Source organism: Daphnia pulicaria, chromosome 1, assembly GCF_021234035.1.
Source record: "Daphnia pulicaria isolate SC F1-1A chromosome 1, SC_F0-13Bv2, whole genome shotgun sequence".
Lineage (NCBI taxonomy): Eukaryota > Metazoa > Arthropoda > Branchiopoda > Diplostraca > Daphniidae > Daphnia > Daphnia pulicaria.
In genome coordinates, this window is record NC_060913.1 from 35,380,450 (window position 1) to 35,452,284 (window position 71,835).

The 71,835-nt window shown below is 39.9% G+C and overlaps 5 protein-coding genes and 1 long non-coding RNA gene across 6 annotated transcripts; 3 read left to right on the forward strand and 3 right to left on the reverse strand.

Annotated features, from left to right (window-relative positions):
* Positions 1-19,577: 19,577 nt before the first annotated feature.
* LOC124323028 (speckle-type POZ protein-like) lies at positions 19,578-20,384 on the reverse strand. Its single transcript, XM_046784311.1, has one exon. The coding sequence runs from the start codon at positions 20,382-20,384 to the stop codon at positions 19,578-19,580; it is 807 nt and encodes a 268-aa protein (XP_046640267.1).
* A 6,331-nt stretch (positions 20,385-26,715) lies between these two features.
* Positions 26,716-28,358, forward strand: LOC124311662 (speckle-type POZ protein-like). The gene is made up of 2 exons (XM_046776098.1): positions 26,716-26,993; positions 27,066-28,358. Exon 2 carries the CDS (start codon positions 27,136-27,138, stop codon positions 28,192-28,194), a length of 1,059 nt encoding a protein of 352 aa, XP_046632054.1. The 5' UTR covers positions 26,716-26,993; positions 27,066-27,135; the 3' UTR covers positions 28,195-28,358.
* Positions 28,359-29,163: 805 nt separating this feature from the next.
* LOC124311795 (speckle-type POZ protein B-like) lies at positions 29,164-30,503 on the reverse strand. Its single transcript, XM_046776143.1, has 2 exons — positions 29,867-30,503; positions 29,164-29,827 (listed from the first exon to the last, which is right to left on the reverse strand). Exons 1-2 carry the CDS (start codon positions 30,384-30,386, stop codon positions 29,358-29,360), a joined length of 990 nt encoding a protein of 329 aa, XP_046632099.1. The 5' UTR covers positions 30,387-30,503; the 3' UTR covers positions 29,164-29,357.
* A 6,263-nt stretch (positions 30,504-36,766) lies between these two features.
* On the forward strand, positions 36,767-44,363 carry LOC124323044. The gene is made up of 6 exons (XM_046784312.1): positions 36,767-37,306; positions 37,368-38,740; positions 38,827-39,796; positions 39,856-42,427; positions 42,496-43,538; positions 43,609-44,363. Exons 1-6 carry the CDS (start codon positions 36,835-36,837, stop codon positions 44,361-44,363), a joined length of 7,185 nt encoding a protein of 2,394 aa, XP_046640268.1. The 5' UTR covers positions 36,767-36,834.
* Positions 44,364-44,387: 24 nt separating this feature from the next.
* On the forward strand, positions 44,388-50,859 carry LOC124323060. The gene is made up of 6 exons (XM_046784313.1): positions 44,388-45,891; positions 45,959-46,395; positions 46,468-46,827; positions 46,917-49,967; positions 50,038-50,130; positions 50,220-50,859. Exons 1-6 carry the CDS (start codon positions 44,388-44,390, stop codon positions 50,694-50,696), a joined length of 5,922 nt encoding a protein of 1,973 aa, XP_046640269.1. The 3' UTR covers positions 50,697-50,859.
* Positions 50,860-70,908: 20,049 nt separating this feature from the next.
* LOC124312296 lies at positions 70,909-71,223 on the reverse strand. The gene is made up of 3 exons (XR_006910464.1): positions 71,140-71,223; positions 70,982-71,065; positions 70,909-70,921 (listed from the first exon to the last, which is right to left on the reverse strand). It is a non-coding gene; the product is annotated as an uncharacterized LOC124312296 (long non-coding RNA).
* Positions 71,224-71,835: the final 612 nt, after the last annotated feature.

Genomic DNA, 71,835 nt, shown 5'->3' on the forward strand with positions numbered 1-71,835 from the left:
TTGTGAAATTTCTTTCCATTTTGTGCTACCTTAAGTAAATGACCATAATATTAATACAATATTGTACGTAATCTACATAATAAATATTTGACAACTTTGTATAAAAAAAGTATTTTCTGACATATTTGGAAATCCCTTATTGTGAACTATACAACTAAAACTCAAGGATTTGTTGTGTTTCTGTGCCAGTTTGTGATGAAGGTTAAAATCTGTAGCTATATGAAAGACTGGCAGATACTGGCGTCGCGGAAAAAAATAGATTATTCTGATTTTTTAACAGCACGTTTCCTGTACAACGAATATGTACTTTTTGAATTTTTAGACTTTTAAAGCCAACAGTAGGCTGGATAATCAAAATTGAAGTTTCTGGTTTTCCATAAAACAATTTTCCGGAAGTTACGGTTTTTCACGTTTTTTAATCCGTTTTTTCTAACGGAATAAAAACAAATTACAGGAAAAAATCGTAAATAATTCAGGCTTTCTGATTCTTTTTTCAGGTATTAAATTATGTTTTAATAAATTACCTTAATGATAATTTAAAGTTTTCAACTTCAAATTGATTTAATGAAATCTCTTTTGCAGTAGAGATTTGGAATTTTTATAGCATGTAGATAACAACAACGTAAATCTCTATAAAAATTTTCATTTTGGGCCAGATTGTTGTTAATTAGTTATGATTTATTTAAATTTGGAAGTTAGCCCTATCCTATAACATGGGACAAAAGTTCTAGAAGGGGAAGAGGCCCCAAAGGATATGCGTCATGGGAGTTGCCAAAGAGGAGATCCTGTCTTAAGAGATAGGGCTAACTTCTAAATTTAAATCCATCATCATCGATACATTGCAGTGATATCGTGTAATGTACATGGAAATGCAACACGGGTAATACATAAAAACAAATTCGTTTTCTCTTTCTTCGGAAAAAAATACAATTTTTCAACTAACAACTGAAATCCAATTAGTTGATGACGTTCCAGCCTCTGGTTTTAAAGAAAAGTTTGCGTCTTGACCGTCAAATATCGCGTAAAACAAAATGCCGTTGACTGTCTTTTAAATAATGTGCTCCCAACTATGCCCGATTACTACAAACTAAATATTTATAAAATTTGTAAAACGCTACTTAAAACAAGCAAAAAAACACCACTTTAAGAAGTTGAACCTACCAGCATTACCATTTTGGGCTCACCCGTCGTATTAAGTATATGCTTGATAGGTAGGCCTACGGAGGCCATTAGGCAGCAATCTTGGATGGATTTTTAAAAATTCTTATGAAAACCGATGGCCTTCTACTTGCTAAAGCATCTGGATGCTAAAATTGGCCAATTCAATGTTGGTTCTTTAACTCCTTGATGGAGAAATGGCCCCCATTCCTGCTAGGGGTTATCAAGGCAACTCAAAACCTGTAAACGCCATTGACTACATGGAGGATTCTGTTAATGAAGCCCTTTAACTTCAACGTGACGAATTTTTATAGCGTGGCAAAGTGTTAAAAATAGTCATTTTTGGATTTGGTTGTGACGCGCCAATGCGCTATTGAACTCAATCAAAATTCACAATGGATGTGGGATTCATGTGCAAGTGGGTGGGCCACGTAGTTCTCTTGGAAACATGTTCTCCACTTCTAAGTGACAAACATTTTAGAAATAAAACTCACGAATGTCATCACACAGGCACGTCAATTTGGATCAATTGGACATCCACATGATAAGTTTATTCGCAATTGATTATATGCCATTCGTGTGCCTTGGGGTAATGCGTAAACTCTTGTGGTTTTTGATCAGTTCCACCTTACTACAAGAATTGGTCGTCAAAATATTGACCTAATATCTGATGCGTTGATGAATATCAACGATTTCATTTCGTGTAATTTTTCGAGAAACTTTGTTCTTTAGCTGAGCTTGCCCGATGGAAGGCAACAGAATTGCGCCAATTTCTTTTCTACATAGGTTCAGCAATATTTAAAAAAAAAACATTTTCAAAGGAACAAAACAACTAGAAGATTTCTACAATTACTTTATGTTATTGCACACAGCAATCAAAATTTTGTCTTCGCATGTCAAGAAGAGGAATATAACAAATACTCCAAATATTTGTTGATTCTATTTGTGGAACAATGCAAATCTTTTTTTGGGCATTGGTTCATTTCATACAACGTTCATTGCTTCATTCACTTGGCAGACGATGTAATTTGATTGGCAGCACTGGACTGCTACAGTTCATTTACTTTCGAAAACAACATGAAGACAATGAAGGCAATGGTTCGAAACACGAATGCGTTCTAGCTCAAATTGTTAGGCGTATGTATGAGCAAGAAACTAATTTGATTCATATTCTGACCAGATGGTAACTGGAAAAAACTCTATTGAAAATTAAACATGGTAGTGGGCCTATTTTAAGTACATAGCCAGAAAACAGTACAAAGAATCCATTTTAAATCAATGGTTTTGATATTTGATGACGCCAACAGCTGCGTGATTTTCGAATATGAATCCGTAGTTAAAATCTCAAAAATTAATCGAGCACACTAACGCAGTCGTCATCGTTGGAGAACAATGGAACTTGCAAAAAACTGACTTACTTCCTAAGCCACTTCAATCTTCAAGACTTTATATTTATTAAGTGGAAACTTCTAGAATGTAGAAAGTGTAGTGTCAGAAAGCCAATTTCAGCAATTAAATGCAAAGCATTGTGCAGTCCTTATCCATCGAAAAAAAGATTTTGCAATTTTCCTTCTAATGCATAACGGAAAATTAAATGTCGAAAATCTAGCAACGCGCAACGTACGTGACGGAAGAGACCATGGTTTTCCTCATTGACAAAAGTGACGAACAGAGTGTTAACAATTTTTATCTAGCCACGTTGAACTAAGTGTCGAAAAGTGTGGGTCAAATTTTCCAAAATACGGCCATTTTGAAATAATTTATCGTGTATCTCCTGTCTACGAGTGACTTTGGTATATTCAACAAAAACAAGGAAAATTTTACAAGAAAGTGTTCTGCTGCTCTTAATCCAGCATAGCTCAAGACAGGGTTACACCACAAACAGCTCAAACTCCAGTTTATTTAAGTTGGATGTTTGCCTTCTTATAGGCGGCCTTCGTCTTCTTCTCCTTCGTCTTCTGTTTCTTCCTCGTCTGTCCTACGTTCTGGTCATCCAGTAGGGTTTCTTGTTCTTCTTTTCCTCGTTGGCTTTTTGTTTTCTGCTCCTGCTTCCTCGGTTTTTTTCTCGTCTTCTGCTTCTCTTTCGGTGTTCTGCTACTTCTTCTTTGCCTTCTTCCTCGTCTTCTCTCTGGTCCTCGACCTTTTCGCGTCCTATTCTTTCCTCCACTGTACCTGTTTTCAGCAGGCGTTCTTCGTTTTCTTTCCCCCCTTTTTCGAAAAAAAAAAAAAAACTGTACAGCAATTGAATTACCCCCGTTAAAGTATCTTGGATTAGGAACTGGCATTTTTGGGAGTTCCCCACAAGCATAGAAATTTAGATTTTTAAACAAAGACATTTTGTTAGTGAGTACCTATGTATGGTGTGTAATTATTTAATCAGTTTATTTATTTGTAAACAATAAACGATAACATTGCAAACGATAAAATATTATTGTGTTTTTTTATCGTATAATGGATGTTTTTTGTGAAATGGAATACTATATTTGCTTGACGACCAACACCACGTACGTTTACATCAGTGGATGGTTGTTTTGAAGCTAATTTCTAGTTGATTGGTACTATGTTAACCAGAGAAACAAATTCATACAGTGGCAGTATCGAAAGTTAGTCGCCTCGGAAACCGCGTAGTGCAAATGTTGTGGAACAGTTCCCACTTTATTTTAGTAACCCATATTTCAGCTGTTGAGATTACATTTTCCTCTTTCTGTTCTTCATAGACCTCTTTTGTCAAGAAAATGGGTTCTATTCCATTGTTATCGTTGATTTCTTCTGTTTCAGGTAGTTTTGTTGATTATATGGAACCAGTAATAAGCTTGCTCGACAACTCATTCTCACTTGCCCAAGGGGGAGTTTATTTAATGAGGTGAATGATGAGTGGTGAACCACGGTCTAACAGGAGAGGTAGACCAACGCGCTATCCCTGGCATCAGCTGGAATAGCTCAATGGGGTGGGATGGTTTCATGGCATTCCGCTAGGAACGCCACGCGCAAAAAGGGCTAATGCGAAAAGACAAAAAAAAAATATATCGTGCACCTCAGCAGTCAGCAAGCTTGGCTGCTTGGTCGCTCAAGTTATCAACCGTTCTGTCAGGCTTCTTGCCTTTATTATTAATAATTATTCTGTCAGCATCTGGTTTATTTTTAAATGGTGTCAACGTGCTTTGTCGTGGGTTGTTCTACAGGATATAAGTAGTATCATCAGATAGAAGATTCTTCTTCCTAATCTGATATAGACCTTTTTCACAATGCGGAAAGTTGGGATTTTCCAATCTGGCCACGCCGTAATCGGCCATTTTAGATTTCATTAATTTTTACCTGTGTAAATTTCCATAAGGAATCGGGGTACCTTTAGTTTAAATTTATTTTTTAAATATTGGTGTCTTACAGCCAATTTATTTTTCATCGATCGTATTCCCCGATTAATGGGTAACATTTTGATATGTGGTAAATGTTACTTGTAGTTTAAATTAATAATGTAATTTTAACTTTATTAGGATGTTTTGATTGTGGAATGACAAAAGTGGTGACATGTTGTGTTGTTGGCTGCGGAAAGAGATACAATGTTCGTGTAAAGGATATAAGTTTCTTTCACTACCCAAAAGTGAAGGTTAGTGGACATCCCGAACATGTTGTTTCAAAAAGTAGGAGACTAGAATGGCTGAAAAGAACAGAAAAAGAAGTATGCAGTGAACATTTCGTTTCTGGTAACACAGTGGTTTTAAAAATTAATTATTATGTGTCAGTAGCGGAATTCTGCCGCCGGGAACTTGAAATATGCCAAAAGTGTCCTGTTTTCTTTTGTAATTGCCATTGATGACCTTCTTCTTCTTCTTCTTTTTGCCAGGTTTCACCGCCTCTTCCAGCTGGAGACCCTGGTAGACGAGCCAAATGCGGAAAAAGTCGTACTCTGGCGTGAACTGGTCGTAGACGGTGTCGAGTAATTCGTTTTCCTCCTGCGAATTCAAATAGGGCGACCAAGCATCACCGACGTCCACGCACTCGGACTGGCGCTTGACAACGTCGTATCCCAGCACCTTGTTAGTGGGGGCGTAGCCGTAACTCGAACAAGGATTAGCCGATCCTAATTCGTAACAATCACCGTTTTCGGTCGGCAGCATTGGCCTCTGCTTCTCGGGTAGATAATTGTCCAGTCTGTAATAGGTGGACGTCGGTGTAGTCGAGCACTGAGATGCCATGCAACTCAAATCACCCAACGAGTTTATAAACAACACTTGGCCGTAGGGGCAGGGTCGTTCCTGTAACAAAAAACCCCCAAAAGTTGTTAAGGAGGCGTTAATGATCAGCGATTTTCTTTAATACCTTGTGTAAAAAGTCGGACGCAATCGTCCTGAGGGTACGGGATAGTGACCGATCGGACAATCGCAGACCGGTTTTCCGTATTGGGAATAGTAAAGACGACGGCCTCCCTGGAACTCTGATGTGTCGTAGATGTCGTGAGAAATAAGTCCCGTTCGTTCAACAAAGACCCTGTCTCTTCCGCAAAGGCGCGGAGTGCACCGCCCTTAATCAAAATTGAATCGTTTTTTTTTAATTTTCCGCAATTTTTTGGTTGACACACCTTTCAATTTGCATATACCTTGTTCGTGGATGAGTCAACCGTGACCCAATGTCTGGGGTCCTTGCAGGGTTGTCTCCCCAGCAGAAGATAGCATTGTCCGTCGTCGAACCGCACTGAATTGGAGTCGCATTCGTCGTCCGGAATCGATCCGTTGGCCGAAAACTGTTGATCGAAGGCGGGAGTGGCTGCGTCCAGTACTATGACCATGTTGTAGGGATCGAAGGCTTCTTGTTCCGATTTCTTATTCTTCTCTCTCTTCTTCAACCATTTGGACATTTTCTTTTTCAATTGCGCCAATCGATTGTGTCCGTCGCCTCCGCTTTGATACGATTCCCCGTCCCTTTCGTCGTTCGACGTCAGGGAATTTGGTGGCCATGATCTCCTGTGGCCCGCGTATGGGACTGACGATTGACGAATTAATCCTGCGCGGGGCAAACCATTCTTATGCTGGGCAATGGATCCTACTTGAACAGCCATCACTAACAAGAGGAAAACAATCACGCCATCCATCCCTTGTCCAGTTTCACACCGATGGATAGAGAGAAAAAGTGTCGTCACACGGATCACTAGAAAGTTGAAGCGGACGATGTTGTGACGACGAGGTTCAATAGAAAACTGAACTATTCTTTTCCTAGCTTTCACCTTTTTATACATCCGACTTCGTATAAATATCTGTGCCACCTCTTACGGCGTGTACATGCCGCTTCTAGTACTCATAGTTTCTATTTGCTGATTACGATGACGACCAGTTCCCATATGCCCGAAGGACGTTTAGGCATTTTTATCTAGAGGCAATTATTCGTGTCATCGGCACACTTTAGTAAAAGTGTTTTCATAACGTTGGTTTCAATTTGCTCTTTTACAGGAACATTAGACAAGGCTAATAAGGTGTGGTACAGGAAGGACCAAGAAATTCCCCGTATAGGACAAATCTGATGAGAAAAAGCTCAAAGGTGTGAGATGATATCATTAGTTCATTACTAACATTTAGAATTTAATTTTAATACTTTCTAAAATTGTAGGAGAAAGAAATAATGGGAAACCAGATTTTCGAAAAGCTTTCCTTTTATACCTGTCCAAATGTGGAGGAATGGTCTCATTCTTATTTTTCTAAAACTAAAACAGACTGGCCGTTGTCGCACTTTGTTTTAATGTGCGGAATAGCGTATTTACTTCAAGGTTACTGCGGTTAGTAGTATTGCAGTGATATCCTTCGAGACTCCAATGCAGAACGTGCCAATGTGCTGGAAGGAAAATCAAAACCCGTTTGAAGTACTTCACCATCGACCGGTTGCATCTTCGCAATCCGCAGTGTATTGATTTGCAAACTAGTCGTGGCTCGTGTTATCGTCAAGTCCATCCACGCTCCAACGAAAATCGAATTCCTGATTCCACTTGATTCAAGGTAAGCGGCGTATTAATTTACCACTTAACATACAATCCACTCATCCGGAATAGTGACGGAATTAACTTAATCGTCATCTTGTAAATATTTCCTATTTGTCGAATCAATCCGCACAATGTAAGTAGCCATGATTATTGTAATTTAATTCCAATCGGGATTGGTAGCTTAGATAGTAGCTTAGATTCCTATCGGAAACCGGAAACCAAAATCGTAAACTTTTGTCAAACTCAAACAATATCACGACTTTATACTCCTTCTCCTTCATCAGGCCTCGAAAAAAGTGTTGCAATTCATCGCCGCCACGACGCGCAAGAAGGCGAATTTGGAGACAGTCAAAGACAAATTGCTGCAATCCAACCCGGTCCTGGAGGCCTTCGGTAACGCCAAAACCAATCACAACGATAACTCGTCACGATTCGGCAAGTATATGGATATCGAGTTCGATTTCACCATAGGTTGGAAAAAAAACGAGTTTTTAATCAAAAGAGAAAGCTCAGGAGTTTTGATTCCGTGCCCAGGGCGACCCTACCGGTGGGCACATTATCAACTATCTGCTGGAGAAATCACGCGTAGTGTTCCAGGCTAAAGGCGAGCGCAACTTCCACATCTTCTATCAACTTCTAGCCGGAGCCGATGATGTCCTTTTGGAGAAACTGTCTATGTAAAAAAATGTATTGTCCCTCCCCGTCTGCCTTGCAGTATCTACCACAGGGAAGTCCATTCCACCACTCTTTGTCTTTCCACGGTAATATTTTTTCAACTCAAATATGGTATTTTGCTAAGAAATTTGTCTGTTTCTTTTAGAGCTCATTTTAAGGAATATTTCCTCAATGGTGCCCCTCTCGGTTCTGCTGGATCCGCCAACAAGTCTGGCTGGATGTCAGACCAAGATTTCGTTTTGTTCATGAAACACTTCATACAGCACGTTCGGCTTTCAAAAGAGAACGAAGTTATTTTATTACTCGATAACCAGTGCAGTGTCTGTGTGTGAAATGTTGATTATGGCTCATGCAAATTTTTTAACTTAGATTAGGCGGTTTTATGCGTTGATTATTCAAAGCATGTCTTGATTGATGGCCATTTTTTTTTGTCATTTGTACATTCGTCATGTATCATCAATATTTCTAAGAAGAATATATACATTTGAATCGTAACGTTCTGTATTCTTTTATAGTTTAACTGATGTACCTTCCCTTGAACTGTTAGTCAATAAGAATAACATGGGCTTTCATGCCCCCATACATGGAGCGAAATGCCCCTTCAACGGGGCATCTCGTCTTTTAATTTTTATGTTTTCACATTTACTTTTCGGCCTAATAAAGGGGAGTTTCTGTAAATTAAAAGTACGAGGCAGATAGCTAATTGTCCCCTCTTTTTTTAAGATAATCGGGAGTTTCGAAAGTTTATTTTTAAAAGGATGGTGGCCAAAAAACAAAAAATCACGTCAACTAGTACAACTCTTCCCTAATTGTTAATTAATTTATCATTTTCTCCAAAAAATTGCTTATCCACATCTTTGGAAGAAGTTAATGCCCTAATGGCCATGCACATCAACTGGAAACTATGAAGAATGCAATTTGACTCTTCCCTAGCAAGACAGGTTTTCTAATATCGAATAAAGATTAATACAGGGTTGTAGATCTCGTTACGTTGATAATTTTTAACATACATTAGGGTGTGCAAACGAGCGGAAGTGCCCGTAAAACGCGTTCAAAGTTTTGAGTTTTACGGAGCTGACGCGCTGCCCAAGCCGGCCTAAAGGGGGGTCGAGCGGAGGGGACTGCGCGCACGCTTGGGAGAGGGGTGAGTGAAAGGGGGGTTTACCTGGGCCATACTTTACGGGCCCATGTTCCTCCTTTTCTTCTCAATCTTCAAATGAAGTTAGCCAGATCAGGCCAAGAATCGAATCTTCTGAGAACGGTAAGTACGAGTACAGAAAGCAGTGGTAAATGTTGAGTATAACATTTCTCTTTTCTATCCATTTGGAAAGATCAAATTTCTTTTATGACAGGAATGGTGTTTCGGATTAGGTTATGTCCTCTCCTGTTATACCACGGCAGCAGCTAGCCGTAGCTAGGAAATCAACTCCATCACCATCATCAGCTCCCCTAACTACAAAATCAACTCCATCAGCTCCCACCAGCCCGGATGTGGATGCAAGTAAGTTTGTCATGTAGTGTTGCTTCCAGAGAATCTATTTTTTATATGCATTTTCTTTATCTCAGAAAAAATAGGTGTTATCTTGCAACGGGTGGAGTCGTTAGCTAGAGGCATTGAAGTTGTGAAGGCTAATCAGCGGGAGGTGCTAGACCTACTGACGTTGCTGTTGAAAAACAGTGCTCCACCCCAACCGGATTTACCTTCCATTACGGAATTGTTTCAGCTGCCTATGAAGACTCTAAACGATGCGAAGAACTTGACAAAGCTACTCCGAGTTCAAAATAATGCATCAAAAATGGTACATTCCAAACATTCTTCTAATAAATAATGATCTAATTTTTATATTTATCTTGGTTATTGTAGAAGACGTTCGTCATTGGGATAGAAGGGACTACTAATTCCATGGTTGAAGGGTCATGACAATCATGACCTACCAGTATGGCAGTTATTTCTGTTATCTAGGCCTAAATGAAGATAAAGGGGCTTTCAAGTCAACCACTATTTGTGAGATTATAATTGGAGATTATAATAAGAAGTTAGAATACATTTTTCTTCTATCATTTATTCCGTCAATTTTTAAACGTTTTTTATACTTTTACCATTTCAGATGGAGTTCGTGAAGCACACAACTCTTTGACAAGAGATGCAGTTGAATCAAAAATAAAGAATTGGTTGCGTCACTGCCCGAGATACGCCATGAAGAAAAATGGTGGAAGCCGAACTGGAGAAGACAAGAAAATTCCGACTAAACTACAGACTAATTAATCATTGTCTCTGTGAAGTGCAATTTTTAATGCTTTGAGTTATATAATGTACAGCTGAGAAAATTTAACTATTATGAGTTTCATACTGTACCTGTGAAATTTAACTATTGTGAGTCTCACATTGTAAGTGAGTAATTTGACTATTTTATTTTTCATATTGTAACTGAAGAATTAAAATAAATTTGAGTTTTTTCTAAAAAATTACAGTCTCTTTATTTTGTAACAAATAGTGCGTGTTTCATTAATATTCAATTATTCATCCATGTACGCATCAGCGGTGAAATTAAAAAAGAACGAGGATATTATTCGTATATAAGACGTTTATAACGCATCTCAATTGTTCCGTTTACATCTCAATTCCGTCCAAATCCCGTCCAAGGTCCATCCCATGGGGCCGGATAGGGACCGCTATCGGATCTTGTCGAAGCGGACATTGGCCATACGTAAAAAACGTCCAAGGAATGTAAACTTGGGTATCTGCTATGTCTCAAGTATATCTCAGACGTCTCAAAGTGACGTGTTTGGGACGTGTTTGGGACGGCAGTGTGCTATCTGAAAAATTCCAGATTAATTTGATGAATATTTATTTTTTGGATTATATTCCACTCTCCGTAATATAAGACTTCTTTTAATTTCATTCCACCTAGCAATGCTTTTTTCTGTCCATCCATTTTACAAGTAGCTAGTTTTACATTGTAAGAAATTTTTTATTTGTGTATTTAAAAAAACTCTATAGGCTACCTCCGAACATTACAGACTGCAAAGGGTATGCCTAGCCCTAAGCAAAGAGAAATTTGGTTCCTTACAAAAGAGCTGAGGTCCTGTGAGTTGGAATCTCATAGTTCAATATTTTTGTTCGCAAGTTTTTCTTTCTTACATCAACACAATGCTGTAAGCCTTCATTTTTTCCAAATTTTGTGTCAAAATTAACCTTTTTTTCTAAAAATTGTTAATCTCCCAAATAACAACAAATTTGTAGACATTTGGGGCATTTTAAACGAGCAATTTTTTTCTTTAATTCTAGATTGGTCAGCATCAAGCTTCGGCTTCTGTTGGCTTCCTCTTCTTATTAATAAACTCCAAGGCTGGATCACCGCGATAAACTGTTTACCCGGTACTACCGTTACCGCGCACTACCGCTTTAGTTCTCAGTACCGTGCGGTAGCGTTTGTTTTCACGCCATCTAGCGCTGTTATTTAACACAATAGCAAAACAACAGATGGTGCTCTAATATTTTTGGAGTAATCCATTAGGCCTTTATTAGATAACCAATCGTTCACGTTTTTGGTAGCAATCTAAAATCTTCTAAAAATTTTAATTAACAATTACATATGGCAATTTTTGTTATTTATGTTGTTTTTTTAAACACTTTTAAATAGTCGAGAAGAATTTTTCCTTGCCTTATCGAAAATTGGTCGCTAGATGACGTGGCCAAATGAAGTCGATTGATGATGAAAATCGTTAGAATATGGTGTAAAAGTTTTTATATTTTTTATCGTTATTATGTCTTTTAATGAAGCACAGATTTAAAAAAAAACAGGACGAGATATCTGTAAAGGGGGGGAAATATTTCATTCTGAAAAATTAGTTTTTTTTAAACGGTCTGGTTTACTCGAAAACTTATGTTTAAAAAAACTACAATTTCTGGTGGGCCACCTTAGTTTTTCTTAAATAACTAAAACAACTATTGCAGGTAGAAAATCAAGAATTTCACCATTCGGTTTTCCACAAAATTCCGAATAAAATAGTTGATTCGTGGACTGGATGCGACGCCTAGTTACCGTTCATTCCCAAAAAAAGAAAAACCCCAAAACCATTAAATCCAGCCACCTTGAGTGATGGACTAATTCTTAAATTGTATTTTTTAAGCAGTTTACATAAATATTTCCGAGTACGATTTACATTTACGGTACAATCACGTGCCATGAATTTATATTCTCTTCGGACACTTGTACTTATGGCTTATGGTGTTAACACAACATGTTTTTTTTCTACGAGAACAAGTAGGGGAGACCGGGGCTGTATGGGACACGGGGCTATAATGTACAAGGCAATTAAAACATGTAAAATTCGTTCAAAATTTGTGAAATAAATACAGAGTATGTTAAATTACGTTTTATTTATCATACAAACTTTATTTTTTGAAATTGTGATTTATTTTTCTTGTTCTATGGGAAATAAAAAAAATGGGAATCTGAAAAAATATTTAAGAAGTTTAGTTTTTTATTTTATTGATACAAAAATCAATATTTTTGTAATACCCAGATCGCTATTTTATAGCAATTTTATTCTAGTTTAAGGTGGTATATATTTTTTTTGTAATGGGTTCCTTAGTATTTAATAATTTAGTTTATTTAATGTTGTTTGGGTTCGAGTTAAACGGGACATGGAAAACGGGGTAAAACAGGTATTGCCAGATCAACGTTATTTCCAGAAAAACGCCCCCTGGAAACAAAAACAAAGGAAAAATGATCGAAAATTTTTTTTTGATAGTATCGCCACTTCTACTTTATAAAATAAATAAAAATTCAGCACTTCTGAAAGGGAAATGAATTCCCTTTTCACCAGTGCATGATTTAATAAATATAATTAAGCCTTTGCAGAGAAAAACGATGTTCAATTTTACCCCTGGCTCTGTTCCGTTTAATCCTAACTTTTTTGTTTTTTCGACATTTTTTCATGTTGGCATTTCATCACATAACTCTTAAACGTATCAACGAAAAAAATGAAAAAAATTACCAAATGTAAATAAATGCCAGGGAATCACCCCTGTACTTTTATTTTTTCATAATTCTTATTTTTAAATAAATGGCAGCGTAAAGAAAAAAAAATGTCCCACATAGCCCCGCTCTCCCCTAATAAATGTTGAATTAAATTAACAAATACAAACTGCTGTTTCTTCTCGATAACTTTTATTCTTGATTTACTTCCTTTACAACATTAAACAGCGTGGTGAGAAAATGCGCACACATAGAAAAAGATAAGATAATTCGTCTGATACCAGACACAGGGGTTTTTGGAAGGGAGGAGAAAAAGCCAGTTAATACAGAGTTGCCAGAATGAGGAAAAGAGGGCTGGAGAAAAAGGTTTCTTCAACATCCCCACTCAGACCGAGATTTCTGTAACTCCAATCTTCTTTCGCATATCTTGAAAAACTGGTCCACCCAGTGCCTTGGTGAGGACATCGGCCAGCTGGTCTTTAGTTCCAACGTAGTCGACCGCAATGATTTGGTTTTGATATTGCTCTCGGATATAGTGGAACTTCACATCTATGTGTTTAGTTCTTTGGTGAAATTCTGCATTCGACACCAGCCTAATGGCTCCTTGGTTGTCACACAGCAATTTGGTAGGGTTGAGTTGTGTGGCGCCAATACTGCTTAGGAGTCTTCGCATCCAGGTCATTTCTTTAGTTGCTTCACACATCGCGACATATTCCATAGTTCGCGTAGTTTGGTACATAAAGAAAAAGGGCAATGGCTTGTCAAAGCAAGGTTTTCGCAACTTAATGATCGCTTTTGGCTGTCACTGTCTTGCGCAGACGCATGTTCTTCCCTATATATTGTAACGTGTCGCCGTCAATGCGACGTTAAACTTTACTTCACTTTCCTTGTTCAACAATTATTTCCCTTCCTCCCTGGACGTTGGAAGAACGTCATGGTTTTCTTTGTCTCTTCTTTGTTCTTGTTAGTTGGGACGGGGCTCTCTTTCACTGGTTGGAAGCCACCCTGGACGGACTTTTTTTTCTCTTAGCTTCCATTCCATTTTTTTCTAACGGATTTGGATCCATCAAATTTTAAAAGAAAGAGAATCCTTCATGCTCTAAATGGTGATTTTTTTCAATCCGATCTAAATAAATTAAAACTAGGTTATTGCCGATTTAAAAAAAAAGAGAGCAAACCCGCCCCAGATACGGGGTCACTTGCTCACACCGCCAGGGTGTCTTGGCCCCTGTATTTCTTACGGAAAAACCGTTGACTGTCAGTAGAAACTTAAAATTCAAAAAAATAACCCAATAATACAACCCACCAACGGAATATCAATAAAAAAGCTTAAATAAGTATGGTAGTTGACTAAAAACACGAAAAAAGTCGAACACAAATAATTTTACTGCTATCACATGCAATTTTATGTAAGCCAAAAAGCCCCGACACTGTGTGGCCGATGCGCCCCCAACAAAGAGGTCTTAGTATATTAGGCCTATTGAATATCTCTTATTTAAACTATTGTAAATATAAAACAAACTAAACAGGCTTAAAGAGGAGATATAACGTAGAGTATTTCCCATATTTTTTTATAATTTTAAAGTAATCGGGAAAGCCGATACTTGATTCGAAAGTCAAAGTAGGACGACCCAATTTTAAGACAAAAATTTATTTTACTTTTCATTCCTCAACCGTTCGTCGTACTACCATGAAATTTGGTTTTAAGATGCGCATTACTAACATTTACATCTCCTGATTTTTTGAATATTTTATTGCAATTTTAACCCATCAAGAAATCAATTGAGCCTACCGACCCGAACGCCAGATCGCCCCACTCTCCCTAAGAATACGATAGCTTAACAGGAAAACCTTTCTGAACGAGAATCTCAAAAGGCAACACAATCCAGGCCGAAAACCGCAGAGCGGCGGCCGGTGGTTGTGTCTCACTCATATCCTTGATTTTCAAGGGTTTGATCCTCAAGGGCCCATTGCCGAGGACCACACTAGATTGGGCTAGGAGCCAGCAGCATCTCCTTTTTTGTTCTATCTTTTTGTTCTTTCTTCTGACCTGATTGTAATTGCCGACGCTTGTGCTCGACATTTCTTTCCTGAGGAGCGGCTGGCTTACCCTTCCCACTCTGCCATTGAAGCTACAGCGCAAGCTGCCCTTCGTTCATCACTAGCTGAGGCTCCACCTCCCATCTCAGCTGACTGGGAATTTGAAGCGGGAATTGCGTTGCTAGTTGCATTTTTTTAGTAGGCCTAAACCTTTTATATATGTCCCATCCCAAAAACTCAAAGAGAACAAACTCCTTCCGTTTATATATGGCCGGTTATTTAGGTTTTAATAGCTTTAGTCAACAGGGGCAAGGGGATGCTATGGATCATCAGCACTAATCTTTCTGGATCGTGAAGTTACTCTTCACGGCCAACCCCATATAAACAAGTTTGGTTACAAGGCAAGTTTTTTTTCCATTTGTTAGTAAAACAAGTTTTTGTTTAATTTATCAACCGTACATGCAAAACAAAAGAAAAGAGAATCCACGACGAAAAGAGAAATCATTCAGACGAATACTGGACGTTTATTCCCATCTGTTTCAAATTATTCCTCTTTGAAATCAGTAGCCTAAGTGCTCCAAACGTAATTTTGGTCGGTGAGATCTTTAATGTGGTTTCCAAATCCTCGATGGTTGCCTTCCCTTCCGCTAACTCTGTTTTCGTTGCTGATATGCCAGCAATGAACGAATTTCTGTTATAACATATCCTACAAGGAATTTCTCGTTGTTCATAATGTGCAACTTACCTTTTAATTATTCCTTTTCCAATTTCCCCATGTCTGATGCGGTTTCTTTCAAAGTTTCATTCATTTTGGCGCCATAAATTTCCTTTTAACGAAAAATTAAAATTAGCGAAATCGTTTCAGCATAGAGTGTTATGAATATTCATCAGTTGAGTACAACACGAAAATGAGTGTAAACCTGTATTTTGTCGATGCGTCAGTTTCCAATTTGAAATCAGTGCGGTAATGGTGGATTGAGTGCATAACAGCCGTTCGGACTTTGGAATCTTCCAGTCCAAGTACATGGCCAAATTGGTGTGTAGCCAACTGGAACAGATTTGTACCTGAATCAATGTGTTTTGTAACGATAAGATCTACTTCATAAGCTCAAAACACGCAGGAGCAGCATATGCAAAATCAAGGGAATGTCGCTGATTAAAATGTTTACCGTTACTGCTGGTGCTCAATATGTTTCGGCTTCATCGAAATGTACTATGCCTCTAGAATCCAAATTTGAAAGGAAAGCGTGAGCCAAATCGCCACCCGGACCGTCAAACGATATACAGATCACCTGTCCCGTCGGAATGAGCGCCAAACTCAAAACTGCCCAAAAAAAGAAAGAATTAGTTATTGAATTAATAGCAGATGCAATATAAATACGTCAAGTTATCGACACCCAATTTTGATGTCGGCTTCTGTCGTCTCAACAAGAGTGAAAGTCAACGGGGTCACTTCCTGCCATAGCCGAAAGGCTTTGGCGATTTCTCGATCCACAACGGATTTTTCCAAATCCGGAGTGATGTATCGGTAAATGTTATAAGTCAAATCAGTTTTATTATTCCAATGGTTTCCTCCTAAAACGTGAAAAAAGTCACCCCAAATAGCATAACAATCAAGTGCAAGAAGAGAGGACAGAAAAATCATTACGAACCTTTACTCGCCTTTACTATTTAAGTTGAGAGAGAAAGAACCTCGTGTGATTCGATGCGGCTGCGGAAGTCCGCAACGAGGCTTCCTCATCAATTTCAATGTTTCCTCGACCACAATACCTGAAAACAAATTTGTTTATATAGCCTATGGATAATACAGTATTAATTGCATCATGTGATTTGGTGTGTAAATCATCCCACCTGTTGGATTTAAGCCAGCAAAGGATTGGAAATCACTTAAGGCATTTCACATAGCATTATCGGAAACGGACGAAGTGGATGAATTCTTTAATTTCGGTTCCAGGTAGCCGAAACTCGCCAGATAATTCTAGACACAAATTAAAGTGAAACAAATTTATTTAGTCGTCATGGTGACAGCTTTTTTACACGACGATTACCCGGGCGTCGTATTCGGGAGAGACCGGAGAAGCGTCGTGCTGGTTTACCGCGACACTCAATAGCATTAAAATTAAAAACATTTTGCCAATTTAGACGACTGTTAATAAGGGCACGTCTGTAAGAGTCGAAGAATTGGACAGAACGAAAATTGTTACCAGCGGATCTACTTATTTAGCAAGGCGAATAACGATCTGCGATGCCCCACAGTGCCACTCCCACTGTGGGTAATTCCAAGCCTTGCCTTTCCCTCCGGGTATACAGCATTCATCAAGGTGCAGGTTGGCAAAGAATACAAGGCCGTTTGCAATGCGACGTAGAAATCCTTCCGTTTATGGCCGGCTAAGTTTTTTCAAAATAGCATTCGACATTACAGAGGCAAGTGATAAAAATCACCAATCGTTCCTTGATCGTGAAGTCACTTTTCATGGTCAACCCCATTCCCCCAAACAAATTTTTGTTTTTTTAATCATCCGTTTGCAAAACCGTGCCTTCCATTTTGGCTAACAGGTCTCACATCTCTGTTACACCGACAGTCTTGAGGAGATATATTAAAAACTGATTTATTTTTTCTAGTCATTCTAAAAATAACCGAAACGTTATTGGTTAATTTGTTGATAGTTGCTCCGCTAGCGCTATAGCGCTTTATTCCTTTCCCTTTGTTCATCCTCCGTCTTTATTTTGTTTTAAAACAAAAATGTTGTCGATTCAGGGTTTCGCCATCTCTCAAGCCGGTCTATTACAGCAGTAGCCAACCCTCGAGTACTACGGCGTACAAGAGCGTCGCACGTCTTACGATGACAATTGATCTAGCTCGCCCTGAATTGTTTATCTCAAGTTTTCTTCTTCTGCGTTAGTGAGTGTTAGGTTAGTTTGTTGGTTTTTGTTAGCAGGAATCGAACCCGGTACCTTTCGTATCAACACAAGGTGCCATAACCACTATATTATGGTCGCACATCCGGGTAGAACTATTTCCGGATGTAGATCATATCCTCACCAGCGATTGACTAAGTTTTTTAACAATATTTTATGTGACTGTTGGTATCGTATAGTAGCTTAGTGGAATGGTCGTCGACCGTCGTCGACTTCCATGCCAGAGTTCCGTGTTCAACTCCGGAGAAAGCTTAAATGAGATAATACTACTAAGTTGAAATTTTACCTCGAAATTTGAATTATTTCTAGTAGTTGAAAAATAACGGTTGCTGAGTTTAGAGTTCCAGTGCCCTCAATCTTCCATCCATTTCGGCTAAAAGTTCCATCTTCTGTTTTACCGCCAATTTGGAAGCTTGTGATATATTTTCAATTTTATTTAATTGGCGTAGCCCCCTAAATAAAACTTTCAGATACGTTATCGGTTTATTCGTATTTGATGTGCATTACTCCGCTAGCACGCTTCCAAAAACAGTTGTCCATTTCATTCAGGGTTCGTGATACCTCTGATGCCGGTCTATTAAGCCAACGCTCGAGTACAACGGTGTACAAGATTGTCCCACGTCTTATGACGACAATCGATCTGGGCAGCTGAACGGTTTACCTCATGTTTGTTTTGAATTATTATATGCGACAGCGTATTATGTTGGTTAGTATAGATGTGTGAGTATCCGGTGAGTATAGGCGAGTAGCCTATAGGCACTAGAATTAGTTTTTTGGTTAGTTGCGTTAAGTTAGAAAATGTTTGTGTTAATTATATAGTATAGTGAGTTGAGTTAAGTGAGTACGCATGGTTATTTTACACAGACAGACAGCTGACATGGGAAGCCGTGGGAGCCAGTAGTACAGACCAGGTATACAGACATGGACGACGAACTGAAAGGCATTTAACCCGGAGGACGGATTAAACCTCATAACTATTTCCGGAAGTCGATTATATACCTCAACAGCAATTGTCTGATGGCATTTTACTTGAATGTTTTAATTAAGACTTTTAATATAGTAATATATACTTATATAGCCTAGCGTAGCCTAGTGTCAAAACCTTTAATTGGCTTGCATGCTGTCCTACGTTTGAGTCCAGTTAACGCTAAATTCGGAAATGATTTCTTTGTAATAAGGTTGTTTTCCTTTTTTTCGTAAAAATTTTATCATTTTCATAAAGAAAATTATTCTATTATTATTTTTAGAACTTTGAACATGTTTATTCGCATTACCTGAAGGGTTAGTGGAATTTTGTAAACGAAATTAGAATCGATAACGAAAATAATAATTATATGTCTGCGCATACGAAATAGCACAGCATTGGTAGGTGCGGTCACTAACGCACTGTGGCTAAATTATTAAAAGTGTTAGTTTCGCATTCGCAAAAAATGTCGCATTGCTTCAAATTTTTCACTTGATGGATCTGGTCGGTAAAAAAACAAAACAGTATGAGACATTATTTTCCAACTCTTTGCCAGAGCCACTCGCTCGGTTTAATTAAAAGGAAAACAATCGTAATAAACGTCCTTACCGATGTCTAACATCTCAAAGTGATTGACCTTCTCTTCTGACGAATTAAACTGAAAACAAAAGTATATAATAAATAATCGATAAGTCGGCGTGATGGAAAAGAAAATCGGAAATACAAGGGGATTATACTCAAATGTCTTTGTATTTTCCAACAATTTTCCAAACAGTTGAAGATAAAGGGAAAATTATTTCAATCAATTTATAGATCCAGGTCATTGCTTTAGATGAAATGATCAATAGGAAAAACAGATTTGAGGGGATTAAACTTGTGGAAGATGTATCGTCTCCATGATATCTCGGATAAGGGTCCAAACCGGATCATCGGTCCACTCTTTATAATTTTTCCATCCGTCGGTCGCCATGACTTTACCTGGGAAACGACGAAAGTAAAGGATGGCACTTTTCTTCAATCTTTCCTCTGGATTGATGTGGTTGGTGTAAGTAAGATGACGAAAACAAGCGTCAGCATCCATGTTATGAATCTCGTGATTTTCGCACGCGATTTTCAGTTTTTCCAGTGAATACTTGTCGGCAGCTTCGAGGAGTAAATCGGCCATGCTTTCCATCTTGTCCAAGGGCACCAAACCGGTGTAGATGAAGCGTAAAACTTCCTCGAACACGTCAGGTTCATAGAGAATTTCCACAATTTCCACCTTATTTGACGACTGTTTTTTCGTCGGATGTTCGAACATTGCAGAGAACACTTTGCTTCTTGCGGCCAAAATGTTCTTGTGCGCTTTAAATTCCTGGTCGAAGACTTTGAAAGTGATGTCACTAAACGTTTCGTTGTTAAATAAATTTCCGATATTAGCTGAGAATTGATCGCTGCATTCGATCTGGTGGCCTCGACAATCTTCGTTTGTATCTGACACGTTTTCTTTGCCAACTGCATATTCAACTTCACAATGAATGGTAAGACTGCCGTCTGGCAGCAAGGAATCCAAAGCTAATTGTTTGTCAACCGTAAAAATGATGAGAGATGGCTGGGAATTTTTCTGCAAGATGACTTCCTGTGCTGATACCTTTTCACTTCTTTGATTGAAAATGGCTGTCGTAAATCGATACATTTTGTTGGGGTAAGTGCATGATGAGAAAGCGACTGAAAAATCTGATGGTCGTTCAGTTGGTCCAGCGTAGTGGTGGCAATACTAGGTAGTATTACCTAGTTTTACCTAGTTACCTAGTATTACCTAGTTTTTTTTTCTCTACTTTTACCTAGTTTTCGGGAAAAAATCTATTACTAGGTATACCTAGTAATAGTAATACCTAGTTTTTAAAAATTATTACCTAGATAATTACCTAGGTAATTTCGATTTTTATGCAGCGTTGTCAAAATAATGGCAACGATGTTTTTTATTCATTTTTATCACCCACTTGATATTTTTCGCTCCCAACCTCATGGTTTTTCGCGCCTACAGGCACACTGGCACAGTCCCTCACTACGTCTTATGAGTCTTGACTCTCATCTCTCACACTCTCATCTCATGTTTTAAGATTTTTCGCCATTTTTGTGTGAATCTGAAAGAGTGAAGTTGAAAATTGTTGTTCATATATCTTGCTGTTGGGTTTGGCTTAAGACTCGAGTGCTTCTGCACAATAGAGTTTTCTCAGTTGAAATATCCAATCTTCTTCTGTCATTATGTAAGTAGATTTATCTCTTTTCTTCGAACAAATTTTAGACTAACTCTCTTGCTTGTCCAATCACAGTTCACACAGAGATCTTTCTGTCTGGTATACTATACTGTGCAGGTGAAATCCTGCATCTGCTGCCTATATCATCTGTGAGTACTGTCATTAAAGTTTCTTCGAAGAAATTTTGGACTTATTTTCTCTTGTCTTGTCATTAGAGCTAGGCCAGTCACACTGTCACAGTTAACAGATCTTGCTGTTCAGTTTGGCATAAGACTTGAGTGCTTCTGCACAATAGAGTTTTCTCAGTTGAAATATCCAATCTTCTTCTGTCATTATGTAAGTAGATTTATCTCTTTTTTCTTCGAACAAATTTTAGACTAACTCTCTTGCTTGTCCAATCACAGTTCACACAGAGATCTTTCTGTCTGGTATACTATACTGTGCAGGTGAAATCCTGCATCTGCTGCCTATATCATCTGTGAGTACTGTCATTAAAGTTTCTTCGAAGAAATGTTGGACTTATTTTCTCTTGTCTTGTCATTAGAGCTAGGCCAGTCACACTGTCACAGTTAACAGATCTTGCTGTTCAGTTTGGCATAAGACTTGAGTGCTTCTGCACAATAGAGTTTTCTCAGTTGAAATATCCAATCTTCTTCTGTCATTATGTAAGTAGATTTATCTCTTTTTTCTTCGAACAAATTTTAGACTAACTCTCTTGCTTGTCCAATCACAGTTCACACAGAGATCTTTCTGTCTGGTATACTATACTGTGCAGGTGAAATCCTGCATCTGCTGCCTATATCATCTGTGAGTACTGTCATTAAAGTTTCTTCGAAGAAATTTTGGACTTATTTTCTCTTGTCTTGTCATTAGGGCTAGGCCACTCACAGTTAACAGATCTTGCTGTTTGACTTGCCTTTTACTCAGCTTCACGAAAATTTGCTGTCTATGTCACAATGGCAGAAAATTTGCCTCCCCCTTCTCCTTCGAATGAGGAAGTTGAGAGTGATGGAGGTGTTCGAACCTCTACTCCTATTTCTGGCAGGACTACAAGTAACAGATCAAGGTCCTCAAGTTTAGTTGATGATGGAATTGAAGAAGCCGATAATACTAACGATGGCGAGCTAGAAGTTTCCGGAAGATCATCATCCCAATCAAAAAGCAGAGGGCCTCAGAAACGGAGTCCGATTTGGAATTATTTTAGCTGGAAAAGCGAGGGAAAAATTGTCACAGTATTTTGCCTTCTTAAGAAGTCTGATGGAACAGATTGCACGTATTCTAACAAGGGGAGGAACACGACCAATATGAAACTACATCTTCAAAAATATCATACAGAAGAAATGAAGGAGTTCGTAGCTGAAGAAAAGAATATGGCTGAGAATAAGAAGAAACAAAATCAAAATTCCGGATCAGGATCAGCAATTGGTGACTTTTTCAAACCTAATCAGACAACTGCTGGCAAGTCTCAACAGCGCCACATAAAGAATCCATACCCTGCAAAGTCTCAAATTTACAAGACCTTCAAAATTGATCTTACACGACTAGCTGGCTGCACGTCATTCCCGTTAAACATGGTGGAAAGTATTCAGTTCCAGACAATGCTATTCAACTTGAACAGCCGAATAGCTGACAGCCTTCCCAGCCGGAACACACTGAAGAAGTGGGTCGTTGAATATTCCAAGAAAGTAAAGACAAATGTGGTGTCAACTTTAAAACTAGTAAAGAACTACTTTGTGACTATGGACATATGGAGCCAACCAGGTCTGGATAAGTTTTATCTCGGGGTTGTTGCTGTTTACTTTAATCCAAAGTCGTCCGCTATCGAAGTAGCCGCATTGGCATGTCGCGATTTTCCCCATCCTCATACAGGAATTCGGATTCGGAATCTGTTCGAAGAAATTTGTGCGGAACACGATTTGGATATGAAGAAAGTGATACGGTTTGTAACCGATAAAGGAGCTAATATCGTAAGGGTTGCCACCTGTTTCGGCACTTTCTTTCGGCACTTCGATTTCGTCGTTTTCGGCACTGTTTTTGTTGTTTTCGGCACTGTGTTTGACTTTTTCGGCACAACCGCCAGATTAAGTTCCAGGCGTCATGTTTTTGGGAGGGTTGCCAGGCGTGTGTGTTTTTCCGTTTCGGCACTATATTTTTCCGTTTCGGCACTATGTTTTTCCGTTTCGGCACTATGTTTTTCCGTTTCGGCACTATTGTATTTATTGTATTTATTATTAGATTTATTTATTGGATTTTAATAACATTTTGTCAAAATTTTAACATCACATTTTGAAACTCTTTTCCTTTTTCTATTCTGCGTATAGTCTAGTACCACGGGTACGGCACGCTAAAAATTTAAAACTTTTCTGGATTCGAACTCTGGACCCCAAATTGGAGTGCTGATGCTTTACCCCACCACTCGTTAGACTAGCGATGACTCGGGATGTTAGTAAATTGGATAATAAAAAACGAAAAAGTAATGTTGGAGGATTTCGTGCGTCATCCAATCTATTTTTTAATAAAGTGGTACAGTACCCTCACAAGGTTTGGAAACACGGCGAGTGTTTCCGCGCTTCTAACACGGCGGCTTACGGGCCAATGTGTCTCCCTTTTTTCGCGATAACTCACGTTTGAGTTATCGCAAAGCAAATTTTAAAAATTCTTCTTGGTGAGGAAAGAATTTTCTTTCACCATGATTTTTTTTCAGATTTTAGTAAATTGAACTTTATCCCCAAAGCGCTAGACATTAAGTTTGGAAACATCGGCGCGCTCGCCATATGTTTCAAGCTAAAGTGTATACTAGTTAAAAAATCATAAAAAATTGAAATTAATCAATTTTTACTTGAAACTTTTACCAACGGTAGACGACATAGTTGACTACATTTGGACAAAGTTTAAAATTTTTCTAATGATACGCTGATTTTTTCCAATTTTTTATTAAATGTTGATTTTTCTTCTCACGTCGCGTGGAGCGAATCCTGCCCCAGGGGAAGAATAGAAGAGGGAAAACCGCCGGACCCCTTTGTTCTCCCCTATTCTCTTCCCTCTATTATTTTCGATGTTCCGAAAAAATCAATAGTTTTTCATGTTCGAGGACGTATGGTTTGCATGGGGTGCCGAAACGGTTGAAGTTGGTGCCGAAACGGTCAAATTTGGTGCCGAAATGGACAATATTTTTTCATAATCGAGGAAGTGTGGTTTGCATGGGGTGCCGAAAACGACGAAATCGAAGTGCCGAAAAAAAGTGCCGAAACTGGTGGACACCATCGTAAGTGCCTTACAACCATACCGAGTGGTTCAGTGCGTGAAAAAAATCCCGTCACTCGACCAATCACTTGAAGATTGCGACCGTCCCCATTCCGATGAGCATGACGATGATGATTACATTGAAATAGAATTGGACATCGAAATAGAGGACGAAGATAGTGATGATGACCAAATTGAATCTGAAAATGAATCAGACGATGAAGAATCTGGAGATGCTGTTAATGAGGAAGCTGCTGCCTTCTTACATGATGAAGAAAATTTCCGCCAAGCATTCGCCAAACGACTAACATGCATTGCCCATGCATTGAACTTGATATTTCAAAAAGTTCTGGACGACCGAAAATCTTTTTTAAGCAAGCTAAGAAAAAAAGTGTTGAAACTGCTGAAGAAAATCAATTCGTCTGGAGTCGCAAATCAGGAACTAAAAAGGCTAACTGGGAAAAAACTTCTTAAAATTGCCAAAACACGCTGGAACAGCTTTTTTTTTGTCCTGCAACGTGTGCTTCTCCTGAAATCAGCAATTATTACAGTTTGCAGAGATCGCGTTTGGGGAATAGATTTTGATTGGGCGGAAGTAAAAAAAATTGTGCTGTTCTTGAAGCCATTAGCCATGGCCACCACCTACCTCGAGGGCGACAATTATCCAACAGCCGCCAGTGTCATCCCCTCAATTTTGTCACTAGAGGAACACTTCACAACAACTAAAGAAAAGGAACCGATGTTGAAACGTTTATGTGATCTTAGTCTTGTTGAAATGAAAAAGAGATTTGAAAATGTTATGGATGTAAATCATCCTCAATTTGATCAAACGTACTTGATGTGTTCTATGCTACATCCGAGTAAAAGCTTAGAGTTGAATGGCGAATTATTTGAGGAAGGAAAACGAAGAATGTACGATTTTCTAAAAGAAGAAGTAATCGAAGGCCTTTGTTCGATGACTGTTTCCAATTCAGAGGAGGAAGAAGCTCAAGCTGCTAATCCTAATAATCAACCTCAATCAACGGTATCAACCAAAGGTAATGTTTTATTTTTACAGTTGATTTACACAATCTTCAATTTCCTGATGTTTTTTGTCTATTTCTGATTCAGATCATACGCAGCTCTTTAAACGAAGAAGACTTATTAACACTCCATGTCCAGCCGTGCGTTGCAATACAAGTCTCGAAGAATTGAAAAGGGAGATTAAGGAATACTTGAATATATTGGACAAGGGAGAGTTCGATGCTGAAATTGACCCATTGTCTTTCTGGAAAGAAAAGTCGGGGAGGTTTTCCCATCTGTCTGGAATAGCATTGCAATATCTGGCCATGCCAGCAACGTCTGCATCCGCAGAGCGACTTTTTTCTTGCAGTGGCCTTTCTTGCAAAGGCAAAAAAACAAACGTGTCATCAGTTTTACTAGAATCGCAAACGCTTTGCAGATTCAATAAGAAATTTGACATAAACCCTTAGTCTGTTTTCTTCTTTTCAGTAATTGAAATAGTGAATACAAAGAGATTCAAAATCGAAGTCTATGGTCATTTTTTATTTCGTATGAGTACTGCATTTTACATTTCATATTTTGGGAAATTAAAATTTTTTTAAGAACCTAGTTAAAAAGTTGTACCTAGTTAGAATTTTAAAACTAGGTACCAAAATTACTAGGTAATTACCTAGTTAAAAATTTTACCTAGTTATTTTACTACTTTTTCTATTACCTAGTACCTAGTTTTTTTTTCAATTACCGTACCTAGTTTTAGCGAAAACTAGGTAAAATAACCTAGTATTACCTAGTATTCTAAAAAAACTAGGTATTTTACCTAGTAATACCTAGTAACAAAAAAAAACTAGGTTGCCACCACTAGTCCAGCGACTAATTTCAGATTCCACAAATAATCAGGGGAATCTTTGAGTGAAAATTGAATCGATTCAAAATCACAATCCGTATTTTGAAAGACAAAGTGTTGAATATTCCACTCAAAACGGACTTTTTGATAGTACATTTGGAAATGCACCAAGAATCCTCTAGCGGTCGGTATGGTGTTGGCCTTGGGTCTCGTTTTCTTTTCTTAGCAAAGTTTGGGTCCATTTTTCTGAGGAACAAACAAAACGTAACGAAGAAAGCAAGTGTTATTTATTGAGCACGATAATCAGATATTTCGATACGAAAACCGAAAGCGAACTTACAATGATAAATTCACGAGAAATGTTCGACGAACGACGATGACAAAAGCCCGAAACGTTTTATGCTGAATTGCAACTTTTTACGTGAGGCCTTTTGATTCTTTGTCTCTTTGAAAAAAAGTCAGCCCCCTGGGGAGAGAATCTTGAAATAAAAACCCTGCGGGCTGCAGCGAACGAAAACAATTTTCTATAACAAATATAATAATAAAACCCCAAAATTACAGAAAATAAATTTTAACATTAAAAAATAAATATATATTTTTTAAGTAAATTTTTCCAATGATTATTATGAGATGAATAATGGTTAAATTCTGTGAGTCGTTGTTGCCATCTGCGAACGACTCTGCTGATGATACCCTCTAGGGATAAAGAATCGTTGACAAAGCAAACTTGTTCTTTTTGTCATTTGCTTTCGTATCAAATTTAACCATAAAAATTGATGTTATTTTCAAACCGCTGTTTCAAATTGTCATATAGAGTTTTGTATGCAAAGTCGAAGTGATTAAGCACATCAGTAGCACACAGACGATCAAAGACATTTATTGCCTCGTATTTTCTCCGATATTGCAAACGAATCTTCAAATCACAGACAGCACAACGAGGTGCTCAAATAAAACAGTAAGTTGTGCATCAAGTAAATATTCATGTCTTTTTGGAATTAATAATCACAGTTATTGGTTGTCAATTCAGGTCGGACTCACATTTTTGTTGCTTGGGCCTATCCTACCAATATCTCCTAAATACCAGTTAATTTTTAAATATGGAATTGAAAGTTGCTCAAGTGAATAATGTGTTTAACATTCAAGTGCCATTTTTAACTACTCTGAGGTCACCAAAATCAGAGTCATATCTGTGGTCACCTCCATTTTCAGCGAAAGAAACTCCAAATTATCTATGGAAACTGCAACTGATTGACAAGGTTACCACGTTAGGAATTTATGTGGTCCACATTAATACAGAGGGAGAATGCATAAATATTGTCAACCCAGTTTTAGTGAAGCTATCAATTGCAAACCAAAAAGGAGAGAAGATTCACCAGCAAGTAATGTCATCAAAGCCAGATGTGTATGAGGTTCCATTCAAATTAACCAAAGAAGAAATCCTGAACTCTAACTGCCAACAAGCGAATGGGAGCCTCACTTTTTACTGTGAGATTCTATCTTACTTCAATGCAGGATCTACTGTAATGGACGAGGCTGAAACTGCCCACCCCCTACCATTTAATTGCAGTTGTCAATTGATTGATCAACTAGAAGAACTATTCGACGGCATGCTGTTCAGCGACTTCACTTTCAACGTCCGTGGTCGCGAATTTCAAGCTCACAAATGTATTTTGGCGACAAGAAGTCGAGTCTTTGCCGCCATGTTCCAGCATCCGACTAAAGAAAATCTGTCGAGTCTCGTCGTCATTGAAGATACTGAGCCAGACGTGTTCTACGAACTTCTTCGTTTTATTTACACCGGACGTGTGCCTTTGGACAAGATGAACAAATTGGCCTCTGGACTGTTGGTCGCTGCTGACAAATATCTACTGGATCAACTGAAAGCCGAGTGCGAAAACCATTTGCATTGCCACATGTCAGTTGACAATTGTTTCGAGTTGCTGTTGATCGACCAACAATATCCAGCGGATCAGTTCCGGGAGGAAGCCATCAAATTCTTCCGGCGTCACCCAGTCGAAGTCATGGCGACAGACGGATGGAAAAAGATGAAAGAAGAGAACCCGCGTTTGTTGTGCGACATGCAAGAAATTTACATTCAAGATTTGTCCAAGGCTCACTCCCTTGCTCTCTGTTATGTCCAAAATTCATGGAAATGAAAGTATTCAGAATTTACTTAACTATGCTATGATTACCTTCTGTAATTTTTTTAAATTGAAAATAACCTTTGAATCTTTTGAGAATCTGCTCTACTGTGTGTAGAATCTTAGAATGGAGAAAATTTGTTGATTCAGAATTGCAAATACAGAATCGATTGCGTTGTTATCTCACATTTGATTCCAACTAACACATTTTTACATGTTACAGTAGATGTAAACACAATCAAAATACGTTAGCCTTACATATGCTGTAGAAAACAGAGTCAGCTTTTTCAATTCACAGACTTTTTTTTTAGATTGTGAGCTGTGGCCAAAAGCTTTTTATTCCATCAGGTGGAAACGACAAGATATATGAACGAAATTCCGGAAGCTGGATTAGACTTTAAGATACTGCTGGAGCACGTTCAGGAATACTACTGATTTTGTTGCTGTTGTTGGGCCTTTCCTAACAATTCCCTCCTGTTGATTTGTTTTCTCTGTGTCCATCTGTCTTATACAGGCACTAGCTCTTGTGCGGATTCGATTCCGGACCAGCACTATTTTTCAAATAACACCTTTTTAAACCTCCCAATTATCAGCTTTATTGGCTGAAACTTTAGTGTGTCCATTCTTTCATTGTTTGCCAACAACAAGGCGGGATGTGTCGGTATCAGGTGTGCTGGGCAGATAAACGAAGCCTTTTCCTTCCATATCGTCGCCAAATCGTCGTCTGCTGGTGTGAAACGGGAAGAATTTGACTGTTATTAGGTTATTATTACCACAGATTGAATAGCTGGAGGACGTTTTTACTTGGAGCAAATAACTTAACTCGAGAAAATGATCAACAAAGTAAAACGCAACAAATGATTTCGCACTGTTTTCAATTGACCTTAAAATCCGTTTAACATCGCTTTCTTTGTCATTAAAGTCATGAAACGAAGAAGATTTTTGTGAAATAATAGCGGAATAATAATTGAACTATTAACGCGATGAGAATGGAATTATTTTTATTTCAGAATATACTCTACAAATAAGTGTCACACCTGACCGAGGGTATTCAAAAAAGAATTTCTGTCTTAAGGCATCAATACCATTAAATCAGGACTGGAACAAGCCGAAAAAAAAATGATTTTCTTTGTATACGATTATATAAAAACCAAAATGGCAGTGTCCATATAATCTCGCTACAACAAATTCCAAATAGAATGATTGGGATGTTCTTGTCTCGCCCTTTTCCATCCATCAATCGCCATCACTTCACGTGGATAACGCCGGAAGAAGTCCACTGCATTTTTCTTCAAATTATCCGCTGGGTGGATCTGGTCGCTGCTGAGCAGAAGCAATTCCATGCAATTCTCGGCCGACATTTGACGAAGCAAATGAGACTCGCATTCCGATTTTAGTTGATCCAGCAAATATTTGTCGGCAGCCGCAAACAGTCTGGCAGCCATTGTTTCCATCGTAGTTGAAGTCAAGCGGCCGGTGTAAATGAAACGAAGGAGTTCGTGAAATACTTCAGGTTGAATGTCTTCAATCACAACTTGATTTGTGATATTTTCCTTGGTAGGGTGGTTGAACATGGCCTCAAATACTTTACTACTGGATACCAAAATACATTTGTGAGCTTCAAATTGGCGCCCATGGACGTTAAGAATAATGTCGCTGAATTGCATGTCTTCAAATAATCGTTCCTGCTGGGTAACCAATTGATTGGTGCAATTAATTGATGCTGGCTGAGCGCAATGAGTAATGCCCTTATCCGATACCGATTCTTCCTTAGTTATATACTGAATCTCGCAACTAACGGTTACACTGCCGTCCGATAACATGTACTGGTATTCCATCAGAAGTTTGTCAATCTTCATAAATTCATAAATCCCATCAAATTTCTTCGGCACGATAACTGTCTGAGACCAAGCCTTTCCTCCTTTTGCTTTTTCATTCAGAATTGTCATCTCCACTCGGTAGGATTGGTCTGTGTAATGACGGGACGGCTGGGACACACCAAGAGTGACGTGACCTTTTCTATTGTGGAGTGTCACACACCAAATCACAGAGGGTCTTTTCTTCTCTTGAAATTGCACGGACAAGTCATCTTGACCTTCGGAAGTTACGAGCAACCACTGTTGAATGTTCCACTCAAAATGAACTTTCTCGACGTCACATTTCGAAATGCACCAGTTCTCCGCTTTCGGTCGAAATATTGTGGACATTCTTTCGTATAACGTAATGATGGAGAGATAAACGAGATAGGAATTAAATTAAGTGTGGCAAAATTAAGTAGTAATGGAATTGGACGTACGACAAACAACACCCTCTCCTGACTAAAGAACAAGGGCAACTGAAGAACCAAGGTCAAAAGCGAAGCGAATAAGAATTAAAAAAAAAGGGGTGGAAATCGTCAAAAAAGAACGAAAGAATTACGTTGCTAGCTGCTGTAGGCTATGTGAGACAGACGTACGGAGGGGTGGGCTTTCAATGTCTGGCCTTGAGGAATATTACTTTTAGCGTCTGCGACGTCATTTATATAGATTAGGGAAATCGGAAAAGTAGTAAAAAAATAAAAATAAATGGGTGACAAAAATTTAGTCTCAGCCACTTTAATAAATTTTATTCGATAAAAAGGAACATTTAGTTTTAAAATCTTTGATCTACTGTACCCCATCGGCCGATTGGACAGCGCATCGGATTAATTCATCCGAACAATGGACATCGTCGAATTGAAGTGGATCTATTCTCACAGTACGTATGATTCTTGTTTTTATCTTAATCTCTATTAAATCGATTTTTTCCGGTCATTTTATTATTTCAATTCATTATTATTTCCACATTTATTATTTTATCGACATTTTTGAAGGCACTCGCTGGCTGTAGGCTAAACTTACGTATTTTCAGGACATTGAGCTATCAAGTTGAGCTGCTATACAGCCAGATTTCGTTCTAATAGTTACTTTACTCTGCTAATAAGAAATCGGTAAGCCGTTGGACGGGGCTATATTAGACCAATAACTTGTTGCTTTTTTGTGTTCGAGATATTATGTATCCTGTTCCTCTTTTCCTCTATACATTCTTCTACACGACCGGAGTTTTATTCTCTGGCTCTCGCAGTGCTTTTGTAGCGATTTTTCCTTATTTTCTATTAGATGAAAGCCAGAGGAGAAATTATACAATGAAAACTCGATAAATTTATGTAATGGGACAACGCCAGCCTTAAGCGTCGTTATCATCATTAATAAACCTATTAGCGCATCTCCTATGCCGAGTTAGTTACAGGTTTCATTAATGTCATTCAAAAATAAAAAGAAAAAAAGGGTTTTGTCGTTTAGGGTTCGTCATCTCTCATACCGGTCTATTACAGCAGTAGCCAACATTCGAGTACTGCGGCGTACAAGATTGTCCCACGTCTTACAATGATAATCGATCTGACTTGCCCCAACGAATTTATCTCACTTTTTTATGACATGCCGCGCATATCAATTGTTAGTTTAGTTAGTGTTAGAGTGTTAGTTCAGTTATTATTAGTTATTAGAAGTTAGTATTAGTTTTTGAAAGTTAGGGTTAAGTAGTTAGTGTTATGTAGTTAGGGTTAGTACATGCATAGTTATTTTATACAGGGCGATATGAGGTACAACAATGGAGGGCAATGTGGCGGAAGTGGGAATCGAACACGGGATATTTTCATACAACGCTAGATCCTATATCCATTATATCATGGCCGCATATCCCGTCCTTACTATTTCCGGAAGTAGATCATATCCTAAAACAGTATTGGCTGAGAGTATATAACAATGTTTCTTGATCGTTGTCATTGCATAGTAGCTCAGTGATGTAGGCTTGAATTGCCACGTACCGGTGTTTAAGATTCAAATCCCAAATCCTTGATCCGATGTTCAATATGTGTTTTATCTTCGCTATTTTAGTATTTTGATAAAGATGAGGATAAGGAAGGTCTAATAAAAAAAAAGAATAATCGAAAGCAAATACAGATATGAATTTATTCTCAATGTCATCATGACTGGTCATTTTTTTAATCATATTTTTTTTAGAAGACATGATGAATGCAAGTAGCCATAAGGGAAAGAAGGAATAAGCTATTAGCCTAGACCGAATTGTTTATAGCTATGCCAGAACCGGATCGATGCGCCAGCAAAGCCAAATCAACTTATATTACTACTGGGAACCAAATCATTCGTCATGTCAATCAGTCGCTGCTGCTGCTGCTGTGTCTAAACAAGAAATTTTCAGCTAAAACGTCGACCAAGGCAATCAGCATGAAAAATGGGTTCCCCAGAGGTTTAAATTTGATTTTTCCTAGAATCGAATAAACCATACGTCGAGACCAAACCTTTTTTGCGATTTAGATAATAGCAGATGAATGGCCCTTATTTTGAAAATAAAAAACCACCAGACTGATGATGAGGGTGTACACAGAATTCGAAATCCTCCAATACCGGTAGGCCTACACTCATCTATGAAATTGCTGGTCGGTAAATTGTTATAGACTCCGTTGTTAATACCGTTTTATGAAATGCTCCATCATCTCAAACACGCTGCTGATGTTTGCACACAAAATTAATCAATTAGGCAACAAAGTTGGTATTTTTATTTAATGAATTTTATTATATGCTGCACATAAGTCATGACTCATGACACATTGAAAGAAAACGAAAGAAAAAATGAAGCAAATTTTGCAAACTGAAACTAGTCCAGCCAGTCCTTCTTCAAATCCATGCTGTTTCTAATCAGCCATCCAGCACCATACCAATCAAAAATCTTGTCCAATAACTTATCCCAATATCCAGTGAAACGTCCAAATACTCTTCTCCGTAAAGCAGCAAGACGATAAGGTTATCGCCGTAAAGGTGTTGATTACATTTTACCGAAGACTAAAGGACTAAAGGGTCGACAAGTTCATGAGGCGTCGATTTGGTGCGATTATCCGCCGATGGGCTGACGGTGTTTGCTCGGAGAATATTGTATTAGATCGTCTTGATGTTGTCGTCAGGTCCTGAGAGCGACTTACAGAAGGGATGACGTCTGCATGTCTAATCGTGGATGTGCTGCGGCTTGTTTGAACAGTTCTTCTTTTCTTAGAGTCCAGCAGATGAGACCTGGGATCCTCAGCTTCTTCAGCAGTCACATTCCGTTTATTAGCCATCATCGGTTTTGGCGTCACGTTCGATATTTTAACAGCAGTCACGTTAGGTTTAGACCCCGTCAAGTTAACGATGCGGCCGTGATTGGACGAAACCAAATTCTTCAAACGGTTAATTCCGCGATCGGGTTGGCGGGTCTGCTGTTGTACTTTGCCGGGGTGGCCAGTCGACCAGTTATTCTTAAGTCGGTTATTTTGCTGATGGTGACGGACGCGGGAGTCAGATGATGAATATTATTGAGACGCTGGCGATTCTTCGATTTGTTTCGTGGCAAGTTAATACGCACATTCGCCGCGACGTCTTCCTCAACTTCCATTGCGTTACCTCTCAGGAGGGGACTGATACCGGCGTCCACTTTTGGGGGACGGTCACCAGAATTTTTCTTACGAATAGTTTCTTCACGGCTCTGCAGTCCAACAATATTTAACTCGGATGATTTGGCGAACCGAAGTCGCTTGGGTCTGCGGTGTTGAATTCCTTCATTCTCGTACTCAAAGGTACGTTTCCGCTTCTCAGACCTTGTCTCAGACAACGACAAACATTCAAAGAGAAAACATAGACTTTCCATTGTCGTATAATTTTAGTTTTGGTAAACTGAAATAATTTCACCTAAGATGGCCTTCTCTTTTATGTAGCTGGCTAGGCATTCTCTGTTCGCAACACGAATTTCCCCTCATTTTCTCAAGTGGTAACCGTACGATTCGGCCAAAAAAATACGATTCGGCCTGGCCGAATAAAAAACAAAGAATTGTGGCCGCTTTTCTGAGTTTTTTATTCGGCCAAGGCCGAATCGTATGAGTGGAAAAATACATTGAAATATACAATTCGGCCAATGCCTTGTTTTTATGTTTTTTATTCGGCCAAAAATGGCGAGTAATTAATTAAAAAATATACTGTTCGGCCAATTGATCAGACTTCTTTCTATTCTTGAATTGACTGGTGGCCGAATGCGAAATTATTGATTTTGTGCGATTCGGCCAAACAAAATTTTAATTTGGCAACCATTATATTGAAGGAGGGAGAAGGCCGGAGGATTGCCGCCAATAATTTGGTCTATAATAGTCAACAATCTAGTTTGAATTTTACTAATTGCCTTTGATGAACACTCGGAACACTCTTAACGTCTATCCATACTTTATAATGTCCCAGTGCTTCATTTGCAAGTTAGAATTTGTTGGTGCTGTGGGTCGACGTTGTACAATGGAGCAGTCACATATCCACGTTTCCATCAAATTTGTGTCCAAAATGGCCCAATCAGCGTACAGCGTTTTAAAGCTGCTGTACGCTGATTGGCAATTTTGGACACAAATTTGATGGCAACACAGGATGTTAGACTGCTCCATTAAGAAAATTAAGTGTAAAAAATTAGTTGCTCAAATAAACCTAAAAGGTAAAATGGCTGACAGCCCTATTATCTGAATAGCCCTGAACAGCCGTGAATCGTCTGATAACCTTAATACGATTCGACCAAAAAACTTGGCGAATAATTTTTTGGCCGAATCGTCTCATAAATTTTTTTTTTAATAATTGCCCGAATCATTCAATTTTTCAACAGGCCGAATCATTCATTTTTTTCAACAGGCCGAATCGTATATCGTCAAAAGATCATTCGGCCTAAAGTTCAAAATGGTTTTTGGCCGAATCGTATTGTATTCTCTCAAGTTTATCAATTGAATTTTGATTCCAATTACTTGCAATCTTAACATGATCAAAGTTGATATATTTTCACATTTATTTCAACAACTTTAAAGTCAAACATGAAATTTCAGCTAATTAAATTATTAGGAAAATGAGAATTCGAATTCCGCGTATACGAAATATCGAAAGGGTAGGTGACGCCACTAACGGGCTGTGGCTGAATTTAAAAAAACAAACTCAGCACCAATCAGCACAGGATCGCATCATTTTCAATGTTCATTCTTCTTTTTCTTCGTTATTTTTTATGGCTGAATCAATTGCGTCAATTTTGCCTCGAAACTTGAGTAATTTCTCTTCTGGGTTATTCGGGGTTTATTTATTTTTTGTATTAGGTAGTCATTCTAAAAATAACCGAAATGTTAAATTGGTTAATTTGTTGATAGTTGCTCCGCTAGCGCTATAGCACTTTCTTCCTTTCCTATTTCATTCTCCGTCTTTATTTTGTTTAACATAGATGATAAACAAAAATGTTGTCCATTCAGGCCTTCGCCATCTCTCAAGCCGGTCTATTACAGCAGTAGCCGACAGAATACTGTACAGGCATGAACGATGGGAGGGATTTGAAAGAAATGGATATTTTGGATTTGAAATTTCCATCCCCTCTTCTACTATGTCATGATGGAGAGTTTTTTTCTACTCATCCTCTTCTGTATAACAAAGCTAGGAGGTGGCGCATCTAGCGGCAAGATTTACACAGTTAGACATTTTGACCGCTAGATCTCGGCCATCAGGCACGGCGACTAAACGTCTAAACTAGTTAAAAAACAAAATGTCGTCGAACTGATGAAATCGAACATGTTATCGATGCATTAAAGAATCCCATTTGCAAGTTTCGCACGTTTAAAGCAAAATAAAGTTGGACATTTTAATGATTTTAATGGTAATCTTAAAAATTGAAAGATTGAAAACAGATTTGATCTAACTGTCTTTTGATTTTCGTATTCCCTCACGAAACAGATACGAGTTTATTCTGCCATTATTAAAAGGTTGTAAGCTTCTTTCAACTTTGTTTGTTACTATCGCTGTACTCAGCATTATCAGTTATTCAGTAATGAACTAGATTTATTTTGTATTGCAGCAGTTTGAAATTTTCAGATTGATAAGTCTTGGATTTGATTTTTAACGGCAAGGCAGTAATGTGAAAGGTAAGGCAATATTCATATAAATCGTTAAATCTTGAACTCATCTTACAGCTGTACAAACTGTTAATTGAAATAGTTGCATATTAATCATTAGTAGAAATTCTTCAACAAGGTAACCTTATCTCACTTGTAATGTCAAATGTTGCAATGCAACTGAATTATAGCTAGTGCTTGATTTAAAACCTTGCTTCCATATCCATTAGATCTTTTTTACTGACAGTGACAAGCACAAGTGTGACCAAAATTGAAATATCTTCACGATTTCCCATGACTGCTTATATTGTTCATTTTATCTTAAATTTTGGGAATTTAACAATTAGTTCATAACTCCACTCATAAACCTTACTTTGTTATGTTCCTTCTTTTAATAATATATTGACCTATTTATTTTTAGGAGTGGTTGGTGCTAGAAATGAGTTGAAATATGATGAAGGATGAATTTCAATAACCAAGCCTGCCAACAAAACACGACCAAAGTTGAAACCATGAAGGAAGAAGTTGAGTCAGCTGATGTTCCAGAACCCCCAATAGCCGTGACAGATGATGTGAAACCACTTCAGGAAACCGGGGAAAATAGTGTAGATGTGTCCACAATAACTTCAGAGATAGAAAAAAACACCAAAACTGATTTGCAACTGCAGTCAGATGCTGATCTGTTAACCAAGATGCAAGAATCACCATTGACGGCCACAGTATTTATAGCAGCACCACTAGTAAAAAATCACGCCTTGAAGATAATTGGACAAGATAAGCATTTAGGAGAATGGGAGAAGCCTCAAGGAGAATTCGAGATAATTTTACAAATCAGTACAGACATATTCATCTTTAAGGGAACTGTTCCGATTCCTGCATTGCCCGGATCAAAATTCAAATTTGTTCACGTCAACATCAATGACCAAAATAAAGAGTATGAAGGTCGGGGACCATGTGACAATCGCGAAGAAGAATTGTTACCTGACTCGTGGAATTTTTTCGTATTCAAGCGGAAACGCGAGTCCATTGTCGGGATGTGGCACTGGTTAAGTCCAACAACACTTTGTCCAACAACGTTTCTCCACAAGTCGGAGACGAAAAGAAGAATAGCATCTGATTTCTGCGGTATTTTATTCAACCACACTGTCTCAAATGTTTTGCCAGGTACTTTTCCCACATTCTATTCTATTCTATATTTTCTATGTTTCGTTTTCTCTCCATTTAGACTGGGATAGTGCCTTTGAATTTTTGAGTGATGGCATTCAAAAGATACGAAAGGAAGTAGGCTCTGATTCATCCGACGGTTTTCGTGCCTTTCTAACCCTGCGTCTTCAGAATCCAGAACTTCAAGTCAATTTGAATCATATGTTCTTACTCACAGCAGGGGCCTGCAGGATGGACGTATTTCCAGAGAAAATGAAGAAAGTTTTGGAAGCCAGAAGCAAAGAATTCTCGATTTATTTGCACAACTTTAGAAATCTGAAGCGAAAACGTCAAGATCTTATTGCCATACTCGAACACATCGCCATCAATGCTGGACGCAATTTCTGGTGGATTTTATTTCGTATTAATCGCCATTTTGAAGTGCTTAGAAATACCAAAAATCAAGAGGTAACCGTGGCAATCCTGAAGACACTTCAAGATATTCCACAGGTGTTGCTAAAAAATCAAGAAAGCACAACTAGAATCGTCGAATATTTAATCCGATGGAAAGACATTGACGATTTATATGCTGATCTACGTCCCGTGTTCGAATATGAACAAAGTGTGAAATATCAGCAATTTTTAGATACACTTCTGCTAACAAATCTCTTGCTCCACAAAACGACTGTTGAGGATTTTTTTAAAATTCTCAATTCAAAACTTCTGGAAAACATTTTCCAGCGCATCTTCATCGCTACAGTCCCACGCAGTGCGAACCTCAGTGCAAATGTTGAAACAGTGCCAACCATGCCTTCTAGTATCACCGTCGACGAACCAACTGATTCGAATCATCCGCAGTCCAATGATGTGGCCTTACTCTTCAATGAGACAATGCGAAAAATTTTCAACCAAAAGCCTATGGATGTTTCAAGACTAGCTAATTCTACACCCGATTATTTACTACCGTTCGTCGTGCCTATTGTCGAAACGAAATTGAAAACGCTCTCAAGTTTTAGCTGGGAAGACTATCGCTACTTTGCCCAACAAGAAGATATTAATTTCGTCAATTTTCCTCAATCTAAACAAGGGATCGACGCCATGGTTTCGAAGATGACTGTTGACCTTGTGAAATCAGGATCGTTTCAGGACGTTGCTTCATTAAAACTAGTCTTGCTAGGATTGACTGAAATTGAGGGTAGCATTCCTTTTCTCAAGCGCCCAAAGATAGTAGATCTCAGAGAAGTTATGAGCAGTTTGCCTCTAAAATTCTTCCAGAATCTGCACTCTGTTGTGAAGAAACATGGAACTACGGTCGACAAAACTTTGAAACCTTACCGCAACGGAAGCACACGGAGCGTAGTTGTGCAGCTAGAGAATCACTTTGACCAGCTAGACGAAATTCTTAAGAAAATCCAAAGCCGGAAAGTTCCACTGATTGAATTGGCAAGTCTCAATGTAAGTTCATCTTGTTGTCTGTTCTTTTTATAAATTTTTTTTTTTTTTCTAAAACTAATATTTTTATGATTACTTTTCAATGCTAGGATCCACAAGTACAAGATTGTTTGAAGAATCTTGGTCTGACAGAATGTAAACAAGTTAAATTTCGCCAAGAAGTCGAAGAATTGAGACAACGACATTGCCTGTACGCCTTTCTCTACAGCAGATATTCCCGTTCTGATGTGATCACCCAAAATCCCGAAGACAGCCATGAAGATGACGATGCAAATGTCAGCCATCTAAAAACCACTCAACTCTTTGATTCCAAAGAATGGGAGGCTTACCTGAACGACATTGATTCAGAGATGAGTAATTTAACTCTGGAAGAAGCCTTATCATTGCCGGTACCTCTATCAACCATTTCTGCACAATGGCTGTTTGGACTCAAGGATTGTGCTTTGTTTACTGAAAAAGTATGGCTTCCAAACGTCAAGTCTCAGGTTATTTATCCATTGTGCAAAGAAGATTTGAAAGTCTTCGTACGTGAATGCGCCGCCAAATGGAAGGAATTGGCCAGCACCGTTGCCCGCGGAACCGTTTCATTCAAGCAAATGGATGAAATCAGCAAATTACAACCGGATCCCAATGTTCTTTCGCAAAGTCATCTGACGCCTCAACCAGTTAAAGGCGTTGCAAAAGCATACAAGGATTTCCGAAATCTTCAAGATTTACGACACCTCATCGGCCCATTTGTGACGGCTCTTCGATTCTTCTCGATCAAAGAAAAAGGCCCCATCGACAGTCTGTACGATTTCGTGTGCAAAAACTTGTTAAGAAATTGGGATAGTACGACTTTGGTCCAGATCGCAGAAACGGGAATTCTCCGACTAGTGAATGAAGAACTGAACATCGACTTGGAACGACCCGAAACACGGAATGCAATGCAGTTTGTTGGTTCCCTAACAACCAAAAAGGAAAATCGTTCTCCGCTTATAGAATGGCTGAGAGAAAAGGACGAAAAAGACATGGAAGCTATGGGGAAAATTTTACAAGGAACTCTGTTGGAGGCCTACGGTAATTTGGTTTAAAAAATCTCATTTTAATTGTTATTTAACGTGATAGTTTTACTTCAGGTCAGCTGCAGACTCTCAGAACTCGGATCGCTCCTTTTCTGCACAACGAATTCAATACGTACCAGGAATTGTTGCTAGAAGTTCGTAACTCAGAAGAACGTTTTGCCCAGCGCCTTTCTGGCCGCGTTCAGCCGATTGATTGCAATTGGCTTACGGAAATTCTTCCCGAAATTCAAGCTGCTATTCGCGCCAGTATAATTTCACCATCAGAAGATGCGAAAGAGAAACTAATCAAGCTCCGACAAGTTGCTATCAATCCCCAAAACGAATCCTACTCGATTGAAATTCGCTTGGAACAGACAGGATCGCTTTCAATGGAAGAACTCAAGCAAGCTTTCCAGCTGCTGGACATGACCCTCATGGATGACGATGTCGATAGCCAATTCCTTGCTAGCCGAATTCGAAGAAACGTTGGGCTAATCGAGAAACTGGCAGAAGTTTTCGGTCATCTTTTCGTCTCTGGGTGCATCAGATACACTTTCAGCGATCGAATTGTCATTGAATTGGACGATTTGGAAAACGAAATTCAACTCATGCGTGAGCAGCTCGAAAGTTGGACTCATCATTGGAAAGAAGTCGAAGGATTGCCCCTTTTAGCGCTCTTCTCTCGCGATTATCTGCTTCAGCTGGCCGACTTGATTGGCCGAAACAAAGTAGAAGATGTCCTGTCGATTTTAAGGATTTTACTGCCATCACCATCATTGAAAATGGAGACGTTAGTCGTTCAACTGGTTCAACGGTCCCCTCGCATCGACGACGACGAAGATTGGCTCTCAACCGCCAAACTGTTTCAAATTCTTCGAGATATGCATCAACTAATTGAAGTCGTGTTTCGTGAAAGAAGCCCAGAGTTCGTCCTCCCGCCATTTCTCGTTTCCTATGGTCGGACCCTACAGCTACACTTCATTGACAAAGCAGTCGTTATTTTAAACGTTTCGCGAGAACTTTTGGTTGGAACTGCATTGGCCGCCTACATCTCACTGACTCGTCAGCCCATTGAACCCAGCCGAATTCTTTTCGTGACGACAAACACGGGAAAAATTGAGGTGGAACGATTCATGAAACTTTGGTCTGTGGCTAACGTTGCCCAAGACTTCTTCGTGATTGTGCACATGGAGAGACTTTCTGCCGCTGCTGCAAATGCTGTCCGTGAAGGTGTGGATCGAGTTTTACCGGAAAACCAATGTAAGCTCCTGCTACTGGCTCAGCATCATCACCGTGTCCAGTCAACGAAAGCACTCGGCGCTCGACTCGGTCTCGTTTCCGACCGTCTGATTGAAATCAACTTTACAGCCGACCATTTGCGGCAGTGCTTTTCAATCCTTTTGCCCAACGCAGTGAATCTTCATTTCTTCACGTCAAAATTTCCAGGTTGTGGCAAAAGTCAACAAGCGATGCGAAAAGCTTCGGACCTGATGTCACTCCCCGATTATTATCGCATTTGTGTAAGAACCGGATCCGTCGAAGAATTGCTGGCCAGCTTGAAGAAAATAGAAAACCTTTCCAGTCAGTCGAGGAAACGCGCTGTTTTTCTTCATCTGGATGTCGCCCACTCCGTGTCGCTCGAGTTCAACGACATTTTGCTCTCATTACTCATCCATGGAGCCCTTTACGATCCCAAAAAGGCCAAGCTAGGATATTGGACGATCTCTCCACAGACCACCATCGCTCTGGAATTCGCCTCGCCTTATGGACCGGACGAATTTCCCGTCATTTCTTACCTTGGAGAACACCACGTTTGTGAATGCAGCAAATCCTTTTTCACGTACGATTTACCCGTGATGCCACGGATCCTTGGCCAGCAAATTACAGTCAACCGCTCCAATGCCCTTGTAGCGGCTGGAAAGTTCCTCCAACTCAAAGAAGCTGGACTAGAAGGATTACGCGTGTGGGATGATCTCTCTTCACTGCCCGAAACCATCACTGTAGATCCTCTACCGGCAGAAGTAACTTTTGATCTGTTAGCGGCCGCCTTCCAGCATTCAGAAAATCGAAATGCTCCCACTTTCAGCGCCCTGAATGCCATGGCCTCCTTTCTTTATCGCCATATCTCGGCCATGATGAAATGTGTGTGGTTCAATAGCTCGGCTGTTCACCTGTTTGAGCGTGAAGATTTGGCTCAACTCTTCAAGCTGAATGTTTTCAACATGCTTCAAAAAGTGGCCAATGACAGCATTGCCCGGTGCTGGTCAATAGTCGATCAGGGAAGGAAAATGGCAGAGATGGATTGGATCAACCGTCAACGAGCTATGATCTTGCTCGGAGTCGACGAGGATGGATTGTTCACCGGTATGAACATTGTCGGACGTGACGCGGTCGCCTTGAAAAGTATGTTTCACGCCAGCTTGCTGCCCATTCTGGAGCTGCAGTGTCTGCGGTTTCAGGAGCTCCATGGATTTAGAAATTTGATTGAAACCACACACGGCGCCGAAGTTATTCTGAACGCAATGAGATCGCTCTTGCTCCTGGACGGAACCGCCTCCAGTGCTGTGAAAGTCACTCAACTGGACAGCCACCCTAAAAACACTCCAGCTAGTCTACGTTTAAGCCAACTTACTAAGCAGGAACAAGGGTAAGTTGAAACATTATTTAAACATTGTCCAATATTTCTTTTATTAAATTACAACTTTTGTTCGTTAGGTACGTGCTGACGGGGGATAATATCACGAAAATGATGTTCGCTCTTTATCGGATTCGCTGTGGCCTGCCCGTTGTTGCCTTTGGAGAAGCTGGCGTTGGCAAAAGTGCTCTTTTCCGATTCCTGATTCAGACGTTACTGGGGCACACATTCGAAGTGTGTAACGTGAACAGCGGAACTACAATTCAAGACGTGACGGAGATTATCGAGTCGGCAATGAGAAACGCCATGAAACCCGGAGCTCAAATCTTTCTATTTTTCGACGAAATGAACACGGCCGATCCTCCTGTCATCGCTTTCTTCAAAGAGTTGATGCTCGATCGCCACTACCGTGGAACTATTCTGCCCGAAAATGTGCATCTAATGGGCGCCGCCAATCCTTACCGACACTTGCACGAAGTTGACAAAGAAGCCGCTGTTGGACTGGCTTTTCGCTTTGCCCAGCCAACCCAAAACGACGATGGGAGCAACACTGGAACTGACGTGCGGAGTTTGGTGTACCGCGTCAACGAGTTACCGCTAGCCTTTTATGATCACATTTACGATTTCGGTCACCTCTGCAACGAAGCCGAGAACACCTACATTGATGAAATTTGTCAACACGGACTGCCGAAATCGAAATTCCATGTGGATTGCGTCAAATGGTTCTCCGATCTCATTAAAAAAAGTCACCGAGTAGCTAGAGCGTTGAGTGTCGATCCTGATTCAGCCGTGTCCCTTCGTGATGCTGCTCGAGCTGTCCAACTCTTCCGCTGGTTTTGTCAAGCGCCGGCAGCTCAAAAAATGTCCAAAAATGATGCGAGAAAAGCCGCAGATTTGACCATCTATCTGGTCTACGCATTTCGGTTTCACCAACGCAAGATTTTTTTGGAGAATGTCTTTGGAAAAAATCAATCCGCAACCAAGAATATGACGGAAGTGTCCAGAATTATCGCCGAAATGCTGTACGAACAGGCGCACGGAGCTTCCATTGGCTCCGGCGCCATTGCATTGAACGACGCCCTTTGTGAGAATCTTTTCGCCTTGTACGTTTGCGTACTAAATGGTAATTATTATCTACAATTTGAAATTAGTCATCAAATGTTAATTTTCTCCTTTTCGTGTTAACAATTCAGGAATTTTCTTGATTATTGTTGGACGCCCCGGATCATCGAAATCTTTGTCAGTGGAAATCCTCAAGCTGGTTCTATCTCCTGGCAATCACACACTCCGGCACAGTTTAGGAGATTTGCCGGCCATCACTGAACTTTATTTCCAGTGCTCTCCGATGTCAACATCTTCCGGATTCAAAGCCCTTTTTGAATCGGCCCAGCGACTCGGTGTTGACCCGAAGACTATGCTGGCCATGGTGGTGCTGGATGAACTCGGCCTGGCTGACATATCACCAGAAAAACCAATCAAAGTGTTGCACGCCGAACTAGAACGCCAATCAGTTTTGACATCCGGCGAAAAGCAACAATCCCCCTTTTCGGTAGTTGCCCTCAGTAATTGGGTGGTTGACGCTGCCCAGGTGAATCGTGGTATCCTGATTTTACGCACGCCAGCTAATAAAAAGGATCTACTGGAATCGGCCAATCAGTTGGCTGATTCTTTAATCGCCAAATACGCCAAAGACTCGGATAGGATGCGCATCCGTCAGACGCTGATCGAAAGCCTAGAGAGTGTTGTCAGCACCTATCAAGAACTGGATAGAAGAGAAGACATCGGTGGCGGACATTTTTTCTCCATGAGAGATTTTTTCTTCTGCGTCAAGAATTTCGTCTGCTCGGTTTTCGAGACTGTCAGTCGTCTGGGAGATGTGGGCGATGTTCGTATTTCTCGACATCTTTTGATTCAGTCGGCTATTCGCAATTTTGGTGGTCACGAATAAGCTCGAGAGTTGGTCAGAAAAACTATGGCTGCTAACCTTGCCATGAATGTAAATTGCCTACCAGCGACGTCGCCGCTAGGTCTCATCGTCTCCAACATCCAGGATTCTTCTAAACCGCTATCGATTCACATCGCCAGACATTTGATGATTCTCAACCGGTCCCTGATTGGTTTACAACTCCTCAACCGCCACGTTAAAAGTAAATTGGACAAGGGAGCCAACTGGAACGTTCTCTTCGGTTCCTGTTTCCCAGGCGATTTACAAGTTACAGCCGTGACGAGAAAATTGCGCCAAGTGGAACAAGCCATCCGGGCGGGCGGCGTACTCATCCTGTGTCACGCTGATCAGTTGTTCGAATCACTCTACATGGTCCTGAATCAACAATACTGGGCTCAAGGTGAAGTCACCATGACTCAGATTGCTCTGGGTCCTTCCATCCGAGCCATTGCTCTTCCCAGCGGACCGTTTCGAATCATCGCCCTGCAGGATACCGACGTGGCACTCAATCGAGAGTTGATGTCTCCAGCCATTTTGTCCAGATTTGAAAAGCACGAACTGAGACCTTCTCATCTCCTAGATAACACCGGGAAAACATGGCTGAATGCTATTGAGTCGCATTCCATCTGGTTAGCTGTTCCGGAAGTGATCAAGAGACAAAAGCTGATCTACGGTTATCACGAAGAATCCCTCGCTTCCTTGGCTCTCCATTTGCAGGATGGAGGAATCAAGATGGACTTCAAAAAAGTAGACAAAGAGGGTCCAAATTTTGCGAATACTATCTGGATGCGAGCCGCCGACCCAATGGCCATGATCAAATTGGAACGGAATTCCAGTTGCCATTGTCCCTCATTGAAGGATTTTTGCTTGTACTACCGCAACAATTTTGTTTTGGAAAGCATTGACGACGCTCTCCGGAATGTCAGATCGAATCGAATGGTCATCATGACCAAAACACTTCGCCATTTGGAGATTACCCTGGTCGACTCATTCACTATCCGGCTGTTTGACGTCCAAAGTGAACTTGAATTCATCCGGCTGCTGGATTCCATCGACGATGAAGATTTAGCTGATCCCGACTTCTGTCTCATTGTCCAGTACGACGCGGTGACTGGTCCGATCGAGCAATTTCAACTGGCCAAGTTCGAAGTGGACCAACGTTTTGAAAAAACCAAATGCCGTGTCGCTTTCGTCGTTCACGTCGATCCACGCCCAATCAATATGCACTGGGTCTTTTCCTTTGGCGATGGTTGGGACTATTGCTTCGTTGACGAGGTCCTTCATAGCGGCCTAGCAAATCAACACCAAATACCATTACGAGAGCTCATCCGATCGCCTGGTGACCAAATGTTGTCGAAGTTTATCGAAAATTTGCCGAACGAATCGTTCAAGTCATTGCTGCTGGAAATGCTCGGTCCCGTTTTGCAGACAAGCCTTGCCAGCTTACGTTCTTTCTTGGGGCAATTCTACAGTGGAATGCGGACGGCCTTAGGACTACCAGGCAATGAACTCTTGCTCGAATTGCTGAAAGGTATTCACAGGCCTAGTATTTTATATTTAAAGAAACGTTTTGATTTTGAATTTTTTTTTATCAACAGAGTGTTTAATAGCCCAAGTAAAAGAGAGCAGAATCACCTGGAACGTAGTCGAGGCCTTCATTGACTCCAATTTTGATTCTTCTTCTTCATTGACACAGAGTCTGTGGGGTGTTTTCAAGCACAAAATCAGCAACCCACTTGCCAATCTTTTACTCGTCAGTGATGTCTGGCGCGTATCCGACAAATCGACAATGAATCTGTGGTGTGACTTTGTCGTAGCCAACTATCCTGATCGATTATTGGCGCCCAACTCATCCGATTCCCTCGTTCAAATGCCGTTCGGTTTTCGCTCTTGTACTCGACTTTTCGGCCGGTTGTTGGCCAATTTCGACCTTGGTTACGCCCAACGCTCTGACTCGCGCTTGAATGGCCCGCTGCAGTGGCTAATCGATAGTGTGGCTGGAAACCAAGAAGAAGAATCCCAAGAAATTAAAGAAGTACGTATATGAAAGAAATCCGTGGGGATCTTGATAGCTAATTTATAAATTTTGTTTTTTCATTTCAATCAGGCTTATTTTCTTGATTGGTTTCTGCTACGCATTCCTCCGCATCTGCATCGCTGCTTGAGAAAAGTACCGTTGTCAAAAATGAGTACTATTATCGACAGCCTGTTTGAAGAAACCAACGAGTTTTTTCTCGACTGGCAAAAGTGGCAAAATGAAGTGATTGCTGCTCTTGAACTGGTAAGCATTGCTTCCTTCGCTAGGGCGGACCTGGATAATGGCGACTTTTGGTGCGATTCCCCCGTCCGGATGCGTGATTGGAAACTGTTCACGGAAGCAGCGGCTCGCTTGTCGATGGCAGGGTTGGCTTCACCCGATGTCATCAGGACTCACGAAAGATTTATGCAGGCGATCTCATCCATTGAAGTACTTTTATTATCGCATTTTATTAAATGTGCCTGTTTTCTAAACGTTCTTAACTTTTTTTATTTTTTAACTTTTCTTAACTTTTTTAGGCGAGTCCAGCTCTCACAAATTTACTGGATCGCGTGGAAGACATATCTCAACTCTGGCTGGGTTTGAGAATCACCAAACGGATCCTGCTCTTTGATCCCGAGTCGGAGATTAAATTGCTGGAATTGCAGGTTTCTGATAGGCTGTTTGGCAACTTGACGGAGTTGGTCATCACCTCAGTCATCCGACCAAGAGTCTCTAGTGGAAATCAAGCGAGAAGGATTGTCCGCCAGGCAGATTTGTACGCCTTGCTCAAGAGCACGTCAGCTTGTAGGTCTCCGGAAGAACTTGGCCAAATCCTTGGAGAATGCCCCACCACTCATTCCATCGTGCTGCTTGAAGAGAATGTCGCCGGAGCAGGTATCAATGGGCATTGTTCCAGTTGCGCTTATCCACTGACTACAGAAGAAGACGAGATCCAGGCCTTCCATTTAATGGCGCCAAGTAACGAAACAATCGAATCCCTCTTCCAGGATCATCAGAAATTCATGTTCTTCTTCGAACGTGTGGCCGAACTCTTTATTCAGCAGCACAAGAACAATCCGCGCAATATCCGAGACTTTTTGCAGCGCATTCTAAGCTCCGATTTCCGTATCCGCGTCTCTTGGCGATTTTTTACCGCCATCGTACGGACAATCTTGTCGACTCGATCCGGCGTTAGAATCATCGACGAGCTCCTGTTGTCAACCCGCTGCAATCGGCTGACTCGCCAACTCAACGCCAACGCTCACAGTTTATTGCTTGCGTTACTCGCTTGCGCCGACCAGGATGTTGAAAATGACCCGGAAGAGGAGGAAACAGCCCAAGATGTGCTTCAAGCCGCCATGACGGGCAACTGGACGGTTGGACGGATTCGACAACTAGCCCTCATCCGACAGCAACTCTCCAGGAGTGATGATGGAGTAGAGAATGTCATCGAAGAATGGGCTCGTTGGCGGAAAAGTCAGCCAGATCAAACCGTCGCCGACTCTCTGCTCTTCTTCATCCTGCGCTTCGCCTCCGCCGAGGGAGATGACACTCGGCTGTGCAACATGTTTCGCAATCAGAGAATAGTTGAACATCTTAACCGTCACAAAATTATTAAAGACTACGTCAATTCCTTATCACCACTGTCGCTGGGTTTCCCTTTGGAATCTGCGGCCGTTACAGTCAACCCTTTTCAAGAGCGCCTTTTGAATGGTGAGATCTTTGGTAATGGAGCCTTCGAGCATTATCGTCTGCTGCTGAACCTCCAACCCAACTGGGCTCCCTTCGTCGCTCGATTGGCTTATCACGCGTTTGACATCTTTGAAGCCAAAAGAATTAACTTCCTGAGAGTAATGACTACCAATCTGATCGCTTCGGCCGAATTTATTTTACCCGGAATCGACAATCATCCCTACCTGCCCAGTTTTAATTTGGAACCAACTCGCTGGTATTTTTGCAGCTGTGGTGCCTTAAACTGCATTGGCGACTGCGGACAGCCAGTGACGGTATCTGTCTGCCCCAATTGCAGCACAGCACTTGGCCATAATCATGTACTCCGTCATGGCGTCCGTCACGCTACGCCCCAAGACTTTCTTCCGCCCAGAGGCATGCACGTAACCCGAACGCCCTCTAGGACACCAACTTTTGCTGTGAGAAACTGTTCTCCAGCCGTTACCCGATTTGCACATTTGCTCAATGCACTCGCCTTGATGGTTGCAGCCTTGAATCCACGGACCGGCCCCGCTCAAATCGCCACTGTGCTGCTCACGTTGCCATTGGCGGAACGCCAGCCAGTTGAGGATCGTCGTTCGCTCGTTCGACTGCTTTCGAATCACGTCATCATCCATCTAGATCTCCTTTGTCAGTTGCTGGTGACCGCTAGACCGCAGCTCAATATGACGGACAAATTCCGAATCGGACATTTGTTGCTGCATAAATTGTTTGCTTCGACAAATCCCTCATTTGTTGCCAACGCGGCCAATTTCACGAACGGAACACAGGCCAGAGAAGCATTTGAAAATGGATTAGCTGAACTGCTGGCCCAGCAGGTCAATCTGGCGGAAGAGCTCGACCACATCGCCGGACAATCTGACGAAGCATCGAAGGCGTTCCGCCAATCTTTATTGCACAATGAAACGTCGCACTGGGCCTACGCTCGAAGGATCTTTGCCGATCGACAATCTGTCCAACTAGAACTCGCCAGAAATGGACAATTGCGCCGGAGTTTCCCGTTCCTGGATTTATTGCTGGATGACGAAAATGGAATGCGGAAGCTGAACGCTTTGCAATACCTTGGCGAAGCTATGCGTTTCATCGCCCTTGTTCGCACCGTTTTACTTGGCGAAATAACTCTAGAAGAAGCCAATCGTATGACCATCGCCCAGGGATTGGAAAAGATCACGGAAATCGTTTTGCAGAAAACGATCCTTCTGGATCGAGGACGTCCGGTTGCCTCCCGAGACCACGTGATGCATCTCTTTGACGGCTTCAAGCAACTGTGGGATCGATTCAGTCAGTTGGAGAACGTGGAGAAGAAAACTTTCTTGGATTATTTCGAGTGCCAACAAGTCGATGTCAATATCCGGCCCAAAACCGTGCTGGATCCGACAGCTCCACTTATCCTCATTTTGGCCGGCAGTGAACTGCCTGAGACTACTTTCAGTTGTCAATTATTAAGTCACGCTGTGGAAGCCGCATCTTCTATCGCTCTCACCAGCTTCATCCAGCCTCTTTGCCAGACAGGCTCGGGTCGGGTCCGGCTCTCTTGCAGCAGTACAGCAGCTTTGGCCGACTTTGACGAGTCTTTGTACGCTCACGTTTCCACTGAAGAAGTCGATCGCTTTATCCGCGATCACGTCATCGATCACACCACTCTGCCCCTAGCAGAATCCTTTGCCATGACTGCCGTTTTAGGATCGGCCGGCAGCACTATTGCAGAAGACCTTTCTTTTGAAACGATTCCCGAATTTATTTTCAAAGAAGACGTGGAATCGGGAAATTTTCAAGCGATCCTCGAGAGACGTTCTCTACCTTGGCAGCCGTCTTCCATTCCTCCACAATTGCAGGAACTCATCCTGGCGGATTTGGTATGATTTGTTTTTATCGTTTTCCGTTCTTGTGCTGCCTTACGTGAAATTATCTTTTGTAAAATTGCAGGAGAAGAATCGAAGCTTAGCTGAGGCTAGATCGATCCTGATTTCGGCAATCACACATCTCCATTCTAATACTGAGCCCCTTATCATTAGCAAGGTAATAAACGCATTTTCGACTGCTGATGCAGCCATTAATTAAACACTAAACCATTTAACATTTCTAATTCTACTTTTGTTTTGCCATAGGTGCGAAAGTATTACATATCGGACGTACTGGACGAACTATTGCGGGCAGAAGTCCTGACCGAGCGTCACATGTCGAACGCCACGCTGGGCGTTCTCAATCGTCATTTGAGACTGGAAGTTCGTCACGCGTTTGGTTTGCTCAAAGCCATCATGGCGCGAATGAAGGGTGACGATATTTTTGGCGGCCGAATCCCCGAGGGCTGGACAACGATGATGCCCGAACACTTGGCTCAGCTGTCGAGCCAAAAGTTGCGTGCTGATACCCAATCAGGTGATGGAGTTCTGGAGACTTTGTTGCAAATGGTTAACATTGTTTCTGCATCCCAGCCCGTTCCAATTGATCTTACGCCCGACAACTCTCTGCTGTACGCCATCCGACAAATCGAAGGCCCTGAATGGGACGGAATTCCCGCTGAGCTAAAGATGGAACATCTTGGTCATGTGCTGCTGATTGCAGAGTCCCTTGACAACAAATAGTTCCTCTTCTTAATTATTGCACTCCCTGTTTTAACTTTCTTCTCGTTTGTTTTTTGTTTTTAAAAATCCAGAATTATTATCCATTAAATAATTCAATCACAAGTTCCCTGTTTCAAGTCATGACCTTTTCAGTTGCTGTAGCAATGCTTAATACTTAAAGCGTTTTATGGTCATTCATTTAAATGTAATCTGTTTGAAAATCAATAAAACCTGGGTTTTTTTAGTATTAATTTGTTGAAATAATCTTTCATTCTGACTTGATGTTTCTAACGCCAAGAACTATTTTATTTATCATTGCGTTAACACGAAATTAATAAGTTATAGACAACAAATTGGGGGTTTTGATGTTATGAATGTTCCTGTACAGTCATCAATCATGACCAAATCGAGATACCCAATTCGTTTTTATCTAACTTATTAATTTTGTGTTGACAAATTGACAATCGAGATAATTCATACCAAATAGCGCAATAAGGTCAAAGTGGCTACACTAACGCGCTGCGGCTGAATAACTAAAACACTATGTCATTTTCGCATTCTCAGACAATTTCGCATTGCTTCGAATAATTCACTAGCTGAATAATCTTGCTGGTAAAAAAACCATAAAAATCGAGACATTATTTACCAGCATCTGTCCTAGAGCTTCTCGGTCAGTGGGTCGGTCCAATAAAAATGTAATGAACAAAAGAAATCGTATGTTCTCAAGGTATAACCGATGATGCACCCACGTTCTGAACGTCATTGGACTTACCCTTACGAGTTACGACGAATGCACAAACAATTTTCATAATCGTGATGACGGAATAAACCGAATAATGTCCAAATTAAAATATTATTTTGAGACTAGGAGGAGCCAGGGAGGAGCAGGATAGACGCTGAAGTAAAACAAATAAGCTGAGTGTGGGAATGTGTAGAAGGACAGGCGAAGACAGGTGGAGACGATAATAACATGAGATAAAAGAGGAATAAAACAAAATAATTTAACCGATGTGTACTGATATGCGGATATCGCTGGACCTTTTTCAAGCACAGCAACATTAGTATGGTCATTTTACCATTTTCACCCAAAACAAATTGTAAAAAGTTTTTTTTAATGAGCTTTATTTATATTTATGTTTTCTTGCTCTGTGTAAAACCCGCCCACGAAAAAATAAAGGGATCATATAATAAAATTTGTTTAAAAATTAACTTTTCGCTAAATGGTGTCTTTTTATTAAAAATTTTTAATTTTAAAAATACAGGGTTAAAGAGAATTACAAGATTAACTTAAGTTTCAATTTTTGTTTAATTACAATGTTATTTAGTATTTAAAAAAAAATTAAAATCTTTTGACAAATTGGTTAGCCGTCGAACATTTCTTTGCGCGTTTTAACATGGCACTTATGGGGAAACGAAAAGTTTTTGAATCTCTCCCATTTGTAACCTAATCTACCTAAAAATACGATCTTAGTCTCATTAAATTCGTTTTTTTTTTCTACTTTAAGTTTATATTTATTTTTTGAAGGCGGGACCGATTTTTCTGTAAGTTATTCATGTTTTTATAGACCTCCCCAATCGTCAATTTCAGTTTTAGTAATCAACACACCCGCTGGGGGGCTTCTTGTCATAACCGCTGCAACTTTTGTTCGACATAGCCGGGAACTTGTTTAATTGACATTGAAATGGTCGTTTTTCGTTACTTCTTTAATTAAATGGTAGAAAAATTATAGGAAATGATTAATAATCACCAATGAAATGATATCATTGACGTCACGACATTCGGTCAAAATTGACTAAAAGGGATTCAAAGCAACATAACGATAACTTTGAATTTTTCCCGCTTTATGGTGCAGGATTTGGACAGCTTTTTCCTTTTCTCGTCACTTCTAGAAAGATTGACGGTGAGCCTAAGGCTATTGCAATGCGGTTATTAGTTTTAACCCGCAAAGGAAATTCCAAACAGCCTGTCTGGTTTCATTCATATATATATTTTTTGGGGGGGGGAGGGGGGGGGGGAAGACATGTCCATTGGCTAAATGAGCCTATTACTCCTTTTTCTTTCTTCCCACCTTTCGCTTTGTTCCTAGCCCCCCCCCCCCCCCCCCAAAAAAAAAAAATTAGGACCAAAAAGCCTAACAAAGTTCCCGCATGACTGATAGGTGGCTTCTAGGTTGCTAAGATTTTTTTGAACCATACTGTACTAAATAATGGGGTGCATTACTTAGGTTAAATTATAGTAAAATCACTGTAAGACAGCCGCGGACAGCCAAGGAGCAGCCCCGATCAGTCCGACGCTCTACACTTATATACCCAGAAAAGCCGGAACAGTCATGCAACACGTCTGGTTGGACTACATGCCAGTCGTCTCACATAGCGTGGTCATTGACCACGCGACACTATTCAAGTTATCCGTACAATAGAAGAAATCGGATTTAAGGTTGAACGATCGGTCGCCCACAACGATAAAATCAACGTATGTTTCTTTAAATTACTCCATAAACCAGAAGATATGGAACCATTCGTAGTCACTCATCCATGTGATAATAATAATAATAATGATATCTATTTATAAAGCTCCTTTTCCATGTGTTTGACAAAGACGCTGTAAACAACTCTCGATTGACACAGGGAAACTAGTTATTGAAAGCTTAATGAAATAAGGGGGTTTTAAGGGTGGAATGAAATCTTTGAAGAGTGGGACTTGAGCGGATGGAAACTGGCAGGCTATTCCACAGAGTGGGGGCATACTTGGATAAGTAGCGTCTGCCGTAGGATTTGATGCGAGTAAAAGGAGGAGAAAGGTCATATAGAGGAGAAGGGGACGGAAGAAGAACGAAGGGTGCATCTGCCAAGATTGCGTCGATTTAGAAGAGAAGACTGGTATGACAAAGCACAACCATTGAGGCAGTGCCACACTAGGACAGCAATCGAAGTCAATGCGATAGTTGATGGGAAGCCAATGGAGATTTTTTTAGGTGTCGCGTCATTGGATCGCGACGACGAGCACCAGTGACGACACGGACAGCAACATATTTTGCCTTTTGCTGTGGATAAAGGTGACTGACAGGAAGACCAGCAACAAGTGAGTTGCCATAGTCAATGTGGGAGATGAACAGTTCTGATACGAGTTGAGCGGCGGCAGCGCGAGTGATCTATTTGCGAATCTTGGCAATATTTTTCAGCTGGTAATAGGCGGTGCTGCACAGTGAGACACACTTTCCTGATCTTCTTTTGCATGTTAAGGTGGGTTTCGAGTGATACGCCAAGGCTGCGTCAGATGGAGTGAAAGACGGCTCACTCAGTGACAAAGAAATGTCGGCCGGTTTGAGGCGGCTGCTCTTAGAGTAACAAACCAATGCGTCGGATTTGGAGTCGTTAAACTGGATGAAGTTGTCAGCCATCCAGCACTTAGTTTCGCCAACACAGTTTAAGACCATGGCATAAGTACGGAGCTGGGTAGAATGGTCCGGAACTAGAGGAAACGACACGTAGATTCTCGTCATCGCCGTAGAAGTTATCAGAGACACCGTACTTCAAAGAGATGGAATGAATTGGGCTGTTGTAGAGAGTGAAAAGAATGGGGCCCACTGAACAGGTACATACAGGTTGCACTTGATGAGGTGTTTGGCAAGTTGTTACACAACAATCGCTCGACTAGCTTGGAAACAAAAGAGAGAAGAGAGACAGAGCCATAACTGTTGAGGTCATCAGGGGAGAGGGTGGGCTTCTTTAGAAGAGGGGTGACATAGGCAAGCTTCATTTTATTAGGAAAAACACCAAGAGACAAGTACATGTTGACAATATAGGTTATTGGAACAGCGAGAAAATCAGCGAATTTTCTTAATAGGGACGTAGGAATTGGATCACGGAACGAGGACATTGAGAGGCATTCTTTGATGACAGCAACAATTTTAGGAACATTTACATCAACGAAGGAGGATAAGGGAGGAACATCCAGTGGAGTGTCAGCGGCGGGATGGCAGCAACGAGCAGCATCAAGCCTGGATCGGATGTTGGCAACCTTGGTCGTGAATTGGCCACTGAACCGCTCCACTAGTTCCTACAGAGAGTCGTGCCGTGGAAGTTTAAGGCCCGGCTTCTTGATGAGAAAGGAATCAACCACCTTGAAGAGCGATTTCTTTCCGAGCGCTTTGCTGATTTCTTGATTGAGGTGGAACCGCTTTCACGAACTCTGCGCTTCTCCTTGTTGCAGTATCTAACCAGTTACGGTTCTGATTTGAGCGAGCTGGTGCCATTCTTCTTTCGATATTTCCTCCACCGCTCATGTGCTCTCGCCTTGCGTCTCTTATCCATGACCTCTTCAGTCAACCAGGGGTTTCCAGGTCTGACCATAACCATTTTTGTCCACACGGGTGCATTGGCATCAAGCAGTGATGACAGGTGATCGTTGTACTGGATGAGACGATCACCAATGTCGGTCGCCTTAGCAGTGAAAAGAGGAAGAGCGAGCATATCGGTGAAAAAGTTCTCCTCGTTGATGTTGTGCAGCTCCCGATTGGTAATCTGCTTCCTTGGACGAGGAGGACGAGGAGCTTTGACGAAAGTATGGATGGTGAAGTGGTCGAAAATCAGGTCAGAGACTAAACAATTTGTTACGACATTGTCAGCTTTTCGAGAAATGACCTGGTCGAGCGTGTGACTGTCGAGTTGAATAGGACCGTGGACGTGCTGAGAGAGTGTGTATCTCATCATCAGTGTGTATATTGAAGTAACCTACAATGAGAAGCCTTCCACCCGACACGACAAGCAGCTGCAAAAAGGCGGAATATCAGAAAGAAACTTGCTTCCACTGGATTTGGTTGACTGGGACGGAGGGCGATAGACGATGACGAGACGAATACAAATACTACTGAGATGCAAAAGAACGACCATATGCTCAAATGAATTGCAGGAGAATCTCGTTGCAACAACTTCCGCGCGGATGGAGTCGCGGTGAATAAGAAAAAGGCCACCGCCACGCTTTGTGAGCCTAGCAGAATGCACAGCGAAGTAACTGGCCGGGTAAACGTTCAATAAGTCACCGTCGCCGCTATCTGAGTTCATCCAAGTCACGGCCAGTAGGTCAAGGTTGTTTGTGATGAGATGATGGGAGATGACATTCGCTTGTTTATAGTGATCTAGCATTAATCAGGGCGAAAGGCACAAACTTTTTCTCGGTTCCCGCCCTCTTCGCCGCCTTTCCGGTTCGGACACCACGAGGCCCTTACGAAAAAAACAGCTAGTCGATCGACCTTGAAGCTAGCGGCAAGCTGATTTGGTTCAAGCTAGTGATTTCTAGCTTGCCGCTAGCTGGCAATTATGTGAATTATTTCATGCTTGCGCAGCTCACCTTCTAAATACCTGAACATCAGGTACACTGTTTAAGCCTGTCTCCGCATAGCCTGCTTCAAGTTGAAACTGTGCTTAATAGAACCCCTAGCTCGATTCGACCTGTCTTTTTTAAGCTATATCTAAGCTGGTATTTATGCTGTGTACCGCAAGCTTGGATCGACCAATTGTTTTACAGCTAAATTTAAGTTATTTTTAACAAACAGCATTAGCTAACTGATCTTTTTCAGCATTTGAACAGCAGCTATACATCAATCGTAGGGAAACAATTAATTGTTAATTACAGCTTTATTTGTAATGTAAACCAGCAAGTTCTGTATTTTACCAATAAAATACAAATAAAATACAAATACAGCAGTATTTTTATTTGTATTTGTGACTTACTTTAGTGTACTTATTAAAATAAAATACAGCTGTAGGCTATTTGTATTTTATTTGTATTTTATTGGTAAAATACAGAACACTGTTAGTCTGACACACGAGACATATATTGGCTGATTAGAAATTAGAAAGAAGTATTTTGAAAAGTAAACAAAACAAAGACTTGATCGTATCAGAGCAATAGATGCCTGGTCGGTTCTCGGCTGTGTTGGCTTCCCCATCTCGATTTTAGGGTAAACGTAAGCCGATTTTCAGGGGGTTTTAGGGCGGGGCCTGTCATTGGAAACTGGAAACAGAGCCATCTAGGCTCTCAAAAGTAGCTGAGCGTAGTAGCTGACACACTCACTAGAGCGCTTTTTAAAGTTTCCAAATCGGCTTACGTTTACCCTGAAATTGGGATAGGGAAGCCAACCCAGCCGTGAACCGACCAGGGATCTATTGCTCTGATCGTATTAGCCTCGAAAAGTATTACCAGCAGCACGGCAACATTGTATAAAAAAGAGCTGCAGTGGCTTTTCCCGCGTAAAAAATCTCGTCTGCACTGAAATGTTCAGATCGTCACTCTGAATGAAATTCGTTCTCATAAGTGCTTCTGCTGAGTGCTCTCAAATTTTTATTCGTTTTCTATCTTGCAATTGCAGATAAAAAGTAAGTTTTGACTTTTTAAATTGTTATATTATATATTGCATAGCCTATAGCCTTTTTTGGGAGAGAGAATGGTTTTCTGAAACCATTATTTAGCTTAATTGATGCAAGCCTTGTATAAGCTTTGGTTATTTTACGCTCTGAAACTTTATCTTTAGTCATATAACGAATTTACATTTTTGTATGATAGAATGGCAAAGCAAAAGTAAATTCCCCAGTCATTCTTATTAAGTGGACTGATGAGAACTTTATCATCACTACGATGTGCAAAGCTTCTTCAAGCCTACATTTAGTCTAGATAACATGGATTTGATCGACTACATCTCTTTGTTGGATTCTTGGATTCATAGTGAAAAGGTAATCGTATTCAGGTAATTCTATAGTTCTTGTTTTGTGTTAAACTTGTATCTGTTTTTTCTAACAATAAATTTTTTTACAAATGGACCAGTTAGGATGATAATAAAACCCCTTATCATTTCACCGATTATTCAATTCCAGAGAAATGTGATGGAAAGGAATTGATAATGAAGACTGGCTTCATTCTCTTTCACTGTGGTATTATAAATATCTATTTTTACGTTTTACCTTGATTTATTCCAAACTTCCTTTTGTTTTTATCCCCATATGTGTAGATATTTCCAAAATTGCTTGACGCTTTGTATCAGCCAGAAGAATTGGCCAACATGTCTCTTTCCGGCAATGCCTGCCCGAGTATGCCAGGCTCTAAGTCAAAGCCAGAAATTCCCAAGGAGGCTTCCGATATCACCTTGGACACTGTGAAGCAGTCTCTGCTGCTCCAGTACGTCATGATACCAATACCCCATCATAATTGACACAGCAATCTTTTAATTCTAATCAAATTGACACTGAGCCATATTCAGAAGAATGTAAATCGTCGTTACCTAATAATACTTTCAATGAAACTTGCGATTTGTCAAAGGCCATTGGTAACGTAATCCTTCAACTCCGAGCCAAGCACAATGTTTCACATGCTGCTATTAATTGTTTAACAAAAGGTATTCAAACTGCATTGGAAGAGGCGGAGCTAAAATCCATGACTGATTTGGCACATATTTTCAAAAAGTTTGATTCTCAAAATTAAAGAAACAATTTTTTTGATAAACACCTGGGTTTTAAAGCCCTAGCAAAGAAAGTACTAGGATGGATGCAAGCCACTAGTCAGAAACAGGGTATGATAACTCGTAAATTTGTTCCCACCAATTTTTAATATATTTCCATCCGTCAGACGCTGACAATTTTGTCAAGCAATTTTACTTTTTTTAATATACAGTCATCCGTGAAAGTTTCTTGAGCAGCCAAATGGCTCTTTATGTTTTAAGTTTAATTTGACGGAAGGGATACTACGGTGCTTACCGCACCCCCAATATTGTACGCCTTTTTCTCTTTTTCCTTCCATTCTTCTCTTCCTTTATCTACGAAAGAAAAAGAGAAAAAGGCGTAAAATATTGGGGGTACGGTAGGCACCGTTCAAAGAGGAACATTCAATCGTGGATTTTGAGGTGGTCGAAGTCGTAGTAATGGACCACCACGACATTTGGTTAATAGAAACAATGCAAAGTGTACCTATTGTGGAAAAGAAAGACAGTGCGAATTTGAATGTCGAAGACACATTGAAGATCAAGGAAAGAAGCAACCCTCTTTGCCAAAATGAACGTCCGACGATGGAGAAGGAAGTGGGTGTCAGCGACGAGTTGATTTCTCCCTAATAATTTCTGTTGGCTGTTTGTCAGCTGTTGAACTTGATGCTTTTGTTCTAGACTCTGGAGCAACTAGACATATGAGTGGAGAAAGTTCATTCTTCACGGAAATTAGGGACATCTCACCTGGCAGTTGGCCAATTAATGGTATTGTTGGTAAACTTCTTCATGCCCTTGGAATTGGAACAATTAAGTTGACCACGTGTGTAAATGGAGCAAATGTGATCGGAGAATTGAAGAACGTTTTATACGTTCCTGGACTGGGGTGACCTTGATTTCGATTGCTTGCCTTTCCATCCGTGGTTATACTGGTTCCTTCAGCGGTCTGAATGCCATTGTTGAACGAGATAACACAATCATCACGTCTGCCTCGCGTTCTGGTGAAACCCTCTACAAAGTAGATGCAGTAGTCATCACTCATCCAGATTCAGCTTTAGCAGCCGCCACCGGTCAGACTACTCTAAATGTATGGCCTGAACACCTTAGCCATGCAAATAGAAGGATTATCCAGCGAACGGCTTCTGGAATCAGAGTCATGGGAATGCTGATTACTCCAGGATCTCCTCCATTGAACGAATGCTGTCATGGCTGTCTAGTAGGAAAAATGCACAAGAAACCTTCCATAAAAAGCACCATGGACACGTGTGGTTATTTCCACATTACGATTACCAGTTTCCTCATTATTGCCTTTTGGGTCGATGATGGCCCTGTGGCTGGGAGTTGCACTTTTCTACTAGATGCTATGGTTTCTTACCTCAACCAGAAGTTTGAAATTACCGCAGTTCTAGCCGATTAAATGGTTGGCATCGTGCTCACTCACGATCGGTCCAATCGTCGGATTTATCTCACCATCCCTTACCTAATTGAAAAAATCCTGACCAAATTTCAACTCAATACTGCTCCGCCAATCTCACTTCCAGTGCTAGAAAGGTTCACCGCACTTTTCGACGTTTACCTCTCCATCCTCTTCCGTGGATGTCCAGGCGATGGCTGTTCTTCATTTTTGAGAATTCGTGGGGTGTCTCATGTACGCAGTTCTCACTGTGGGTTTTGATATTGCCTCCATGGCTGGACAATTGGCTCAACATTGTAAAAGCCCTGGAATGGAACACTGAAAAGCTGCCATACGGGTTTTACGATATCAGAAGGCAACACGGGATCATGGTCTCTGCTTCGGTGGAAACGACTCCAACAACCATGTCCTGGTCGGCTATTCAGATGCTGATTACTCGGGTTACCCGGATACTAGACGTTCTAGTTCGGGTTATGTTTTCATTTTTAATGGGGTTGCTGTTGAATGTGGGTACAACCCAGATTTTACCCACACTTCTCCGTTGGGATAATGAAAGTGCCCCAAGTAGCACAGATATATCCCTTGGATATCCAGGAGATGGATTGACAGACGAACTCGACGTCCAGTGTTATGTCCCTTGGACATCCAGCGATAATCCAAATGTCGCTACGTATGACATCACAATGAGATATCCATGAGACATCTATTTGGATATCCAACTGGATGTGGACTGGACGAAACTTAGACGTCTGAAGACAACTAATTTTGAATTTCTCAAAAGCATGGTTCAATTTAATTTCTTGATTGTATTTACTATATATCTTTTCAAGTTTCTTTCGTTTTATTAATTGATATCGGTATCATTCATAGCAATTATACATATACAGAAATTTTGCATTTTCGGGAATCGAACCCGGACTTTTTTGTTGGCAATCGAATGCGATACCAGCACGCCACAGTGTTTATGTGGTTAGTAATTAAGTTTTGATAGATTACTTTACAGTGCACAAGATTGCTTACACACTGAAAACAATTAGTCATCGCAATATATATCCAGACGATATCCATAGGATGTTATTTTATGATGCATTTTCTTATCCCCTTTTCATCTTAGATTTACGTCCATAGGACATCCATGAATGGTCGTTCCGAGAGATATCTCAGAGCAACGTCTAGATTACGTCCATTGGGACATGGACGGAAATCAGATGTTCAGATATCCAATGGACATCCAGGAGATGGGCTGTGCTACCTGGGCGAGATTGGACTCGCCTTTAACCCTCTAGCTCACAAAGGTGCTAATCATATTGATGTCCGTTATCAGTATACCGGGGAACAGGTTGCGGACAAAACTATTGTTGTGGCTTATGTCGAGACTAGCAAACAACTAACAGATGTATTGACTAAAGCAGTGGATGGTGAGACATTTCAGTTTTGCATTCAAGACATCAAGAGTGCGGTCTAGGTATAGTTCCGGAGATTGATGTGTAAAAGGATTTATGTGTTTGATTCATTGTGACCTGTTTACTTGCTGTATTGCTATGTCATGACCAATACTGATTGTGAGCCCGAAGGGCGAAGCTAATAATCGCATACGCAGAAAAATAAAAACCATGTTACTTTGTCTGTCTGTCTGCCTGTCTGTCTTTATGTACGTCCCGCTCCATAGCTCGGGTGTTTCATGACAGATTTCGGACTTTTTGGTCTTAAAATTACACAAAAAATATGCGGTGCGACCAGAACCAAAATAATTTCATTTACTTAATTAGTTCTCCTGTAATTAATGAAAAACTGCTAAAATAATTGCTTAACGACTAGTGACATCTGGCGGTTGCGACTAAAATTTTTTCACTTTAGGTCAAAATAAATCACCACCAGATGATCGTCGTGATGACGCAATCTTTGATTTCCCAACCAGGACGAAAAAACCACATTTGAATTTATGTTTTGTAGTTTTTTTACTAAAAGATGGTTATTTTTAAATTCCATTATTGAACTTTATGTGTAAAAATAGGAAAATATGAGTTGAGCAAACTAAACGTAAATAACTTTCAAGGATATTGAACTGTGACAGAAAAATCCCGTTTTAAGACCAAAAAGTCTGTGAAGAAAAGTGTGAATTGTGAATAAGTCCGACTTAAGAATAGGCCCTGAGTTTGTCATTTAAGATAGTTTTCAACTGGCTTGCGACTATCCCTTCGCGGCGAGCTGATAGGCTTGCTTTTCTATCTTTTAACTTGGAAATATTTTTATCCTCTTCATTTATGTTTTGATCGATCATGCATTCGTGACGTATTATTCTGCGTGGAATGAGAAGGTGAGCTGAGGATACCATTTCACGGGTTGCACAGGGTTGCAGAAACCTCAGATCGTGTGTTCGACAACACGTGCGTGTGACGTTTTCCTCAAGCTATTGCGACTTGAGTTTTCACTTTTTTCTGAACAGGCTCTGAAGTGTTGGTCTTATTGAGGTGTTTAACTGGACAAAAGAAAGTAAGTAATCTTAATCAACCTGTTAACTGTATTCATTTAATGGCTAGATAGATGCATGATTATTGTGGCTGCTCATACTCTAAACATTTTCTTCTCTATTTTAAATTTGCCGCCTTCTTGAATTTATCTCCTTTGCAACATTCATGCTTTTGCTGTTTGTGTGAGTAAACTTATCAAGAAACAAGGGGTAATGAGCCAAAATTTCCTGAAGATAGAACGCGATAGCTAAAAGAGAAAGCGGGAAGATAGAGAGCGAGGTCAAGTCATTCCTTATCTCTTTATCGTTATTCACGCAATGATAGCGCTCGCACAACTACACTTACTGCTTCTGATGGCTCATCACATCCGTATCCAAATCAGTATAAAAATGCGCAGATCTGTAGCAATCTGGTAGAGTTCTCTCAGCTCTCCTTCAAGCTCCAGTTCCAGAGTAAGATCACCTCTTCTATACTTATGTATTGTGTACTTGTATTCATGTTATGTACTGTAGAATAATACATGGTATAGCAAATTAGCTCTCTACAATGGCTTCGATGTATTCTAAATTTGCTAATGGAAGAAGTTGCAATTTTAGAATCTGCTGGCGGCATGTTGCTCAATATTCCTCATCATCCTGGTTTCAGGATCAGGGGACAATAGTAAGTTTATGTGTAGATACTAAGTGTGCTTATGAGTTGGGAGGGTTGATGTCGCCATCCTGCAATCGGTTTTGCCAAATTATCTTATCAGAAAGAGTGATATTCGATCAAACAAGCACTGCAGAAAATTTTGAATTACGAACTCTAGAAAACTACGATGTTGGAGTTCGAATTGCAGAAGACATGAATCAAGCTTGCAGCCATTTTTTCGTACGGTCCACTGCGCTCCTGGCGGAAGCCAGCAGAAGGTCTTATATATCGGCCTTCACATTAGACCGCATTTATACAGGCCTTCATATATAGTGAACCCAGATTTCTTATTGGCCGATGTATAAGACCTTCTGCTGGCTTCCGCCAGGAGCGCAGCGGACCGTACGAAAAAATGGCTGCAAGCCAGGGAGGGAAACGAGCTAAATAATCCTTTCACTAAATTGGTAATATCTCAACCAATAAAATCCGGAATGGAAATTCCTTTTGGATTTTGGTGGTTGAGATTGCAATAAACCTTTTCAAAAAATTAGTTTTTTCCCTAGCTCCCCCACTTTTTCGAAAATGGATGTCAAAGCCCCCCCCACTTTCTGACAAAATTCAAAAAAACCAAACTTTAGAGCTAAATAACTCCTGAACGGGGGGGAAAATCGTCATTCTGCAAACGCAGGTAAATCCGGCGTGCGAAGACGAACATGGCTATATTTTTTTTAGATTTTTAATGCCTTTTCCGGATTTAGATCAGGAAAGCCGCTCCGGGATTTTGGTCTACTTGATTCGTGGATCGCTTGTTAAAAAACGCAGAGTAGTAGAGGTTGGCCCCCATTTATTCGTTTTAAAGTAGTAAGAATGCAGTAGAAAAATTCTAATTAGTAGAATCATTTTAAAAACTAAACCAGTTCTTTTCCCTCCTTTAGTTAATGTCTGGATGTATCGGACGAATTCCATCATTGTACTGAAAAAAAGCTTCGAAACCATTTCTGGTTATCCCGAGTTTTGAAAAATAAAAAAATTGTTGTTCAGAATTACGAGATTTCTTTTATTGTGTCTCATTTAAATTCATAGCATTTTCATGCTTTTGAACTACATGCCTAGAACTCACTTCTTCGTGCTTTGTTTTAATCAAATAAAATCCCAGATCATGAGCCGTTATCTATAGTTACAAGCTAAGGGAAAGCCATCACCTATGTAAATTATATCACTTTATCTGATTTCCGGAAAGCATATGATACGATTGAGAATGTTTTTCTTTGTTATTCTTTGATTTGATTTAGTATGATTAAATTTAGATGCAAAACCTCAAAGTCTACACGATGGATGCTTTCATATCAGAGTTGACTGCCAGTTACTTAAAGTGCAAAAAGTTGACAAATCACTTATCCAAGTAAGGTCGGAATTCAAAACCCGTCCTGAATCCCGACGACGTTCAGAAATTAACAAGCAATGATATTTCACATTGTTTTTTTTTTACCATACTTGAAATCTATTTTTTTTCCATTTTACAACAAGACTTGAAATCTAACATTTTCGCTTTTTACAAACATTGTTAATCAGGCCCTCGCCTTCCAAGAAAAAAGGACTGCCAGATGGAGGTGCGTCAGTGTATACGAAGCACGCTTACAACCTTTCTTTCGATCAAGCGTGTAGGCAACTTGGCTAAGCAATACTTATTTAGGCTAACGGCTCACTTCTTTTTCAAAAAAAATGTTGCTTCTCATTGTTTGCATCATTTTATTAAATGTCATCCATGATTTTCCAAATATCATGGTTTAATTAATACAAGGGAAATTTATTGAATTTATTATGTAATAAAATAACACTCGTAGATAACAAACAATAATTTCTGGCGAACAAAGTTGGTTCACTATTTTTCGATTTCAGCTATGGATATTTGCGTAGTTCGTTCGCACTCCAGTCGAGGAAACGAATAAAAAAAAACATGATCACGACGAGAGAAAATATCAGACGTTGAAAATGAGGATGAAACCACACACTACAGGGTATACAAATCGCCGACAGATGGCATTTTTTAAAAATACACCCTTGCATTTTTTGCACCATAGGGCTACTGTACATTGCAATTAATAAATATATTTGTAACCAATAATTAAAAGAAAAATAAGTCATTAAAATACACGTATGGCAATATCTTTTGTTTTTTGGCAGATTTTTTTGATCCAGCAATCATGCCTGCTAGCACGGCTGGTCTAATATCCGTCTATTCGACGCAAGTTTATCCATTCTTCGTCGCGTCTATTTTTCGTCGGAAAAATACGACGATACTACGTACAGTATCCTGCGTAGAAACTATGGGACAGCCGCTAGGGGTTCTACGCAGGATACTAGTAAGAACCACCTAGCGGTTGTCCCAGTTTCTACTCAGGATACTGTACTTTTCACGTCTTTCTTTAATTTTGTGATCTTGTCTACTTTGTATGAGTTTTAAATGTCTAATAGACGTAATAATGTCGCATAAACTGGATCTACTTTCCCTGGTTACAAAAAACGTCCACTAGATGACCAAAGCGGACGATAAACGGACGGACCTATAGTGTGTACCGAAAGTATTCGTACGGCTGAGAGGATCAGTAGGGAAAACGCGTTTTAAAAACTCCGCTCCTATTAATATTATTCTAGGTGGAATTCAATAAAATTTTTTCCTAAGGTCAATAGTAGGGTGGGGTTGCATGTGATTTTTTTTTTATTTTCCAACTACGCGATATGTTGTTTTTTTCGCGCTGCATAAGTATCCGTAAGGACAAGAGGCTTAGTAGGGAATGGGCTTACTTTGGAGCCCAGTTATTCTGTAACTACTCAATATTATAGGATGGAAAAGTTCTTAAAAAAAGAGCAGCATTAGCTCTATGTGTGGTCATAAGACCAAGTTTTTGAAGTTTCATTTATAGTAATGAAATTAAATATGAAAACATGGATTAGAATTTTTCTGTTTTTTCCCCCTCAACAGTGTTGCCATATCCCAAAATCTTTACCATTTCTCTTTCTTCCCTTGGATGGAAGTGGTGTCCTGTTTCCTTTTTTAGAATGAAATTCGTGGACTAAAACCAGGTACTACATAAGACCATGGTATCTCAATAAGCAAAAAATAACTATTTTGAATTGCAAATTAAAAAGATAAGCCCCCCCTCCCCCTATGAAATAAACGCGAACTTCTTTCCCTTTAGCTTGCTTATCAGATGGGAATGATATTAAGTACCATGCGTTTGCTTTGTATTATTTTTGCATCTTAGAAGATCTTCTTCCACCCTAGTAAAACTAGTTATCTTTATCTAACAGACAGAATATCATCTAAGATAAAGTGAAAAAGTAGTAGTCGCAACCGCCAGATGTCACTAGTCGTTAAGCAATTATTTTAGCAGTTTTTCATTAATTACAGGAGAACTAATTAAGTAAATGAAATTATTTTTGTTCTGGTCGCACTGCATATTATAGTTTATTGTCATGTATGGAAGATATCTTCTTGAAGACATGTTTGAGACAACGAATTAATTGCGAGCCCGAAGGGCGAAGCCGCGGAGCTAATAATCGCATTCACAGAAAAATAAAAACCATGTCACTTTGTCTGTATGTATGTAACGCTCCCTAGCTCGGGCGTTTTTCGTTGGCGCGAGAGAAAACAATGGGATGGGAGCGGAAAAAAGGGGAATTTTACTTTTTCGTTTTTTAACTTCAAATGAAACTGAAAAATATCAAACAAAAATTGAAAATCAGACCTGAAATAAAGCTAACGCAGTTAAATTTTTTGAAAAAACCGCGTTTCCCTAGCCCTAGCCGTTCAACTGGAAAAAAAGGCCAAAGTGGCCTAATTTGCATAAGGTCCTCTCGGCTTTCCAAAGACTTTTACAACCGGCCAAAAGTACTTCAGGAAATGAAAACAAAAATCTGAAAAAAATCAGAGATGTTCTCACTACCTATTGCTATGTACAGTTACCCGAAGGGTTACTGGTCAAAGTTTCGTTTGCAGTATGGTTTACATTGGTATGGTTTTTACATGGGCACCCTCAGTAATGTAACACTACACAGATGGCTTTTTGCAGTTCTCGTAACACTATATAGATGGATGCACTAGTTTTTGGCAATTATTGATTGCAATCAACAATTTAATTACATTTCAATGGCAGTAATCGGTAGCTTACCATTTTTTACATCTATTTTGAAAATTTGGCTGCAATCGATTTAGGCGTTTGATCAAACGGAGTTCTTGTTACTTTTTGACAGAATTTCAATAGCTGTTACAGCAGACGATAATACAGAGACATGTGACAGCTGACAGGGATTTAAACGTAACGTGAAAATCGACTTGAAGCCCGTATGATAAAATAAAATTGATAGTCAAAGTAGTAGTATGTGTTCTCTGTCGGTTATAGTTCAAAACGAGTGTTATTATTTCGTAATCACTAACTATAGCGACTATAGCTGTTGGAGTAATATTGTACGATAGAATATAAGTCACTGTATGTTATCATTTAAACGCTATCAATCTCCAGTAAAAGAAGTGCTGATAGTTAGTTACTTACATTTAATTTTAACAAGATCCGGTGTGACGTTGGGTGGCGGGGCGAAGCCTCCGCCGCACCAATACCAATACTACTATACCAACTAGTATACCCTTAACATTCCCTTCGGGTACCTTGCGGCGTACGTACGCTGCCTACAGTATCCTACAAAAAAATCCGAACGGCGATTTTTTTGTTTTAAGCCACCTATCCATATTTCGGGAAACTGTTTGGCTTTAGACCTAAATCCGGGAGGTAAGGAACAAAGCGAATAGTGGGAACTAGGAAGAATGAAAAAAGGAGTTACAGGCACAATTAGCCCTTGGCCATGTCTCCACCCCATCCCCCCAAAAAATATGAACAAAATCAGACAGGCTGTCTGGAATTGTCATGGCGCGAAAAAATGAACAACGAATTATTCCCGCTTTTTATGCAAGATTCCTGCAGCTTTTAGGTTTTCTCGTCACTTGTCCAAAAATTGACAACGAGCCTAAGACTATTCCAGACATTACTTTCTTCCCACCTTTCGCTTTGTTCCTAGCCCCCTAAATTTATGTAAAAAAGCCAAACACAGTTTCCCGATACATGGATAGGTGGCTTATAACAAAAAAATCGCTGTTCGGATTTTTTTGAAGGATACTGTACATACTAAATTTGAAAGCATTGGATTAAAGACTGTAGTACTTAGAGGACTGCAAAAACAGCGTTTTTGCATAAGGTCCTCTCGGGCTTCCAAAGACTTTTGGTAGGTACTGTATGTTTGTAACGTGTTTGTGACAGCATAAAATATTTATTTTTTAAATTTTTTAGTTGACTATGGGCTGAAAACATATGTGGGAATAACGCTACCGATGAAATACAATAAATACAAATATAAAATACAATTTTAATCAATGCAGATGTATTGTTTATGACACGATTGATACATGATGTTTGAAATGTTATAAACAATATAAGACGCGAACAGTTGATTAATGATCGCTTCCGGATTTCATGGCTGAAGTATTGCATCCATATATTACGCACCTAATAGAAAAAAATATACGAATTAGCAAGTTCAGCATCAAAATTAACATATTGTAGTAAAACTGACCTGTATGTACTAAATTTTGCTGACATCAAAATTCATTAATCTCACAATTCCGAAACTTAAATTGGGGGAAGCCTTATGAATTACAGGAATTTTAATTGAATTGAAGCGAACTGATTTCAATGGCCAGCACTCAACATTTTCTGACAAAGTGTCAACTAATTGTATACCAATGGCCGTTGAATCCAATTCATTCAAGTAAAAAAAAAATCGTTCACCAAGAACTTTCGGCCAATAATGAGAATTTCACCATCAAATAGTTAGTATAAAATTCCAAATCAATATAACAGTGTCATCTTTGATGACAACACAGTTATTTGGACTTCTGGAACTTAATCGTAATTTGTGAAAAAAACGCTTTGTCATATTGCAACCCATGAAGCCCAGGAAGCAAGGGTTCTTTTGAGTGCTCGCCAATCAGCTTAATCATATCTTGATTTTTGTAAAAACTGGTCACAACTGGTGGGTTTTTTCGCTTTTTCATAGTTTTATTTACTAGCTGCTCTAAAGGTTTGGCACTTTTTTTCATAAAATTTTTTAACGTCCCAAGGTTGTTTTCAAAAACAAAACAACTAAACGTTTCCAGCCCAACCAAACGTCGACATTCTTCAGATAAATTACTCAAACTATGAATATTATAAGCAATAAATGCATCCCAATAGATTTCGGGACTCTGAATTATAAAAGCTGTCAAAAGACTGTTAGCGTAAACGGTGTTTTCCTTATACGCACACTCTGATCACACCCGGATTAAACAAAAAAAAATCGAATGGCAACGAAAAACATCATAAAATGTTGGTACACTTCTTCAGGTATCCTTTTCTTTAACACAAAAGGCAAAACATGAAGAAGCAATAAACGTAATTCAGTGGCTTTGAAACGCGAGAGTTCGTCTAATGTTTGGGTTTTCCGACTAAATTCAACGGGAATAAGTTTTCAATGGCAACCAGCAACGCAGATATTTCAGCAATTTGCTGGCTAGACATTTTGATACGATAACAATTCATCGTCTAATTTCCTTTAGATTGTTGAAAATATGACGCAACACCTCGAACAACAAATACAATTTCAAATAATATTTGAAAGAGCTTTCGTATTTGCCTATTCATTTCATTTTGTTTGGTTTCAACACACGAATTTTTATGGTTTAATACATGGACATAAACAACATTGTGCTTGACACACAAAACATAAACCGTTAGATCCCATGGTAACAAAAAAAAGATTTATTTACTGCTGCACAATGAGATCAGGTACAAGTTGAGGATATAACCGAAATAAAACAATGGTTAATTCTTTGGAAATGTGGATTACAAAAGGAAACGGGGTGGTAGTGCACTCTGACAAGTTTTGAGGTTCATTCGTTCACAATTCATCTTCTTCAATGTGTTCTGCCATTAGTCGACCTCTTCTGACTGATGTATTACGCTCATCTAAAGAAAAATATTAAAGATAAAAAGAGTTTAATATAATTAGAGACCAATTTTCTCTCTTACTTCTGTAGAAACAACGCCTTGCATATTTTGGAATTTTTTTAACATCCCATTAGCTAGTTTCTCGAAGGCCTTCGACGCTGATACGATAGCCTCAGTTTTCGTTAAACTAGCAGCATTACTGGCTCTTAATTCCTTTAATAATTCCTGGTCCATCGATGAACGGTCCATTTCAATTTCAATTAAACGGGATATTAATTCCGGATGGGTAATCCTAGCGTTCCTGGCTCTGGACTTCTTGGGTGGCGGAGGAGTAGACGGATTGGAGTCATCATCCCGCATTTTGGAGGAGTCAGCGCCTACGTCATGCACGTGTTTGAGCGTTGAGGCATCCGACAATCCTAGAAGTTCATTCATCTTAGAGAAAAACGGCCACTGAACCCTTCGGCCCTTTTCACCGTCGACATTCTGATCATTTAGCTCGTTGAATCTCTTCTTCATTGCTACAAATTTAACACTGCATCTTTCAGCTGTAGTCTTCACTCCTCTCTTTTCCATTTCTTTATTGACCTAAACGGCATTGAAAAATGGTGTTCAATTTAGTTTAACCAAATTCATATTTCAATTGACAAAAAACTAATAGCAATGTCGTAAGAAAAGGAAGGAAGGAAAGAGGGAGTAGGGAGGAAGGAAAGACTGAAGTAAGGAAAAAATATGAAAGTTTAGGAAGAGAGAGCAACATTTTTGAAGTATGTCACCTTTTCCCACAAAAAGGGGCTGTTCTTTCCATCTTCTTGGAGAAACGAGGCTCATAAATTGCATAACATTCTAGTAAGGTACTGACTTCATCAAAAGTCCATCGCTGAACCCCAGCACCAGCAGTACCAGCAACAGCTGCTGCACCTGAATTTGATTGACCTGCTTAGTGTGCAATACAAAGATTGCGATGAAAAATGTAAATGATAGCATATGGGAATAAAGCAAAAACAAAGAAGATAAATGAATATAATTGTACCATTGATCTCTTCGTTGACAGGGGCCTCAGTCCTTATAGCAATCGGCACTAAATTGTTTGTTGGTATTGCACTCCTTTTCTTGTCGATATGATTGTTGGCTTGGGCAGCTTTTGGCATTGGTGAGAGAGCACGATTACTTCCAGAAGTTGATGGGACTAATTTCAGCTTAATAACATCTCCTTCCCTAACTGAAATACACATCGAAATTAGCACCAATACTAAAAATAAAACTAATAAAAATAAAATACTTATTTCAAAACTGAGAAATTTGGGATCATTTTCTGCAATCTTAGCTTGCACCTTTTTAACAAATTCCAACCTTAACGTGGCATCTGCAACAAATGCATGCATAACGTGTACTTTACAATTTTTGAAATAAAACGATGTTACAAAAGACTAAATTTACCTTGTTTGATGCGAGTTTCGAATTCCTTGCTGTTAATTGGAACACGAAAAAGTCGGCCACAATATTCTACATAAAAAAGGAAATAATTTAAATGTTGTGCTTGGGTGTAAAGATTCGCCATTTTTTGTCAACGTTGTTTTTGTCAATGTTTTTGTGTAAAGATACGACAAAACGTCAAGTGGTTGCCAAATATATAGTCAATTTTTAAATGCAACATTGCCACAGTAGCTATAAGATTTTCAATTCGCTTTAACATCTTTTCATAAAAAATCGACGAAGCTAAAAAGCTTGTCATTTTCCAGAGGAAAAACAGGCTTTTTATTGGTGATAGGGCAAAGTCACGTGAGGTTCGGCAACACTGATTGGCTTACAAAAAAAGTGGTCACTTAACGAACCCCTGGCAGTGGTGCCGAAAAAGACAAACACAGTGCCGAAAACAACAAATCAGTGCTGAAAACGACAAAATCAAAGTGCCGAAAAAAACTGCCGATAGGACACCGTTCCATCACATCCCATTTTGATTTTTAGAACGACGTCACGAGATTCAAAAGACGCATTGATCAAGTCTATAAAGAACTAGTGATACCATCAAGAACATTAAACTTAAAGTATCGTCCGGGGCTTACTTCAACGGTGTTCACTCTACGTGGAGTTCCTTACAGTGTCTTGTAATATTTTGGGAGAAAAGACAGAAAA

Coding starts and splice junctions, on each gene's coding strand:
- LOC124311795 (XM_046776143.1), bottom strand. CDS start 30,386: ATGTCCACAATATTTCGACCGAAAGCGGAGAACTGGTGCATTTCGAAA. Junction 29,828..29,866: donor CAATCAATTGGTTACCCAGC/AGGAACGATTAT, acceptor TCAGCGACATTA/TTCTTAACGTCCATGGGCGC.
- LOC124323060 (XM_046784313.1), top strand. CDS start 44,388: ATGGCTGCTAACCTTGCCATGAATGTAAATTGCCTACCAGCGACGTCG. Junction 45,892..45,958: donor CTTGCTCGAATTGCTGAAAG/GTATTCACAGGC, acceptor TTTTATCAACAG/AGTGTTTAATAGCCCAAGTA. Junction 49,968..50,037: donor AACTCATCCTGGCGGATTTG/GTATGATTTGTT, acceptor GTAAAATTGCAG/GAGAAGAATCGAAGCTTAGC.
- LOC124323028 (XM_046784311.1), bottom strand. CDS start 20,384: ATGTATCGATTTACGACAGCCATTTTCAATCAAAGAAGTGAAAAGGTA.
- LOC124323044 (XM_046784312.1), top strand. CDS start 36,835: ATGCAAGAATCACCATTGACGGCCACAGTATTTATAGCAGCACCACTA. Junction 38,741..38,826: donor TTGAATTGGCAAGTCTCAAT/GTAAGTTCATCT, acceptor TTTCAATGCTAG/GATCCACAAGTACAAGATTG. Junction 39,797..39,855: donor AACTCTGTTGGAGGCCTACG/GTAATTTGGTTT, acceptor GTTTTACTTCAG/GTCAGCTGCAGACTCTCAGA.
- LOC124311662 (XM_046776098.1), top strand. CDS start 27,136: ATGGAATTGAAAGTTGCTCAAGTGAATAATGTGTTTAACATTCAAGTG.